This window comes from Nycticebus coucang, chromosome 12 (assembly GCF_027406575.1).
Source record: "Nycticebus coucang isolate mNycCou1 chromosome 12, mNycCou1.pri, whole genome shotgun sequence".
In the NCBI taxonomy this organism is placed as follows: Eukaryota; Metazoa; Chordata; class Mammalia; order Primates; family Lorisidae; genus Nycticebus; species Nycticebus coucang.
The window spans coordinates 40,722,400-40,794,488 of record NC_069791.1 but is presented as its reverse complement, the minus strand read 5'-3'; positions in this window follow the sequence as shown (position 1 = coordinate 40,794,488).

Sequence of the window (72,089 nt, the reverse complement as noted above, 5' to 3'; positions counted from 1 at the left end):
AAAGATAATGTAAAGACCCTCCCAACCAGGGGCTGCAACCAGTAAAATAGAGATGACTCAAAAGACAATTCTGTACAGACTTTGTTTGTATTGTAAAGTTCCTCAAAAGAATGAGGCTGAATTTCTCCCAAAAGAAGATGTTTTTAAGGCTACTAGAGTTAAACAAGACAATTTCCTGACATGCATGAGTTTGGGGAGGAGGAGAAATGACATATATTTCCTAAAATCAACAGAGCAGAACTCGTAAAAAACACTGCCCCAAAGTTAAACAGCAGCTCATCTAGGAAAGAGTGTGTAGATGCCTAAAGATAACCAGTCTGAAGTCTAAATGTCCCCATCCATGGTCAAGCTTTGCACTCAGAGATGAACATCTCTAAAAACACCAGCTCTGGGGCTAAGAGCTTCCACGGGGTTGTCTACAATGAATACTGCTTTTCTGGAAGTGAATCAGTCTCTAGGTTTTTGTACCTCATAAGGGAGCAAGGAGAATCATTATCAGTATTGCTCTTCTTGACAGCCTTGCAAATAAAGGAATATTACTGTATCCATTATATTAAATTTCCTGCCAATTCACAGAACTGTTTGTACACTGGATTGCATTTTGTCAACCCAGTACTACCACATCAGTCTAAGGCTGGGAACATCTTCCACAATACCTTTCCCATTATGTCTGGTGAAAGCTGGCCAATAGAAGCCCTTGTGTGAAATTTGGAAAACACCAGAGCAACAGAAGCTGTTACTTGGAATGACCATGGTAACCCAATAGGGTGAAAGGTAGCATCAATATGCCTTCAAGAGCTCCAGCTTTCTGTTGGCTGTACCAACCAAGAGTAACTCACGCCGACCACCCAGTGTTTGACTGCATTTCTCTTAGAGATGACGGCTTCCACAGACCTCTCCAGGAGCTCCTCCTGTGCAGTCCACTCCAGTTCAGTTGTTTTTTGCAAATTCTGCTCTAAACAAACACATTGGGGGTTTTCTGTGTGGAGGATTTTCCAGTGAATTTTGACCTGCACATGAACACCTCGAGTTCTGGTGTTAATGACCTTTTCTGATCCTCTGATTCTTCTAGATCTTCATTTTCCTGGCTCCTTCCACATTGTAGATTTCCGATTTCTATAGCAATCCCCATAGTATTTTAGTGGGTGGTTGTTGTTTTGTTGTCGTTGTTGCTGTTTTTAGTAAATCCTAATGGCTCAAGTTTGGTACTAACTATGGTTTCAGAAGAACAGAATCTCAGAGAAGCAAATCTGCAATGTGTTTCTCTGTTCTGGTTAGATAAAAAGGCGTTAATGACTATTGTTAATAGCTAATGGGACAATAGTAGTCCATGACATTCAATGGCAAAAGTTATTTAAATTATGACTTGAAGACAACTGCAGTTGAGTGCCTACAAAAGCCAAGACTTTGGATGACCAAGTTACCACATTCATTTTATATTATCTTGAGAATAAAGGCTATGAAGTTCTTTGTCTACTAATGGAGCCTGGAGAAATAATTATCATCTCAGAGCTTTAAATTTCCCAGTTACAATACAGGTAAGCATCCAAAAAACATTTATGATTCCCCTGGATGAAATCTTTATCTCCTGTACACAAAGAATCAATATTTCTGAAAAATAAACCCAAAGTCAGAATGTATATAGGTAACTGAATTACAATGCAAATTGAATTCATAGCTTTGAAGAGGTCTCTTATGTTAAAGGTAAGATATTGATTGAAAAAGTAATGGAATCCTAAAATATAGAGCAGATTCAAAGAAGCTCAGGACCTTGAACACTGAAATTCTGCTGAATCTCCTCCTGCAAAAAAAGCAGCTCTTTATTTCTCTGAAGAGCTCACAATGACCTCTCCTAAGGTACTGACCTTGCAGAGGAATTATGTTTCTTCTCAAGACCCATCCCCACCACCTCTCGTTGCTTCTAGACCTATAACTAACTGCAAGGCCATGGAGGACCTAGGGGGTTGGGTACCAAGAATGGTCCAGAAAGAGATACCATGTATCCCAAAATATAAACGGATTTTACCAATTTATACTGGTAGAAACCTGGGGAATGTGTATGGAAATGGACTTTAGGGATATTAAATCAAGGTGAGATGAATTTAATGTTGGACTTGGCTACATTTATTAATAAGGCACTAACTAGGGATTCTGGACTCAATATCTTAAGAACCTTGGCATGGTTCTAACAGTTGGCTCAAACCCAGATGCCAAGATGGCCTAAACTAAGCAAAATTGGAATACCAATACCAATACTTCTTCAGTATATTGTGAAGGGATGCATCTAAATGCTTATGAAGATTAGAATGCTGGAGTTTATTTGGGTCGTTGCCTACTTATGACTACTGGAAGATTCCAAAGGACAGTCTCGTTCACCCACATTTTATAAAATTAGTGAAGGGGGCACAGCATCTTTGAAACATTCTTGGGTGGCTCTCCTCTGTGGGCTGGAAATGGCAGGAGGAGATGCTTCCTCTAACTGGGCTCCTGAATTCAGTGGAAATGATGGGACCCCAGAGGGTTAGGGAATAAGCAGCAGCACTTTATCTCCACAAACAGGGATTACAGTTATTGTAATGGCAGAAAACCTAAGTAATCAGAAAGTTTCCATCTACCAAGTTCTTTGGTGTTGGCTAATTGATCATTCTGTCACTTGGACTGAAATAGATGGGCCGACTACTAAAGTTCAATTTTATTTGTCTTGTTCTGCTAAGCAGAAGCCTTTTTTAAAACACTTTCAGACAGAGTTGTAGCTGTTCAACCAATTTCCAGACATTAGCTTCTTACCAGTCTCAGAGACCCTTATATGAAGAAAACATCAGGTCTTCTTAAAGGTGATTCCTGCTACCCTTTTAAGATATATACTGTAGCCAGGCGTAGGGGCACATGCCAGCAGTCTCAGCTACTTAGGGAGCTGAGGGAGAAGGAACACCTCGAGCCCAGTAGTTTAATGCTGAAGGGTGCCATGATCCTGCCTGTGAATCGCCACTGCACTCTAGCCTGGGCAACATAGTGCCCTAATAACATTAATTAATTAACCAGTTAATTAATTAATTAAAATGTACACTGCAAGTCTTAGTTGCCTACTTTCCTAAAGGAACTGGCAACCATTTAACAGATTACCTGTGCATTAGAGAAAGAAGTCATCCAAGGCCAGATGCAGTGGCTCATGCCTGTAATCCTACCACTCTGGGAGACAGAAGCAGGTGGATTGCCTGAGCTCCTGGGTTTGGCAGATGTCTATAGTCCCAGCTACTTGGGAGGCTGAGGCAAAAGAGTCACATAAGCCCTAGAGTCTGAGGTTGCTGTGAGCTATGATGCCACAGTACTTTACCGAGGGTGACAAAGTGAGACTCGGACTCAAAAAAAAAAAGAAGTTATCCAAAGTTTTCAGAGATTTCTATTCAATAGCCCTGAACCAACATGAATTCCTAGGGGCCCAAAATTCTAATGTTGCTATGGTTTGAACGTCCCCCTCCAAAACTCATTTTTAAATTTAACTGGCATTATGATGATGCTAAGAGATGCAGCCTTTGGTCAAAATGCATTCCCATTGCCTATTGAGTTATTAGCTAATGAAAGGGATCATGAATTGTGGTTAATCTTAGCTTATTCGGTTTGTTCTGAGTTTAGGAATAAAGGGAATGATGTTAGTCAAATGAATTGCCATACCCAAGTCTTAACACCGTCATTTGATGAATCCCAGTTTTCTACAAACTGTTCCTAAAGGAGAGAAGTTTTTATTTAACTATCAAATTAAGTGTAACAAAATGACTGGTGTAGTTTACAAAACCTTGGATATTTACAAAGTCATGGTGTTTTTTCAAGTGGAGTGAGAGAGATTGGTGGAGGCTCCAGATTAAACTGTTGTAACTTCTGGGATACTGTACATGATGAGGGCACTCAATAAAAATAAAAGCAATATGAAAGAAACTTTTTGAAAATCCAGTCCTTATAGCATTAATTCCCCTAGGAGATAATAATCTCCAGACATAATAAATGAGAAAGAGTAACCAGAATGTAATTTAGAACTCATTCTCTTCTCTCCACACACTAATTTAATCTTAAACCTTTTAAAAATTCAAAAGGTGAAATAATACGGAAACTCTGATCAAACATTGGCTCTGAAGCTTTTAAGAAATACTGTGTTCATGTTATTAAATTTTGGATTGTTGTTCCTCTGCATATCTATTTACCAATGAACCAAAGGTTAACTCTCTGCCTGTAAATTAAATGGATTTGTAATTAGAGCCTTTTGTTTAATTTGCATTAAAGATCATCCCTGTTTGCGTGTCGACCGCAATTCCATTTTTAAATGTAATTGCTTTTAAATCCCAGAGGATGCTAATGTAGATTCGGACCAATACATTTCAATACTGAGAATTATGATTAAGGATTATCAATGTTAATTTTTATAAAGAAAGTTAAATGCAACTTTCTCTGCGGCCCTCTTGGTGGCTTCCAATTACTTGTTGCTAAGAACTCCAGATTGTTAACCTCCAAAAGCCCTGGGTCATTGTACACCCACAGCAGCCCCATGCATTGTGGAGTGTGGGTTGGAAAACAAGCTCTTTGGTAAGTCAGTCTTCCCAGACAGAGCCGAGGAAGAAGGCAAAAAAAAAAAAAAAACACATTGCAACCCAAGCAGTTCCTAGTTTTCACATCTATATTGGACCCCTCCAAAAAGTCATCTCCAAAAGCTAAGGAGACTTTAGATTGAACCCAAGACACTTCAATTATGCTGTAACTCATGGGTCAGCATTGTGCTGAAGCAAAACAGTTTATCCAAACTTTCCACATCCCGAACTCATGCTCTGAGCCAGAATGACTAAGGCAACTGCACACGGTGACCATTTCTAAATAGTCTCTAGGTGTCACTGGATAGGGATGAGATAAAGAAATTTGTTTTTACCTGGACTCTTCTCAGAGAAAAATGCTTACAGAAGCAGGGAATAAACTCCTCTGATGGTAGCGGGTGGGGGCTGAGGGAGACCAGACATCCTCGGGGCTTGCTGACCCTGCCTTCCTTCTGAGAAAACAGCATCTGATTGACTGCAAGTGTTGGTTGGCAGGTTGGTTTTGATAAGAGGGGAGTACAAGTTTCAGTTCAAAACTGACTTCCTGGTGATTATTGCAGAAAATTTGAAAACTAACACAACTGCTCCTCTTTCCTTATCTTTCTTCATACCTTATTCCTTAACTTCTTAAATAAAATGTTGAAAAATATCAAAAGCATAGTAATTTGCAGAATTACTAAATTATTCCAGGTGTCCGTGGAGCCCTCCAGTGTTGGCCTGGCTGCGTCACTTGTCCTCCCTACAGCAGTAAGAGATTAATATACGCTATGCACAACCCAAGTGCCCATCAACTCATAAATGGGTGAATAAACTACGGTATATGTATATCATGGAATACTATTCAGCCATAAAGAAAGACAGAGACTTTACGTCTTCCATATTTACCTGGATAGAGTTGGAGAGCATCCTCCTAGGTAAAGTATCACAGGCTGGAAAAGCAAGCATCCAGTGTATTCAGTTCTACCAGAAAATGAGTAGATGAACAACTACACGCTCACGTGAGAGAAAAAGGCAATTAAATTCAAGAAGGGGAGGGAGAGAAGGTTTGGTAAGCTCTAATCTAGTGGGCACAATGTAATGGCATATGCACACCTGCTGGGTGAAGGGCTCAACTACAACTTGGATTGTACCTAACAAATGCAAACAATGTCATCTAATTGTTTGTGCCCCTTATATTAATCTGAAACTTAACAAAAAAGATATGCTATACAATCCCTAGAACACATGCTACCATCCCTACACCAGCCTCACACATGCTAGACACCTGCACACTCTGCTTAAAAGACTGACACCACAGTGAATATGCTCTACCCTGAGGTTTTCGTTTCAAAACTGCTTTATAAAGCAGTGCTTTTAAAAACAGCTATGGGACTAGAACCATTTTCAGGGTTGTGAAGGTTACAGTGAGAAATATACAGCATAGTCCTTCCCATCTATGTAGAAAAACAAGATTAAATTTAGCCTCTAGCCAATCTTGGTCCATGCTGTGGAAGCCTCCACTCTTGACTTGGCCTTTATAAAATAGGAAGTACATGAAAGCAGAATTATTATAGAAATGGGCCTCCATTTTGTGTGTGTATGCAGTATGTATGTGTTTCAGACATGGAACTTCTCCAATCCGTATATAGTGACCTCATGGTCAAAGTATAAAGGTCCAGAATTCAAAACATTTAGCAGATTGCAAATTTAAGGAAATGAGAGAAAAACCTGCATACACAGATGCAAAAGGAAAGGGAGGGAGAGATTCCCTCAGAAACATAATCATGCTGGACCCCCTACCTGGATAATTCAGGGGGAATTGAGAAAACTGTTTCTGTAATTTTGTCATTCTTTAGATAAATTAGCAGGATAATTGCCTTGACTGCACTCTTCTCTCCAGTGGGTGGAGATGCAGCTGGGCTCCGAGTGGAGGCCAAGCGAATCTTGATCCAAATGAGGGGCGAATCACTGTAGAGTTACAGAAATAAGCCCCTGCCCTCTGCCTCTGGTCTTCCTGTCGTCTGCCTTCAGAGAAGACCCTTGTCTTTGAGCGGGGATATAATTAAAGCTTATCAAATTACCCCCCCCTTTGCCCTGTACACAATTGCACACTGTATTGTGTTTCTTACTAATTTATCCAGTAGCCTTTAATATTTCAAGCACTATATTTTAATAATTCTTAAAGAGATTTGTAACTTTTACAGCTTTTAGGCCACATGTAGCATCTCCCTTCATCTGTATGGCTCTGCTGCAATCTGTAAAGAATTTACAGTCTTCGTTCACTTGTATTTGTTGAATAAATTAATTGATAAGTGTATTGAATGACAGCGCAAATCTCTGAGAGAGGAATGTGAACTTGAGGGTGGTTGGGGGCAGAGAAGAATGCTGTGGTTTGAATGTGTCCTTTACAAATTTCAATTTGGAAATGTGTAGTGATGGGTGGTTGGGCCTTTGAGAGGTGATTGGGCCATTTTAGCTACTCCCTTGGGGGTGGGCTGAGTGCCCTGGTAAAAAGGGGCTGTCCTTGACAGAGGGAGCTCTTCCCCTCCTGCTCCTCTCTCTTCCACTGTTCCCTCCAGAGGATGCAGCCCTCACCAGACACCAAATGTTGACACCTTGATCGTGGGCTTCCATCCCCCAGAACTTTAGGAAATAAATTTTTGTTCTTTATAAATTTCCCAGTCTCAGTCTCCGTTATAGCAACACAAATGGACTAAGATAAGGATGCTCAACAAATATGACTATGGAAGACACATTTTATGATATCAGCCTGGTCTGGATTTTGAGTCCTCATCATCATCACCATAACCTGTGCTCTGAGGTTGAACTCCACGCTGTTCACTTAAAAGGCAAAATACTCCAGGTGTATGTGCAATCTAATGAATTTGTGCTTGGATCTTACTGCCTAATTTTCCCGGTAGTGGTGTCATTTTTTTCTAAACCACATCCTCATTCCAAAATTATGACATCAAGAAGAATCTCTGTTGCTTATTGCCAGTGTATGTACAGTCACTGTCAGTCCATGAGATCACAACCTTTCTATAATTTACTATCCTCAATCTCTGTCATTTGCTGAGTACCTTTTCCTGACATACTTCCTCCTCATACATTTTGAGCTTTATAGTTGTTGCCTGGTATTGCTCAGAGTGCTCAGAGCACATAGGTTTTCTGTGTACTTCTCATGTTTATGATGTATTCCAAATTAACATCATCTGTCAAACTGGAATGTTACTCCAACACTTAGAATTCACTGAAAATATGAGGGAATAATTTCTGTGTCCCTAATTCTAACTAGAACATATGTTTTAGCCTGTGCTAAACAATTTGTCCAGAAGGCTTTAAAATATTACAGTTAAAATCAATCTCCCTCAATGATCAGAATCAGTAACTTTGCATCTAGATATGATAATAAAATGACAACTTGTCAGAGCAAAAATTCATATTTAAAGGCAATAAAATTCACCAATACTTTGAAAACTTTACAAAAATTGTAAATAACTTTTATCTTTATTTCCATGTAGCCAAGGACAAAAATATCAAATACATTTTATGTCTATGATCAAATGCTAAGTTTTTAAAAATAAAAATCCAAAATATTATGAGTAGGCAGTGCCTGTGGCTCAAAGGAGTAGGGCACCGGCCCCATATGCCAGAGGTGGCGGGTTCAAACCCGGCCCTTGCCAAAAAATGCAAACAAACAAAATATTATGAGTAGTTAGCTATTAGGATCATTGACAATTTTTATTTTTTACCTTCCATATTTTATATTTTTGTACTTTCTAAAATGAACATATATTGCTTTGAAAATATGTTTTAGAGCATTCCAAGTAACTAAAATATCTGTCTTCCTACTTAAAGAAACTAAATTAATTTCATGTATTTTATATACCCAAATTTAAGCCATCAAGAACTTTAAGAAAATTCAGCTTTTCTGGTCATAGTCAACAGGCTAACATGTTTAACATAAGTAAGTTCCTGGCATTTATTAATATAAGCTGGAAGGGATTAAAGGGAAGATGGAAATAGATAATAAAAATTATATATTAATTTAGTAATCATTATGGCTATGTCATAATACATTAAAACCTAAACATCTTACAGAACTAAGTATTCATCTCATTTAGAATTCTGTTTTTAAGGCAACACTTTTTGTAAATGTAAGATAACTGTCCACTTATAATAGATTATGGAAGTGTTTTTAACCTGCACCATTAAAATAGACATGAAAATTACATGTGCTCTGAAAAACATATATATAACCATTACTAGTTACTAGTGTAATTTTCCATAAGTGCAATGAATTCTTAGGAAACCGATGATCTATAAAAGTTAGAATGCACTAGGCCTATTTCTAAAAGATTTATATTTTATTTTTATGTATTTAGCAAGACCCATGCCATTTTGATGAAATTATTTCAAAAGCAACTAAAAACCTCAAATAATACAACACAATCTTGACAGGAAAAGAATGGAAAGTCATATAATTAGTCAACAGGTTTTTATTAACTGCTCTATGCCCAGGTGAAGCCTGTTCAAGAAGCTAAAAAAAAAATACAAGACATGGCCTCTGTTGCAAGAAGCATTGGGGACATGCAACATACCTCGGTGAAATGTTTGAAAATAGACATGACATTGTGATATGTTGATTATAAGGACAATAGACAAGAAGAAAAAGAACAACAGATATGTAATAAAAGGAAAAGTTGGTAAAAAGATTGCATAGGAGTTACAAAAGGTTTTCTGTAGTTGGAAGAATTCAAGAAGATACAAGAGGGATGGGTGTGGTCAAGTTAGGCAACATGGAGAGATCTTACTCCAGAGGATGGAACTTGACTGAATACAGGTAATAAGACCATTAATTTAAATGTGATGGGAAAATGAGAGGCACAGGAAAAGGATAGGAATGAAAAGTCTTGCTGAGCAGAAGCAATGGAATGAAGTACAATAAAGATAAGAAAATGAGAATTACAACATGTCTTCATTCTGTCATGTACAACTAAATGCCCCCGTGTCATATAATCTCCAGGCAGCTTTCCTGGATTCTCTTAGAGGAATGTATCAGCAATTCACAATATCAAGCATCAGGCTTAGTGTGGGGTGAACATGGGCTGACTGGTTGGAGCTTGTGTTTTACATGAGTCTTGGCGCCAAGACACTCCTCCTCATTTTACCGCTGACTGCTTAGGGATCTTATTTTATTTCTCTACTCATCTAATCCTTTCCCATGCTCCAGTTTATGGATTTGAGGCTCATTAAGTAGCACATCCCTTTGGCTGCATCTTTGCTACGGGGATTGAATCTGACCTTTCTCATAGTCATATTCTACAAAAGTTAGATAATTTATCATCTGAAAAATCAATGCATAGATAATGTGATACATAAATGCTATATTTATTTCAAGTATTTGTAGAACGTGTGGTGTTTGCAGCTTATGCAAATTTACTGAATTAAAACTGTGTAATTTATGAGAGGAAACTTGAATCTAATCTTTTCCATTTGGGAGTTTGAAAAGAATAAAGGGGAAATCATTGCAATGAATATGGATTTGTTTTGTACAACGGGAACTCATATGTGGAAATGATCTATAGGGTATTCAATTCAGCTTCCTGCCAATGCGGAATTGCTTCCTCCCATAAAACCTCAGAGGCTGAGTTCGGACTACTTTAAAAGATGACTCAGCTGCTATCAAACACCAAGGAGAGCTTATATGAGTCCCAGACAATATACTTCAACATAAACTGGTGACCTTCTTCTGTAAACTGTACCACCTATCCACATCCAAACATACTTTCTGCTTGTAATTTGTCTTAGGACAGTAAAAACTTGGAATATGCAAGGTAAAAACTTGCCTTATTCTGGCTTATCCGAATCTATGTTTTAGAATGTAGCCTGTCCCTGGAGGAAATATATTAAAAGGACAAGGCCGACTCTAGTATATCCTAGCCCTGCTCCAAAAATTTTAGATAACTCTATTTTCACCCCATTTCCTACACTTTGGCTGCCACATCAAAGCAAGCTACAGGCAATTAAGCTTGTTTTCAGCAATCCCTGGCTTTTTCTCTGGTTTCAGAAATCATGATGCCAATTCATCCAACAACCTGGTATATAATCCCCATACGAAAGATGGATGAATGAATGAATGAATAAACGAATGAATGAACTTAATAGACTTAAATCTAGTCTTGAACCCAAATCTCGTAGTATCAATTGCCAATTGCGATCCTAAAACATCCATCTTTCCATATATTTCCATAACTTTTTTTAAATTTCACATTAACATGAGGGTACAAATGTTTAGGTCACATTGTTTTTGTTTCTAAGGTAAAATTCAAGTTGTAGCTAAGCCCTTCACCCAGGGAGTGTGCTGAACACCCTTAAATGGTGCACATTAGATGAGAACTTGCCAACTCCCTCCTTCCTCCTTTCTCCCCCTTCCCTTCTTTCCCCTCCCCCCTCACTAGAATATATTTGTGTTTTTCTTTCACGTGAGCATGTTTATATATTGGTTTCCTATTAGTATTGAGTACATTAGATACTTGTTTTTCCATTCTTGTGATACTTTACTAAGAAGAATGTGTTTCAACTCCATCCAGGTAAATACAAAAGATGTAAAGTCTCCATTTTTCTTTATGGATGAACAGTACTCCATGGTATACATTTACCACAGTTTGTTAATCCAGTCATGGATTGATGGGCACTTGCAACATCTTCCTATAACATTTAAAATAACCAAATCTTCAACATGACCTACAAGGCTCTGTGAAGACTGGCTTTGTTCCATCTCATCACACACCACCCACTCACACCTATGCTCCAGCTTACACAAGCCTTTTTTGCCTTCTCCAGCTTGTCATACTTCCTCCAGCCTCTGAATTCTTGCAAATGCTATTTATTTTGCAGTAACTCTTAACACTACTCCCAACCCCTTCCCATCATTTTCTGAGCCAATTACAGCTCTTCTTTCAACTCACAACTCAAATGTTCCTTCCTCAAGAATGCCTTCCAGATAACCCAAATAGATCAGTTCTCCATGATAGATGCCTTTATATTTACCTGCAATTTCTATTCAGAGCATGTATCACTGATTATAATTAGCAATGTCACCAGTACATAGCAGACCAACCATCATCATTTTGTAAGACTGAGTGAAAAGCATGCTGAAAATATTTTCTGTGTCTAACGCAGAGTTCTCAGGTCAGCATCAGCAAATGCTATCTTGCTTTTTGCTCTTGGATCATTGGGATTCCTGAGGTTTCAGTTTTGGAACAACCAAATGATGAAGAAGAAGAAGGAGAAGAAGAAAAAAGAGAAAGAAAGTATAGGTGTTTATTATATATTGACCACTTAAAAAATATCAAGTTTATCTGAGTTAACGCAAGTTACTATGGGGATTGAATCTGACCTTTCTCATAGTCATATTCTACAAAAATTAGATAATGCAGTTCCTTATGCCTGCTGTGGCATAAGGGAGTCCTCTATACCAATCCATCTTTTCTTTCCATCCACTGCACTCACTCCAAAGAAATATTTGGAAGAACAAGAAAGAGGCAGAGACATCATACCTTTTTTTAAATATCAAAGTAGTGGTTGATGTTAGTACAACAAAGATACTTATTTTGTAGCTTTTAGATGCTCCACTCTAAAAAAAATCTTGAATAGCCAATCTATACTTTAAAAGGATTGTGTCAGTCAGTTTGGGCTACAGTAAAATTCCACCCCACAATCTCAGTGGAGAAACACAGTATGTCTATTTCTCATCCCCTCTACATGCCCAAGGTGAGTCAACATCGGAATTCTGGGCACTGTAGTCATTCAGGCTAAAGTGAGGGTTGGGAAGAGGCGTCCCATTTTTTTTTTTTTTTTTTTGGAGACAGAGTCTCACTATGTCGCCTTGGTAGAACACCATGGTGTCACAACTCACAGCTACCTCAAACTCTTGGGCTCAAGCAATTCTCTTACCTCAGCCGCCCTAGTAGCTGGGAGTACTGGCACCAGCCACGACACCCGGCTATGTTGTTGTCTGTTTAACAGGCTCAAAGGGGTTCCTTTTTAATGGAGCCCTCCCCGATGGACCACAGTACGGAGTAGGACAGTGGAAATCACACATTAGCTTACAAAGTTACCTTTAGAAGTGACACACAGAATTTCTGCCCAATTATCAACATCCACAGCAAATCATGTGTTCAAACCCAACTACAAAGTTCTTGAGGAAGTGTAATCTTACCATGTGCCTTTATCAAGACAAAACAGCCCTAATGACTGCCATAGAAATGGTAAGAATTGATAGCACCCACCCAGAACAAGGGTTATCCTGACTTAGAATGTCCTGTGCACCAGCAGAGCTCAGACTGATATAGAAGACACCAGGGAGGGTAAGAACTTGCAGAAAGTTCTAAGAAATAAGACTAACTCCATAAGTACACAGTGACAACTCGCTGGGGAAAAAAATGAGTAAAGAAATGTTTGGAGGGTGTAGCAACATGGCGGCTGAGTAACAGCTTCCCTGCAACTGGGCACGGTGAGTCTGGGCAGATAAGACTCCAGGCATCTCTGGCTGGTGGAATCTGACTATAATCATCCCTTTGAGGATACAGGGAGTCAGCAAGGGACTCCTGGACCCCAAGAGGAGGACAAAAACAGTGGAAAACTGGCAAGTGGTTGCATGTGTTCAATCGACCTAATCCTGCCAGCAGCTGTAAGTATAAGCAGCAGTGAGACTGCAAACCAGAAAGGCCTTATCTATGAACTGTTTCAGTGTTTTTGGACTTGGCACCCACTTGAACTGCCTTAGGGAGAGCTTGAGCAGCAGTACAGAGAACTTTGGACACTGTCTAGGGCCCCAGACTGAACCGCTGAGCTGGACGGAGCTAATAGTGTTCGGCTGTGGGCCACAGGGAGCCATTGTGAGAGAACTGCCCCAACAAGCTCTGCCCTCAGGGTCGCAGAGCAACGATGGGGCGGGAGCTAATAACCTAGTGACTGAGCAGCCTAAAGGCGGGGCCTGAGATGTCTTATAGCCTTAACTCTCAGGGGCAGAGTGAGACCGGTTTTGGCACACTGGAGCCTCAGGCTGTTGCCCTGGGGAGAGTGCCATGGCATCACAGCTCATAGCAACCTCAAACTCCTGGGCTTGGTACTGCCTGGACCTCCATAAGAGCTGCGCCGTGACCCACGACTCACACCCGGTGGGCTGCCGCATGCCCTGCCCAGTAACTGCAGGAGCCACGCAACCCTGCATCCTCCCTCCTGTACCCTCCCTGCCTCCACACTGGCCCACTCGTCTGGCCAGGGACTCTGGTCGCTGAATGCACTGCAGAGCCCTCCCTGCCTCTGCACAGAGCCCTTCTCCTAGCCAGAGACTGCTGGAGCCTCGGGGTCTCTGTGCCAAAGTCACTGGGCGCCAGGCACTCCCAGAACCGTGCTCACCACCTCCTGCACTGTTGCTGGATCCAGGTGTGTCACATTCCAGAGCTGCTTCCACAACTAGAACTCCATGGCTGGGCCAGCCCCAGAGGAACTACACAGGGTCATTCCCTACAAAGATCCAGCAACAATAGGGTGATCCCGCTGGGGTCTAATCTTGGAGAGACACCTCCCCAACTCTGAGGATGGCCAGAGGCAATGGTGAAAAACAATCGTGAGGTAAAATCAACAGAAAAACTCTGGCAATATGAATAATCAGAGTACATCAACTCTGCCAAGGATCAATGGGGCAGACACAGCACAAGATCCCATGCACAAACAAATAGCTGGGATGTCAGAAATCAAATTCAGAATCTGGATAGCAAATAAGATCGAATTAGAATTCCAAGCAGTAACCCAAAAGATATCTCAAGAATTCAACAAATTCAAAGACCAAAGGACCAAAGATTTTGACACACTGAGACAAGAAGTTGCAGCCCTCAAAGATCTGAGAAACACAGCAGAATCCCTCAGTAACAGAATGGAGCAAGCAGAAGAGAGGATTTCTGACATTGAAGACAAAGCTTTCGAACGCTCCTAAACTCTCAAAGAGGAAGAGAAATGGAGGGCAAAAACAGATCACTCTCTCAGAGAGCTCTGGGATAATTCAAAGAAAACCAATATTTGTCTTATAGGGATCCCAGAAAGCAACGAAGTGGTTTCACAAGGCACAGAGTCTCTTTTCCATGAGATTATGAAGGAGAACTTTCCAGACATGCCAAGAGATTCTGAAATTCAGATAGCAGACAGTTTCAGAACTCCAGCATGACTCAACCCAAATAAAATATCCCCCAGACACATCATAATTAATTTCACTAAAGTTAATATAAAGGAGAAAATTCTGAAAGCAGCCAGAAGAAAGAAAACCATCACCTACAAGGGCAAGAATATTAGAATAACTGTAAATCTCTCTCCTGAAAACTTACAAGCTAGAAAAGGATGGTCATTGACTTTTAATCTCCTAAAACAAAATAACTTTCAACCCAGGATCCTGTACCTAGCTAAACTGAGTTTCATTTATGATGGAGAAATTAAATACTCCAATGACATTCACATGTTGAAGAAATTTGCCATGACTAAGCCAGTTCTCCAGGATATTCTCAGACCTATCCTCCATAAAGACCAGCGTAATCCTCTACCACAAAAGTAAACCCACCCAGAAAATTCTGATCAAATTCCAACTTTCACAGTCACAAAAGGATTAAAAATGTCCACCGGCCTCTCGAAAGGCTTATCAATATTCCCAATTAATGTGAATGGTTTAAATTGTCCTCTAAAGAGGCAGAGGTTGGCTGACTGGATACAAAAACTTGAGCCAGATATCTGCTGCATACAAGAATCGCGTCTTACATTAAAAGACAAATATAGGGCGGTGCCTGTGGCTCAAGGAGTAGGGCGCTGGTCCCATATGCCGGAGGTGGTGGGTTCAACCCAGCCCCGGCCCAAAAAAAAAAAAAAAAAAAGACAAATATAGACTCAAGGTGAAGGGATGGTCATCTACACTCCAGGCAAAGGGAAAACAGCAGGCATAGCAATCCTATTCACAGATGCATAGGCTTTAAACCAACCGAAATAAGGGAGGATAAGGATGGACACTTCGTATTTGTTAAAGGTAATACTCAATATAATGAGATTTCAATTATTAATATTTATGCACCCAACCAGAATGCACCTCAATTTGTAAGAGAAACTCTAACAGACATGAACAACTTGATTTCCTCCAGTTCCATAGTAGTTGGAGATTTTAACACCCCTTTAGCAGTGCTGGATAGATCCTCCAAAAAGAAGCTAATCAAAGAAATTTTAGATTTAAACTTAACCATTCAAAATCTGGACGTAACAGACATCTACAGAACATTTCATCCCAACAAAACTGAATACACGTTCTTCTCATCAGCCCATGAAACATACTCCAAAATCGACCACATCCTAGGCTGCAAATCTAACCTCAGCAAATTTAAAAAAATAGAAATTATTCCTTGCATCTTCTCAGACCATCATGGAATAAAAGTTGAACTCAATAACAACAGGAACCTGCATACCCATACAAAAACTTGGAAGCTAAACAACCTTATGCTGAAAGATAGATGGGTTATAGACGAGATTAAGGATGATGAGCTTTTTTTCATGTGTTTGTAGATTGTGTGTCTGTCTTCTTTAGAGAAGTTTCTCTTCAAGTCCCTTGCCCACCCTGAGATAGGATCACGTGTTCTTTTCTTGCTAATATGTTTGAGTTCTCTGTGGATTCTGGTTATTAGACCTTTATCGGAGGTATAACCTGCAAATATTTTCTCCCATTCTGAGGGCTGTCTGCTTGCTTTACTTACTATGTTCTTGGCTGTGCAGAAGCTTTTTAGTTTGATCAGGTCCCAGTAGTGTATTTTTGATACTGCTTCAATTGCCTGGGGAGTCCTCCTCATGAAATATTCACCCAGGCCGATTCCTTCAAGAGTTTTCCCTGCACTTTCTTCAAGTATTTTTATAGTTTCATGTCTTAAGTTTAAATCTTTTATCCAGTAAAAGTCTATCTTAGTTAATGGTGAAAGATGTGGGTCCAGTTTCAATCTTCTACAGCTTGCCTTAATCATCAGAGAAATGCAAATCAAAACTACTTTGAGATATCACCTTATCCCAGTAAGAGTAGCCCACATAACAAAATCCCAAAACCAGAGATGTTGGCGTGGATGTGGAGAAAAGGGTACACTTCTACACTGCTGGTGGGAATGCACACTAATACGTTCCTTCTGGAAGGATGTTTGGAGAATACTTAGAGACCTAAAAATAGACCTGCCATTCAATCCTATAATTCCTTTACTAGGTTTATACCCAGAAGACCAAAAATCACAATATAACAAAGACATCTGTACCAGAATGTTCATTGCAGCCCAATTCACAATTGCTAAGTCATGGAAGAAGCCCAAGTGCCCATCGACCCACGAATGGACTAACAAATTGTGGTACATGTATACCATGGAATATTATGCAGCCTTAAAAAAAGATGCAGACTTTACCTCTTTCATGTTTACATGGATGGAGCTAGAACATATTCTTCTTAACAAAGTATCTCAGGAATGGAAGAAAAAGTATCCAATGTACTCAGCCCTACTATGAAGCTAATTTATACCTTTCACATGAAGGCTATAACCCAAGTATAGCACAAGAATATGGGGAAAGGGTCAAGGAAGGGGAAAGGAAGGGGGAGGTTAGGGTTGAGGGAGGGTAATGGGTGGGGCCACACCAGTGCATCTTAGAATGGGTACAGGGAAAACTTACTAAAGGCAGAATACAAATGCCTACATACCATAACTAAGAAAATGCCATGAAGGCTACACTGAACAGTTTGATGAGAATATTTCAGATTGTATATGAAACCAGCACATTGTACCCCTTGATTGCACTAATGTACACAGTTATGTTTAACAATAAAAAAAAAAAAAGAAATGTTTGCTCACTCCCACCTCCATTCTCTGGACTTCAAATATATTTACAATCAACTAATGTGAAACTGATTTCTTTCTAGTAATACATTGCATGTGCATACACATAACAAAGGAGTTATACTCTTATAGCACAATTATGATTATTCAAAAAGGTTGCCTGGGCATGGTGGGCTGACACTCTTCATCACTGAAGAGTTTAAAATCATCCAGGGCAATGGAAAGACCCCGCCTATATAAAAAAAGTAAAAAATCAGCTGGGCCTGGTGGTGCATGCTTCTAGTTCCAGCTACTCGGCAGACTGAGGCAAAAGGATCATTTGAGCCCCGGAGTTTGAGGTTGCAGTGAGCTATAGGGATGTCACTGCATCTAGCCGAGGCAACGGAGTAAGAACCTGCCTTAAAAAGCATGTTCTTTTCTTCTGTATGCATCTTTTGTTATCAGCATGTATTGAATATTATAATTTCAGTACAATTTTTTCCCTTCTTAAATTGTGCCTACATTTTTGTGGCACCCTCTGTGTGTATGTGTGTGTGTGTGTGTGTGTGTGTGTGTGTGTAAGGTTAAAGATATTCACAGAGAGAAGGACGATGATCTTTTTAGCAGAGTTCTGAAGCAGCTTTAAAATGTTAAAAAGAAACAAAAACCTGGAATGTGTGAAAAATAATGAAAGCAAGAGAACCCAGTAAAGAAAAAATTTTAGGACAAAAGTAGGTCTCACTAAGATCCTACTTCCTTTGACAGAAACAAGGCCAAATCGTTTACTGAGATTCAAATTACATCAATTCTCCCATTTTTTCCCCCCACTATACCAAGCAGGTAGCCAGATCCTTTCAATTTTTTGATTCAAGTGTTTTTCTGTGCAGACAGCACAAGATAGACTTCATTGATGATATCATTTCACTGTCTTGGGGAATAAGGAAAAACAGACCCATAACTTGAGAACAAAGTAAAGAGAAGTGTGTGGCTAACAGAGGCAAACCTGTCTGCAGAACAGACCTGCTCTGTGGCACCAACCTGAGAAGTTAGCTAAACTCAGAGCACTGCTGTGTGGACACCCAGGAGCCCTGGGCCCTAATCAAAAGTAATGATTTCAATGGCCCCAAGCCTGAGACCAAAACAGCACAGCCGCTAGACTTGGAAGGAGCACAGACGGTAGGCATTGCAGACGTTACCAATAATATAAAAGGAGCCTCCTTAATATTTTTGTGCAGCATGAAATGCCTGCGAATTTTGACAGTCTGGTGGAGCTGAGGGAAGAAGGCATTAAACATTAAATTTGCTACCAGTTCCAAGATATGAGATCAAAGGCAGACTTAAATTGATTTATGGAGGGTGGGAGAGAAATCTCAATTTTTAGATACCAGAGTTCATAGTTAAAAACATATACTCATTAAGGAGAAAAAAAAAAAGACCATGGGCTTGGACCAGACCTATGAAGACCATTAAAAAAGGAGCACTCATTCCACTTTTCACCATCTATTTTTGTCTGACTTGAGATAAAAGAAAAAATATGTATATGGCAAGAGGGGAGATACTCCAGATACGATGGCATTAGCTCTGACTTTACGGTAAGTGCCTGCTTTATTCTATTCCATGCTGCTGTAACAAAATTCCTGGAAATCAATAATTTATAAACAACAGAAATTTTTCTCACAGTTCTGGAGGCTGGGAAGGCCAATGTCCATATGCCAGCAGGCCCATGGAATGTTTTCAAGATGGTGCCCTGAATACTACATTTTTTGGAGGGGAGGAACACTGGGCCCTCACATGTCAGAAGGTGGAAGGGAAAAGGGGGACTCCCTTCATCACTTTTATAAGGGCATCTAACCCATTCACAGAGGAGGAGCTCTCAATGCCTAATTCCCTCATAAAGGCCCCCATCTCCTGAGGCTATCACCTTGGCAACTCCTGAATTTCAGAAGAAATACATTCAAACCTGAGCAGTGCCTAATGTAATACCTCATGCATGGAGGTCACCTCCCCCAAAGCTATCCTGGGCTATATTCAATGTGCCTGAGATCCCAGAGAAACATGGGTTGCCCTCTCCAGGAGGACAAAGATAGGGAAAGTAAATCAACAGTTAAATATTAAGAATGCCCCAAGCTGGACTTTGAGATCTGTATGTCACTTACCATATTCTCTCCAGAGAGAGTTTAGTATTTATGCTGTTTTATAAATAAAGATTTAGTTTTACCTATGGGCTGGCCATCTCTTAAACCGTTAGTAACTACCAAATACTAAATATTATTCCTAAAACCTCAGGGCTCAGTGTTGTCCTTATATCCTTATTGTGGTCACGACCACTTCTAGGTCCCCTCCAACTGAAAGAATGAGACATAGTGAAGATTTAAAGATGTGACTCAAATGGTACAAATGGGAAAAAACATCGAAAACTTATAAACTAACAGATGCCTAACTTTCGAGCTGTCGATCTGTGAAGCTTTTCATTAGAAGTTTTAGAGGGCTTTCATCACTAATTAATAAATAATGATATGTCAGGCAAGCATGTAATACTGAGAAAACTAACAGATACACATTTCACAAGCTATTTACCACTGACTCCATCTCATTTGAGTGCCATTATTTCAGTGTTTTGTTCAATGAAAACTGACACTTGGTATATTAGACCAATCATGAAACAAAAAATAGCGTGCAAAATAATTACAATCAAGCTCTGTCAGGCCCTCATCTGCCTTTTCCAACTTCTTTCTTCCCAAAACAAATTATGTCCTCTAGCCACTGTTCCCCAAGAACCTTACAAATCCCGACTCCTCCCCCATGCGTCTGTGCAGGGAATTTCTCCCACCCTTGTCCCTCTTTGCTTTTAATTGCTTTAAGGACCAAAACCAAGACTGAGTCATTCTTATATCCCCTCCAGGACTTGCCACAGCACCTACACATAAAAAAGGCATACAGAAAATGCTTACTGAAGTGCACTGAATTTTTATTTCCAACTTCAGTCATTATTATAGCAATTCTCATATGACAGGGCGCATAAGGTTTACCAACTTATACTACTGCCCTTTCTTAATCTGACAAATAAAACCAACCTGTTGGGGGAAGAAAATAAAAGGAGTAAGAGCAAGTGGGCTGGATGAGAAAATAAAAATGCACTATAAAAGTCAATTCCATGGAAAAACAATGTCCTTCCTATTCTTAAATGAGTGTGTTGGTCAAATGTACAGATGTCAAAGAAACACCCCTATCTGTGTGTGACAGACCCCGTCAGAATTGGTATCCACTCTTTGGAAGACTTTGTAGTATTTCTTTAGCTTCAGTTTTAGGAAAGTTTTGGATGCTTTCTGTTGAAATTGCCTCTTCTTTTGGATTTCACCTCTCTCCAAAGCATATTAGAAGAGTGAATCAATTCTGCTTAAAGCAAAAGGACATGGGTAATTAGGTGAACCACTCAATTTATTTAAAGGCAATCCTCAGATGTGTGAACTAATTCCAATAAAGCTAATTTTCATGCCATGATTGATGGGGGCATTAAGCTCTTATGTCAGCAGACTGAAGTACAATTGATGTAGTTCATACGTAGTCACCCCAGTCTTACTGATTTTAAAAAATATAAATGCTTTGTGTATAAATAATAATGATGATGATGATGTTTATTAAATGCCTACTATGTGCCAGCCTCTCTGATAAATACTTACCACAGAGTGATTCAACTTAATAGTCATTAGTAACAGTAGGCATTAATAGCCTCTTTTAACAGATTTGAGAAAACTGAAGCACAGAGAGATTCAATGACTTGACTGGGGCCACACAGACATGTAACAGAGATGAAACTGGACCACAGACAAATTCCACAGGCCCCACTCTGAAGTGCTATATTACATTATGCCCAAAGTTTCCTCCATTCCTCCATTTCTCATGGAACATGTTCCCAAAGTTCTCATTTTTCTGGTCACTCTCCTCTGGGTAGTAAGCCCCACCAATCAGTTGGCACCTGAGATGGTAGCAGTTTGGAAGAAGTTGGTAAACCTACTATTTTTATCAATAAGCTCTTTAAAGGGGATAAGAAAGAAAATGGGCAGTTGCAGTTTTCCTACAACTAGAAAATTTGAGAACAGATGGGTGTCACTTAGCCAGGTTAAAACAGCTAAGTGAGGAGGAGGTTACTGCCTGACTGTTGTAATCAGACGTGCCCAGCTGAGGCTGGGTGACTGTGTGAGAAAGGATCTGTAACTCAATGGAAATCTCACTATCAGTCACCAAGCATAATGAGATATCTGCTGGCCCAGTGTCACATTGAAAAGGCTTGTTCTGCTTACCACCTCTTTGCTGATTTGGACCAAAGCTACAAAGAAAAAATTATAATAAAATGGAGGATTTATAATTACCCAGGTATTCTATGCTGGGTAAACATCAAAATGTTCAGTATTTTATGTGATTTGAAAATATAACAACGCTCTTGCCACATTTTGAGATGTCCCAAAATTTAATGAGAGAGAATTAATGCTACCTATTATATAAAGACAATACATTAACATATAAAATCATCTCAATAAACCAAAAAGACAAGTGAAGTTTAACAGAGCTAAATGCAAAGTCATGGATGTGAATCCAACACTTGTTGAAACTGAGGACAGAGTGAGGAGTTGGATGAACTTTTCACATGAAAAATTATGCACAGACAGTTACTTGCAATTCATAAGCCAGAATTTACCAACAGTCTTAAGTAACATTAATACCAGCCTAAGGTCTATTTTAAGGGAAGTGACAGAAGAATATGTTCAGTTTAGCTGCCACTATTCAAGATCAAGTCTATCCAGAGGAGAGTGACCAGAATACTGAGAACTTTGGGAATTTGTGCACATAAGAAATGGAGGAATAGAGGAAATTTACTCTGAAGAGGAAAGCACTACAAGAGAATGTTTTTAATTTTAAATTAATATGAGGGTACAAATTTTCAGGTTACATTGTTCTCAATTCTAATTACACCATAAAGAACATTATCAAATTCACAACTACAGGTGAATGTGATAGAGCTCTTCGTGGTGTAATAGAAAGTGAACTGGGCCTGGAAACCAAAGCAGAGCTCAGTCTCAACTGCAGAGCTCTGAGAACGAGCACCACCACTCAACCAGCCAACCTCCCAGCGCCTTCAGCCTGTATGGTATGTTTATCTCTAAGTTATCTAGACCCGATAAGCTGAATGCTGAGAATACAGAAACAAAGAGCAAAGGTTTTGACAATGGAGCGTTATAGCTTTGCACCCAAGACAGACAAGTTTCAGTCCATTGGCAGAGTAATGTTGTGCTGGGAGTTCAGAGGACGGCCAGCTCACCATAGGTCCATGCTTTCTGTCTGCAGCTCAGCATGGCTTTGTCTTCATGTCTTCACATATTCCTTCCTCTCTGAATGTCCGTCTTTGTGTCTTTTTTTAATAAGGACAGTCATATTAGATTATGGCCAATCATAACGGCCTCATCTAACTTGATCATTGCAAAAACTCTATTTCCAAATGAGGTCCCATTCACAGGTGCTGGGAGTTAGGACTTTAACACCTTTGTGGGGGCACAAAATTGAACCCATAATACCTGGCTAACTTGAAATGATCTTGTCAAAAATCTTTTTTCTTTTTGTAAATGTTTAAGCAGTCAGTGCAACAAAATGTACACACTTGTGTCAGCAGGAGCCTCGACCCTTCACTGTGACCCTCACGGCCGCTCCACCAGGAGTCCTTCCTCTATCTCTGACTCCACCCCTGATCTCATGCTCCCCTGCACCTCAGCTCCTCTCCCTCCCACCCTCAACAGGGGAGGGTCAGCAAGGCTGTACAGGTCAGCAATGAAATAAGAATAAATGTTTTAATAATTCTGCAGATTTTTAACCTCCATCGGCATGAACTTAAATCTAACGATGATGTATACAAAAGATTTCTAGAGTCAAAATGTCCTCGTGGTAAAAATCACCAAAATAGCCAAGTCACAACATTATATTACAAATTAAGTGAGCCATCTGGAAGAGTCCTGGATAGCTCATTAGTGAAGGCCATGCCAGAGCAGAGTGTAGACAAAGAAGTGGAAAAATTAATCAGGAAAGGAAAAGAACATTCTTTGCTGAAGAGAAAGCAAACACAACGCAGCAAAGGGACGACGCTGAGAGAGTGGGAAGCCTCCAAGACCCTGAAGTAACGTGGTGTGGCAGGGCCCAGGATAAAGGGCTCTGATGCTTGGAGGCCTGGTCCACCATTGTTTGCCTACTTACTTTATCATTACGTCATTTCTCATTGAAACGTAGAGTGTGCGGAGGATGGGAAGCAAGGGGTGATAAGCTCACATGTGCAGTTTCAAAAGATGGCGGCCATGAGGAAAATTCAAGAATAAAGACTAGAGATGGGAAGACCCGTGAGAAAATTTGCAATGATGCTGGTGAACAGCGATGAGAGCCACACTAAGAAGGCAAGTATGAGAAGAGAGGAAGCTCTTGCCCCGCTGCTATGGACATGTTCAGTGTGTAGAACCACAGGATTTTAATGAGGTTCTTGAGGCAGTTAAATGTGTGGTTTCCAACTCAACCTGGATGTCATAGGCACCTTGGGGGGTTTTCCCAAGGCAGATTCGCTGGCCCTGTCTCAGACTTAGCACATCAAAATGTTTACTGTTTGGGCCTTGACAATTTGAAGTTCTTCCCCTGCCCTCTCTGTGACTACACATCTAAGGGCTGACACCCCAGAGAAAGAGGAAACGCTGTTGATTCAGGACCAGGTTATTAGGCCCATATGAGCAAAAGCAATATCACAATTAAACTATTTAAAGAGAGAACCATTACCTCAGAACCTTGTCACTAAATATACGTCAGCAGGGGCTAGCAAACTAGGTGAAGGGAGATTATAAAAGGTTCTTTACTTGTCAGAAGAATGAGACAGCCTTTAAGGCACTCCAGAGGCAGAGAGCTCCTTCTGGGCAGTGAACAGGAACCAAAGCCAGCCAGAGGCAGCCAGGCATTCAGAATAAATCTGTCTGCCCTGACCTTCTGTTTGCCCCTCTCTTTCTCCAGCTGTGGCTTCAGAGACTGTCTCACTCTATCCTAGTTTGGCTTCTGGGTTCTGGCCTTTGCATCTGTGTCTGTTTCCATGACAACTCAGTCCTGTTTGAGCCAGGCTTGCTGTCTGGCTGCTGCATCTAGTTCACCCTGGTACCCTACCCCATGATCTCAACTTGTCATGATCCCTGAGGCCCAGTTTGAGTCTGGCCCACCCCATACCTGGTTTCCAGCTCAATTCAACATTTTTCAGCTCCCACCCTGCTCACGCTTCTGGCTGAAGGTACAACCTATGGCTTACTGACCAACTCCAACATTATTCTGCTGGATGAGTCCTCAGTGAGGTGATACAGATCCAATAGCTTCCTGTGGGTCTAGCAGGCAGGAGACTATAGCTATTAAAAGCACCAGTCTTTGAATTTAAAGTGAACTCAAATCTAAACTGTCCCACAATAAACATGTTATCTCATCTAAGTTTCAGTTTCCAAACCCATTTAGAGATGATAAACATACACCTAAATGAACTTACAAAGATACAAACAGAATACCTAGCTTCACCAACTCGGGATAAACATATGAGCGACTCTCTTCTCACTTACAGTGAATAACTCAAGCACCTAGATACCTTTACAAATAGGAAGTTCAATGTCTCCCTTTTGAAGCTTAACTCACCCCAATACCAATTAGTAAAAGAATTTTGAGGATTTATTCCACCCAAAAAGGTCAAAGTAGGTAAGTAAGAGAGAACTAGAACATCTGGTCAGTTCACAGACCCAGCATCTGCCACTTAGGGGACACAAAGGCTACTCATGCGAGTCTAATGGATGCTGTTCACTTCTCAGGAAGGCCTTTACTGGCTGCAGTGTCTGCCCAGCAGCACACAGGGTGTCTCAGCCACAGGCTCCCAGGTTACTGTCGCAGCCAGGCCTTCCTTAGACTCTTACATTGGAGTCCTGGGAACTAACCCAGCTACCAGGTTTTGTTCAGAGCTCCCTTTTCAAGGCCATGTAACTTACATTATTTTCCCAGAGTTGTCACCACATTTTACCATAAACTGGTTGACTTAAAACACAGAAATCTGTTCTCTCACAGTTCAGAAGGCCAGAAGTCTAAAATCAAGATGTGTGCAGGGGTGGCTCCTTCTGGAAACTGTGAGGGAGACATTCGCAGGCCTGCTAGCTTCTGTTGGCTCCCAACCATCTTCGGCTTTCCTTGGCTAGTATCTCTCTGATCTCTACCTTCTTTTACACCTTTTTTCTTCATTCTGTATCCTCTTCTGATAAAGATACAAGTCAATGGATTTAGTGCCTGCCCCTGAGATGAGTATGACTTCATCTTAACTAATAACATCTGCAAAGAACCTATTTCTTCTTTTTTTATTTCATATTAATATGTGGGTACAGATAATTAGGTTACACTGTTTGCATTTGTTAAGTAGAGTACAAGTTGTAGTTGGGTCCCTCACCCAGGAGGTGATCCAAATGCTTCCATTGTGCCTATTAGGTGAGAGCACAATCCCCCTTCCTCCACCCCTCCCTTTTATATCCTTCCCCTACACTTGAGTTTAACTGTGTTTCTCTCTCTCTCTCTTTTTTGAGACAGAGTCTTACTATGTCACACTTGGTAGTGTGCTGTGGCATCACAGCTCACAGCAACCTCAATCTCTTGGGCTTAAGCAATTCTCTTGCCTCAGCCTCCCAAGTAGCTGGGACTACAGGAACCTACCACAACACCTGGCTATTTTTGTTGCAGTTGTCCTTGTTGGTTAGCTGGCCCGGGCAGGGTTTGAACCTGCCAACTTCCGTGTATGTGGCTGGCACCGTAGCCACTATGCTACTGGCACTGAGCCTATGTTTTTCTCTTGTGTGGCTATGTATTTGTTCTCAAAGACTCGATTTCTCAATGATGTCACACTCTGAGGTTCCAGATGGACATAAATTTGGGGGACACTATTCACCCACTGCAGGGCCTTTTCTTGATAACAAGGCTTAAACACTCATTCTCATGATTTCCAATCTCTGAAAGAAGAGTTTCTATACCCCTTTCTCCAAGGAAACCCTCAAGGCTCCCTATGCAGATATTCCTTTTATCATCTTCCCCGGAGCAAGAAACAACCTGCCGGGGTTTTTTTATATTTCTAAATATTTCAATTAGCAAGAAAAATCTATTCAAGGTGTCTTGCTAACCCTGCTCCCAGAATTTAGAAGAAACTAACCTCATTTCCTTTCATTTCATTGCATATGTAAAGTATGTACAACGTCTGGCACATAGAAAGCTCTCAATTTATTGATAATTACAGTGCTATGTCACTTAAACAATAGGGATATATTCTAAGAAGTGTGTCATTAGGTAATTTCACAGTTGTGTGAACATTATAGAGTGTACTTACACAACCCTAGGTGGTACAGCCTACTACACATCCAGGATACATGGTAGAGCCTACAGCCCCTGGGCTACAAGCCTGTCCAGAGTGTTACTGCACGGACTACTGGAGCATTTGTAACCCAATGCTAAGTATTTGTGTATCACAACATATCTAAACATAGAAAAGGTACCATAAAATGCAGTAGAAAAGATGAAAAAAAAATAGAGCATTTGCATGGGGTGCTTACATGAATAGAACGTGGAGGACTGGAGACTGCTGTGGGAAAGTCAGTGAGTGAGTGAAGAATGTGAAGGGCCAGGTCATCTAGTGCACCAGTGTAGACTTTATAAACACTGTACACTTTGGTTACACTAAAGCTACTTTAAAAATTAAGTGCTCTACAATGTTCTGACAGCTATGATTTCAGTGATGGGAATTTTTTAGCTCCATTATTATCTTATGTAACCACCACTGTATGGGCAATCTATCATTGACTAAAACAGCATGACTGTATTTATTACCCTAGAAGGTAACCAAAAGTACCCTGAGGATACAAAGCATAAGAATAAAACTTACTCTGCTAGAGGTAAAATATCTCCCTATTTAGTTTCTAGCACAATTTGAGTGGAATTCTCAGTGCAGTTTGGCAGGCTCTGTATCCCTCATGCAACATGTAGGTATATGTTATACAGTGTTGTATAAATATACGGGATCACACTAACAATTACATGGATCAGAGCTCTCTGATAATCTGAACTTTTCAGGGTTTCTGACTAGTGCTAAACTACAATAGATAAAACATGTTCAGAGTGAAGAAAAGTGAGATTGGCATTCACCAAAGGCCTTTGCCTAGTGATGAGTGTAACTTCACACCTACCAGTCCCACAGGACCCTTATAGAAGCAGCATCTCAGGATTTTTCTGCTGTTACAAAATGGCATCTCATTCCAGACTCCAATCTAAATCTAAATCATTTTGGCTGAGTAGAGCTGCTTCTTGGCTTTTAGGTCAAGCCTGTCCAGCTCCTTCACTTCTCTGAAATCCACAGAGGTGGGACTCACCCTGCCTGGTGGAGTTTGGGGAGGTGCTCTTTGATTGAGTAGAGTCACTGCTTGATTTTCTAGGTCAAGCCTGTCTCAACACAACAAAGGCTGTGTATGAGAAGCCCACAGCTAATGATGTACTCAATGATAGAAAACTGAAAGCCTTTTCTCTAAGATCTGGAACAAAACAAGGATGCTCATTCTCACCAATTCCATTCAAAGTATTATTGGGGGGTGGGAGACAAGATGGCGGACTGAAGCCAGCTTTCAACAAAGGCTCCCGTCCAGAAGGAGAGTTAAGGGACAGGAATTTAGTAAGTATCCTGGTGGACTTGAGCCTCACCAAGAGAGAAGGCTGAAGAACGCACATCAACACCGCTGAGGCAAGTTGTGATCACAAGGACGCAAACAAAAGGTACAAAATCCACCACCAAGCAGACGGGAGTCCCCCTCCCCCATGAGACCGGCTCTAGAGCCCCACAGTTGAACAAGCGGGCAGAAATTAAAGGCCCTCCCACTACACTCCACGGGAGAGACCTTCTAAAAACTGGACCTACCTCCCCTACTGGGGTGCCATGGCGTTCTCCTGCCGGACATAGGGCTGAATAAAACTTTGGGAATCCTTTGCCGGCAACCCTGAATCCCCGGCGCTCCCCTCCTGCCCACTGAGGTCTAGAAGCCTGTCCCCCAGGACTTCGGATCCTTGGGTGATTTCTCAAGGGGAGTGGACAGTCCCCGAGTTGCGACTGGTCAGCATTGACTCTGAGGCGCACCGAGTGAGGAGAGGGCACCGGGCTGAGGGGGAGTCACGCCTCGTGGCACTTCCCTGCGGTGCAGTGCACCAACCCTCCCCGGGCATACGGGGCCCAAGACTGAATCAGACTCTGGCCTCCCCGCTGAGAGCTGAGAACCCCTACTCTCACTCGGGGTCTGAGGGCCTATCCCCCAGGAGTTCGGCTCCTTGGGTGATTTCTCGAGGGGAGTGCACAGTGCCTGAGCTGCGTCAGGTCAGCGCTGACTCTGGGACACGTGAGCGAGGAGAGGGCACTCTGCTGAGGGGAAATCAAGCCTTGGCGGCACTTCCCTGCGGTGCAGTGCAGGAGCCCTCCCCGGACCGTAGTATTGCATGAAACTGAATGAAACTCTAGCTTCCCCCCGCCCCACTCCCAATCGGGGTCTGGGGGCCCATCCCCCAAGAGTTCTGATTCTTGGGGGATCTCTTAAGGGGTGTGGACCCAGCACAAACTGCAGCCGCTCAGTGCTGACTCTGGGGCGGGGGACAGAGGAGAAAAGGGTCGCCTGAGTGCCCACACCAGAGCAGCAGTTCCCTGGAGGTAGATCAACAGCTGTTTTTTCTTTAAGGGCAGAACGCTCACTTCTGGATATTCTGAGGCCACACCCCCTGTCTCCCTGGGCAACCAGAGGAGGCCACCGGTGACACGGCTCACAAACCCGGAAGCCTCCAGGGCGGGGCCGACCCAGAGAGGTGTTCAGACGCAATTCTCCAGCAGCAAAGACGTTTGAACTCAAAACAGCCCGTCTCCTGTAGGCAACGACAGGAACAGAGACAGAACCTCACAAAGTTGTCTGTTCTGTTCTGTTCTGTTAGCAGCATGCATCAGGGACGGGGCTAAGCCTGAGTGAACACCTCCTTCCCATCACCTGCATCAAACACTCAAAGATGTCAGGCCCCATCTCCTCCTGCTAGATAGCGGCAGTCTGCGGGGGCCTGGCAGACTTCCTTGCGATTCAGGCAGGTGCAAACCCCTGGAGTGTCTGTTCACTGCAGGCAACTGGGTTAGCCATCTGCAGAGATACCAGTGACTGGGTCCGACGGAGGGGCAAAGTGGGGAAGGAGACGTCAACCTTCCCAGACTGCTCTGTTTGCTGGGTGGCTCCTCCTGACTCCACGCTGCACTGGGGTGAGCTGTGTCAGAGGAGTCACCAGGCCCCTGTGATCCAGTTCCCAGAGACCTCTTGAACCCTTCCACCCGAGACAAGTGCCGATTGAGACAGTTGATCCGGACCTTTTGAAATGGGCTAATAGACTGAGGACTCTTCAGGCGGTGCCCTGGGTGTGCGATTGTAGGAAGGTTTGATTCTCCTTTTCCAACTGGGGCCAGAGGTGGGCAGGTGGGGTGACTTAATTGCTGATTTTTCCACACAGCTGAGACTTCAAGCCAGAGTAGAAGTTGCAATAGGATCGAACAGAAACCAGCTGAAAACAAGACAGAACCACTTAGCCCCACCACACCAGACAGGGCCCCAGTTTCTCAGGCCACAACACTGTACGGGCCCTCGATAAAACCCCAGGGGAAAAACCAAAGGGAGTAAACCATGGGGCGGAATCAGCGGAAAAACTCTGGTAACATGAATAACCAGAATAGATCAACCCCCCCAAGAAAAGATACGGCAGATGTGATTGAAGATCCCATTCATAAACAACTGGCTGAGATGTCAGAAGTCGAATTCAGAATTTGGTTTGCAGACAAGATTAATAAAATGGAATTAGGAATTCGAGGAGAAATTCAAAAACTGTCTCAAGAATTTAACGAATTTAAAGACAAAACCACCAAAGACTTAGACACACTGAAACAAGAACTTACAGCCCTCAAAGATATGAAAAATACAGTAGAATCCCTCAGTAACAGAATGGAGCAAGCAGAAGAAAGGATTTCTGACATTGAAGATAAAGTCTTCGAACGCTCCCAATCTCTCAAAGAGGAAGAGAAATGGAGAGCAAAAACGGATCACTCACTCAGAGAGCTCTCAGATAATTCGAAAAAAAACAACATAAGGGTTATAGGAATTTTGGAGAATGATGAAGTGGCTGCCAAGGACACAGAGGCCCTTCTACATGAAATTATGAAAGAAAATTTTCCAGACATGCCTAGAGAATCTGAAATTCAGATAGCAGACAGCTTCAGAACCCCAGCACGATTCAACCCCAATAAGCCATCTCCCAGACATATCATAATTAGCTTCACTAAAGTTAACATGAAAGAGAAGATTCTCAAAGCAGCCCAGCGAAAGAAAACTATAACGTACAAAGGTAAGAATATTAGAATAACTGCAGATCTCTCTGCTGAAACTTTTCAAGCAAGAAGAGGCTGGTCATCAACTTTCAATCTCCTAAAGCAAAAAAACTTTCAACCCAGGATCTTGTATCCAGCTAAACTGAGTTTCATCTATGATGGAGAAATTAAATACTTCAATGACATTCATATGTTGAAAAAATTTGCCATAAGTAAACCAGCTCTTCAGGATGTTCTCAGACCTATCCTCCACAATGACCAACCCAATCCTATACCACAAAAGTAAACTCACTCAGAAACTTCGGATCAAACTCCAACTTCCACACTGGCGAAAGGATTAAAAATGTCCACTGGACCTTTGAAAAACTCGATACCCAAAATTCCACCAGACTTATCAATACTCTCCATCAATGTGAATGGCTTAAACTGTCCTCTAAAGAGGCATAGGTTAGCTGACTGGATACAAAAACTCAAGCCAGATATTTGTTGCATACAAGAGTCACATCTCAACTTAAAAGACAAATACAGACTCAGGGTGAAAGGATGGTCATCCATATTTCAGGCAAATGGTAATCAGAAAAAAGCAGGTGTTGCAATTTTATTTGCAGATACAGTAGGCTTTAAACCATCAAAAGTAAGGAAGGACAAGAATGGTCACTTCATATTTGTTAAGGGTAATACTCAATATGACGAGATCTCAATTATTAATATCTATGCACCCAACCAGAATGCACCTCAATTTATAAGAGAAACTCTAACAGACATGAGTAACTTGATTTCCTCCAGCTCCATAATCGTTGGAGATTTCAACACTCCCTTGGCAGTGTTGGATCGATCCTCCAGAAAGAAGCTGAGCAAAGAAATCTTAGATTTAAACCTAACCATCCAATATTTAGATTTAGCAGACATCTACAGAACATTTCATCCCAACGAAACTGAATACACATACTTCTCATCAGCCCACGGAACTTACTCCAAAATTGATCACATTTTAGGTCACAAGTCTAACCTCAGTAAATTTAAAGGAATAGAAATTATTCCATGCATCTTCTCGGACCATCATGGAATAAAACTTGAATTGAGTAACAACAGGAATCTGCATACCCATACAAAAACATGGAAGTTAAATAACCTTATGCTGAATGATAGCTGGGTCAGAGATGAGATTAAGAAAGAAATCGCCAATTTTTTGGAACAAAATGACAATGAAGACACAAGCTATCAGAACCTCTGGGACACTGCAAAGGCAGTTCTAAGAGGGAAATTTATAGCACTGCAAGCCTTCCTCAAGAGAACGGAAAGAGAGGAAGTTAACAACTTAATGGGACATCTCACGCAACTGGAAAAGGAAGAACATTCCAACCCCAAACCCAGTAGAAGAAAAGAAATAACCAAAATTAGAGCAGAATTAAATGAAATTGAAAACAAAAGAATAATACAACAGATCAATAAATCAAAAAGCTGGTTTTTTGAAAAGGTCAATAAAATAGATAAACCTCTGGCCAATCTAATCAGGAAAAAAAGAGTAAAATCTCTAATATCATCAATCAGAAACAACAAAGACAAAATAACCACAGACTCATCAGAAATCCAAAAAATCCTTAATGAATATTACAAGAAACTTTATTCTCAGAAATATGAAAATCTGAAGGAAATAGACCGATACTTGGAAGCACGCCACCTTCCAAGACTTAACCAGAATCAAGTGGAAATGTTGAACAGACCCATATCAAGTTCAGAAATAGCATCAACTATACAAAACCTCCCTAAAAAGAAAAGCCCGGGACCAGATGGTTTCACGTCAGAATTCTACCAAACTTTTAAAGAGGAATTAGTACCTATATTACTCAACCTGTTCCAAAATGTAGAAAAAGAAGGAAGACTACCCAACACGTTCTATGAAGCAAATATCACCCTGATCCCCAAACCAGGAAAAGACCCAACAAGAAAAGAAAATTATACACCAATATCACTAATGAATACAGATGCAAAAATATTCAACAAGATCCTAACAAACAGAATCCAACAACACATCAAACAAATTATACATCATGACCAAGTTGGTTTTATCCCAGGGTCTCAAGGCTGGTTCAATATACGTAAATCTATAAATGTAATTCAGCACATAAACAAATTAAAAAACAAAGACCATATGATTCTCTCAATTGATGCAGAAAAAGCTTTTGATAATATCCAGCATCCCTTCATGATCAGAACACTCAAGAAAATTGGTCTAGAAGGGACTTTTCTTAAACTGATAGAGGCTATCTACAGCAAACCCACAGCCAATATCATATTGAATGGAGTTAAATTGGAATCATTTCCACTCAGATCAGGAACCAGACAAGGCTGCCCATTGTCTCCATTGCTTTTCAACATTGTAATGGAAGTTTTAGCCACCGCAATTAGGGAAGAAAAGGCCATCAAGGGTATCCATATAGGGTCAGAAGAGATCAAACTCTCGCTCTTCGCAGATGATATGATTGTGTATCTGGAAAACACTAGGGACTCTACTACAAAACTCCTAGAAGTGATCAAGGAATACAGCAGCGTCTCAGGTTACAAAATCAACATTCATAAATCGGTAGCCTTTATATACACCAACAACAGTCAAATTGAAAAAGCAGTTAAGGACTCTATCCCATTCACAGTAGTGCCAAAGAAGATGAAATATTTGGGAATTTACCTAACAAAAGACGTGAAAGATCTCTATAAAGAGAACTATGAAACTCTAAGAAAAGAAATAGCTGAAAATGTTAACAAATGGAAAAACATACCATGCTCATGGCTAGGAAGAATCAACATTATCAAAATGTCCATACTACCCAAAGCAATATATAATTTCAACGCACTCCCTATTAAAGCTCCACTGTCATATTTTAAAGATCTTGAAAAAACATTACTTCGTTTTATATGGAATCAGAAAAAACCTCGAATAGCCAAGACATTACTCAGAAATAAAAACAAAACAGGAGGAATCACACTACCAGACCTCAGACTTTACTACAAATCGATAGTGATCAAAACAGCATGGTATTGGCACAAAAACAGAGAAGTAGATATCTGGAATAGAATAGAGAACCAAGAGATGAATCCAGCTACTTACCGCTATTTGATTTTTGACAAGCCAATTAAAAACATTCAGTGGGGAAAAGATTCCCTATTTAACAAATGGTGCTGGGTGAACTGGCTGGCAACCTGCAGAAGACTGAAATTGGACCCACACCTTTCACCATTAACTAAGATAGACTCTCATTGGATTAAAGATTTAAACTTAAGACATGAAACTATAAAAATACTAGAGGAGAATGCAGGGAAAACCCTTGAAGAAATTGGTCTGGGTGAGTATTTCATGAGGAGAACCCCCCGGGCAATTGAAGCAGCTTCAAAAATACACTACTGGGACTTGATCAAACTAAAAAGCTTCTGCACAGCTAAGAACACAGTAAGCAGAGCAAGCAGACAGCCCTCAGAATGGGAGAAGATATTTGCAGGGTATAACTCTGACAAAGGTTTAATAACCAGAATCCACAGAGAACTCAAACGCATCAGCAAGAAAAAAACAAGGGATCCCATCGCAGGCTGGGCAAGGGATTTGAAGAGAAACTTCTCTGAAGAAGACAGGCGCATGGCCTTCAGACATATGAAAAAATGCTCATCATCTTTAATCATCAGAGAAATGCAAATCAAAACTACTTTGAGATATCATCTAACTCCAATGAGACTAGCCTATATCACAAAATCTCAAGACCAGAGATGTTGGCGTGGATGCGGAGAAAAGGGAACACTTCTGCACTGCTGGTGGGAATGCAAATTAATACATTCCTTTTGGAAAGATATATGGAGAACACTCAGAGATCTAAAAATAGATCTGCCATTCAATCCTGTAATTCCTCTGCTGGGCATATACCCAGAAGACCAAAAATCACAACATAACAAAGATATTTGTACCAGAATGTTTATTGCAGCCCAATTCATAATAGCTAAGTCATGGAAAAAGCCGAAGTGCCCATCGATCCACGAATGGATTAATAAATTGTGGTATATGTATACCATGGAATACTATGCAGCCTTAAAGAAAGATGGAGACTTTACCTCTTTCATGTTTACATGGATGGAGCTGGAACATATTCTTCTTAGTAAAGTATCCCAAGAATGGAAGAAAAAATACCCAATGTACACAGCCCTACTATGAAACTAATTTGGGACTCTCACATGAAAGCTATAACCCAGCTACAACTTAACAATAGGGGGAAGTGGGAAGGGGGGGTGGGTAGAGGGAGGGGAATTGGTGGGATCACACCTGTGGTGCATATTACAGGGGTATTTGCGAAACTTGGTAAATGTAGAATGTAAATGTTTTGGCACAGTAACTGAGATAACGCCGGAAAGGCTATGTTAACCACTGTGATAAAAATGTGTCAAATGGTTTATGAAGTGATTGTATGATGCCCCATAATCATATCATTGTATACAGTTATGATTTAATAAAAAAATTAAAAAAAAAAAAAAACAAAGTATTATTGGAAGTTCTTGCCAGAGCAATTAGGCAAAAGAAAGAAATAAAAAGCATTCAAATAGAAAAGAAAGAAGTGGAATTGTCACTGTTTTCTGATGTTTTCTAGATATAGAAAATCCTATAGATCCCACCAAAAAAAAAAAAAAAACTCTTTTTTTTTTCTTTTTATTGTTGGGGAAAAAAAAAAACTCTTAAAAATAATAAATACAGTAAAGTTACAGGATACAAAATCAACACACAATAATCAGTAGCATTTCTATACGCTAACAAACCACCTGAAAAAGAAATTAAGAGAATAGTCCATTCAGCACCTGTAGCTCAGTGGATCGGGTACCAGACACATACACCAGATCTGGTGGGTTCGAATCCAGCCGACACCTGCCGAACAGCAATAACAACTACAACCAAAAAATTAAATTAAATTAAAATACCCAGGCATGGTGGAGGCACCTGTATTCCCAGCTACTTGGGAGGCTGAGGCAAGAGAATTGCTTAAGCCCAAGAGTTTGAAGTTGCTGTGAGCTGTGATGCCACAGGACTCTACCAAGGGCAACACAGTGAGATTCTGTCTCAAAAAAAAAAAGAGAGAGAGAGAATAGTTTAATTCAAAATAGCTATAAAATTTCTATACTACCCAAAGCAATGTATATATTTAATGTGATACCTATAAAAATTCCCACATCATTTTTCATAGAAATAGAAAATAAAATCCTAAAATATACATATAACCACAAAAAAATCCCAAATAGCCATGGCAATCATGAGCAAAATGAACAAAGGTAGAAGTACCACACTACCTGATTTCAAACTATACTACAAAGCTACAGTAATTAAAACAGCATAGTATTTACAGAAATAAATAAATAAACACATCAAACAATGGGACAGAATAGAGCCCAGAAAGGAACCCACACATGTACAGTCAACTGATTTTCAACAAAGGTGCTAACGATATGCAATTAGAAAATGACAATCCATTTAATAAAGGCCATTGGAAAAATTGGATTTCCACATGCATAAGAATGAAATTGGATCCTTATCTCATACCACATACAAAAAAACAACTCGAAAGGGATTAAAGATTTAAATGTAAGAACTGAAACTCTAAGATTATTAGAATAAAATGACTTTTTTTATTTGATCCCAAAAGGGCAAGCAAGGAAAGCAAAAGTAGAGAAATGGGTTTACATCAAACTAAAAAACAACAACAAAATTAACAGTGTGTAGAGACAACCTATGGATTGGGAGCAAACATTTGCAAACCATACATCTGTTAAAGAGTTAACTTTCAAAATACATAAGGAATTCAAACAATTCAATAGCACACAACCAAAAATATCCAGTTAAAAAATGGGCCAGGGACCTGAATTGACATTTCTCAAAAGGCAACATACAAATAACCAACAGACACATGAAAAAAATGCTCAACTCTGTTTATTATTGGTAAATGCAAATTAAAATTACAATGAGACATCATCTCACACCTGTCTTTTATCAAAAAGACAAAAAATAACAAGTATTGAAGAGAGTGTGGAGAAAACTGTGTATACTGTTGGTGGGAATGAAAATTAATACAGACCTTATGGAAAATAGCATGAAGGTCCCTCCAAAAACTAAAAGTAAAAACATCATGTGACCCAGTAATCTCACTTCTAAGTATTCAACTCAAAATATTTGAAATCGGTTTCTCAAAGAAATATCTGCAGCCCTGCAGCACTATTCACACAAACCAAGTTATAGAATCAACCTAAGTGTCCATTAACAGATGAATGGATAGAGAAAACGTGGTATGGAATACTACTCAGCCTTAAGAAAGAAAGAAAATCTGCCCTTTGTGACAACTTGGATGGAATTAAAGAACATTATGTTAAATGAAATAAGTCAGTCACAGAGAGACAAATACCACATGTTCTCACCCATATGTGGAATCTAAACCAACTGAACTCATAGAAGCAGAGAAGAAAATAGTGGTTACAGTGGATGGGGGTCAAGGAGAACAGGAAAATGATGTGATGGTCAAGGGTTCAGAAGCATCCCTGGCCCATTTTTCAATTGGACATTTTTGTTTTCATGCTATTGAGTTGTTTGAGCTCCTTGTGCATTTTGCAAGTTAACTCTTCGATAGATGTATGGTTTGTAAATGTTTTCTCCCAGTCCATAGCTTGTCTCTACACACTGTTAAAGAAAAGAAAGTATTTTCTTTTTAATCCTATTGCACAGTATGGGGAATCTAGTTAATAATAAGAATATTGCACATTTCAAAATTGCTAACAGAGTAAATTTCCAATGCCCTCATCACAAAAGAACTGTTAAATATTTGAAGTGATGGATATGTTAACTAAATTGACTTAATTATTCCACATTGTATTTATAAATTATAACATTTCTTTGTATCCCATAAATTTATACAATTATGAATTGTCAGTTTACAATATAAATGAATAAATCTAGACCTATGCCTATGAGACCTACATCTTACATTCCCCTGTATATCTACTCTCCACCCTGCCACCCACTCCCTGGCCCAGGACCTAACTGATCAGGGAGACATCCTTAAGCTCTTTGGTCCTGAGCTTCCAACTGAATATAGAGTAACCACTGGAAATCCAACAGAAGTTCAAAAGGAAGAGAGTAAGAAGAGGTGACTTATTTCCCTGGCTCCCTCCCTGTGAAGTCTCCTGTGGCTGGCTGTGTCCTTGGCCCAAGATCATGGCCCTCTCAGAGCCCTCCACAAGACTTTTTCTGTTCCCAATCCATCCCAATCTAGGCTTCAGGCCTAGAGATGGAACTACTCCACTGTTCTTACACTGTTAACACTGCACCATTGTCAATAGTGCCTTTGTAAATAAAATTGCCTCAAACTCATTTCCACCTGTTTCAAGGTCACAACTTAAGGTAAGATGAAATATATGTAGTATTAGGTGAATTCTCAATTACTCATCCTAAATATTGCATCCAGAGTTTTAAAACTGGGAAAGATCATCTCAATGAAATCTTTATTTAACAGAAGGTGGAACAAAGGCCCCAAGAAGTTCAGTGATTTGTCCAAGGCCATGCTACTTGGTGGGAGAGCTGCCCTTAAAGCCCACGCCTCTAAAACTCTAACCCAATGGCCTTTCCACCCACATACTTGTGAGCCCAGACAAAAACAATAGCAGGCTTCTATCAATGGATACTCAAAATGAGAGCCACTCCAGTCACACAGTGGACTTTATCCTCCATGTCTCTGTTCCGTCCTTTTCCCTTTGCCTTATCCTTCTCTCTTTCTTTTCAGTGCTTTCCCTCTGCCCTGAGAGGGGAATTAACATTTAGTGACTACTCATTATCCACCAGACACCACAAAATACATGAGTAACCTGGGCTAAATTATATGTTGTCGCATTTAACACTCCCAACAACTGTGAGTTATTAAACTAATTTTACATGTTAGGAAACAAGACTTAAAGAATTCAAGCATCCAAGGCAGCACAACTAACTACGCAAGGGATGAGCTTCAAATCTAACAAGTCGGACTCCAGGGTCTGTGCATCCCGCACCCTGTGCTCCATGCTGGAAGGCCGTCCTCTCTCCCCATCCTCACTGAGCAACATCCCCTGGCTTCAATCAAAAATTAGCCATCTTACATCTGATGCCATTAATTGGGAACAAAAAACTACTTGAATAATCACTAACAAACTACTTTAGAGAAATCAATTACCCAGCTCTTCCTCAGGTTTTATGTTTTGTAAAGGATTCCTAGAATCAAAATCTAATGTGGTCTCGGCAGCTGTGGAAATAGTCAAATTGTAAGTGATGCGATGTATTGGCACCCCCATTCTTATCAGAGAAGTAGAAAGCAATACCACTAACTGTGGCTGAAAAGAATTACTTACGTGCGAAGATGCAAAGATCACTCCTAACCCATTCCTTTAATTGGAAGCCCACCTATGTGTTCTCAAAGCATTGCTGTAAAATGGGAGAAATAAGCAAGCATATTCCTTAGAATCCAACTTCTGCAAATTAAGGGCCTCAAAGCAAGGAATAGAACATTCACAATGTGAGAAAGGAAAGTGAGGAGGTAAGTTCGTGACCAACTTTCAAGTCAAAAAAGAGGATGGATCTAAATTCATAGATGACATCCCACTGCATTCATTTGTATGACTTTTTTTTTTTTTTTTGTAGATACAGTCTCACTCTTTCCACTGAGTAGAGTGCCATGGTGCCACAGCAACCTCAAACTCCTAGGTTTGAGCAATCCTCTTGCCTTAGCCTCCCAAGTAGCTGAGACCACAAGCACCTGCACAACACCTGACCTAGGTTTTTTTTTCTACTTTTTTTTTAGTAGAGATGGGGGTTTCGCTCTTGTTCATGCTGGTCTTGAACACCTGAGCTCAGGTGAGCCATCCGCCTCAGTGTCCCAGAGTGCTAGGATTACAGGCGTGAGCCACAATGCCCAGCCTGTATGATTTATTTTTAACACCTTAAGTAATTATTTTACAGTTCTCTCTTGTCTTTCGTTAGCTTAGCAAGGGCAGGAACTATGCCTTATTTATCTTCGCGTTTTCCCAAAGCCAATATCTCATACATAGAAGATGCTCAATAAATACTTTAACTGAATAAGCACATTTGGAACTTTAGTTTTGGAAATAGAGGTTAAAAATAAGATTTTTCGCTAGCATACTGGGAAAATTTGGTACTACTACTACTAATAAATATAAATGTCAAAGTTCAGTAGCTCCTCAGCTCCCTTCTAGACAACTTTGACCTCTTTTACAAGAAAGAAACTAGACCTTTAGCTATTACTTCTTTTTGTTTTCAAATACATTGAGTATAAAATGTTTTTTTTTTAAGCACAATACTATTCTCTATGCATTCAGAGGAATTGTATGTTAGTTACAAAAGAGGTCCTTGGGCTGCTATGGGGCTATTGTATGCACCTTACATTTCAAGTAGATCTTCAAAATAGTGAATGTTAACAGCTATTATCAGAAGCATTCACTATTTGGGGAATACATTTTTCTGATTTTTATAGGATTTTGTTTTGTTCTTTTCAACTGTATCTATAATAGTACCTTCAGTGGTTGACAAATTCAGAAGGAAATTTAGAACTAAAATTATTTCTAGTTTTTTTCTTTTAGGAAACAAAAATCAATAAAGGGGCCAATGTGCAAAGAGTTAATGATGTCATCTTTTAAAAAAGCACAAATACATTCTAAATCATTACCTAGCTCTTTATAAATAAAAGTCTGTGATCCAGTTGTTGTTTGCATTTGTGTCTTTTTTTATGTTTTTTACTATCAGTTGAGGGCATGTAGATGATAGTTTTTAAGCTCTATATCTCTACCACTCAGGTTTTAAAGGCAGTCTGTACTATATTTTACCTTGTTGAACCCATTGTGACAAAAACAAGATTCCTTTGTGTGCTCCATAAACTATAGTAAAATAGGGTACAGCAAGATTAGTGAGTCTTGCTGAACAAAGCCTGGTTCTGATATACTTTGTGGCCTCTTTGAAGTCAGGAATCAGAACTGGTTTCCTACAAACAGTAGGCTACACTCAATGAGATGATGTTCAAACATTTGCTACATGTAAGAGTTCCAATTCATAACAGCAATTGAAAATTTAGCCCTAGCAAATGGAAGGGCTTGTCACCCACTCCCTTGCAGCTTGTAGGTCACTGTAACGCACTATGATGACTCAGCTGGGTTCCAGATGCCATCTCTTCTCTCACTGGCCAGAATCACAGCACCCAACTTTTCCTTTTTATGTAACTCTAAATTAGACAGCAGGGAAGCTTTGTCTCCCTTACATCCCAATGTTACACTAAATTAGGAGCTAGTATATTTGAAAACGTGTTGAATGAAATTTATATATTCCCGTATTTATCATGATATGAAAGTAATCTTTGAGAATTCAGGCACACCATGTGCAATACATCAGGCTGGCCTCTCCCTGCCCTCTCCAAGTGAATATTAGAGAGATAGAAGCAGGAAAAACAAGCATGGCAGCAGCCAGCTAAAATTATCCTCGGCATGGCAGACAATGCCACAGACTGCTGTTATCCTGCCTGCTGCAGGTGGGAGTGGAGGAAGGAGGGCAGGAAGAAGTTAAGAGAAACTGACCCTTTTCTCAACCTCTACTCTCCACCTGAAAAGCCTCCCAACCCTACCACAGCCCCTGTTTGGCTGGGAGTTTACTAATGTGTTTTTGGCTTAGACTCCTTGGGGACACTTCTATAGACTCTAGACATAGCTAATTTTTAGCTCTTGAGCCAGGCAGTATGGCAGACAATCCAAAAGCATGTGTGCTCTGCCTCTTCCCTGGGAGGGGAATTAACATGACACATGATCATATTTTCTAAATCACAATTGTAACATAAAGTCTGGCCCATTGATCTAGCCTTACCTGGTCTAATTAGAGCACACAATTAGCGTATTCTCATCAATTCTGATATACACATGGTGTGATGGTTAATTTTAGGTCAACTTGATAAGGCTAAGAGAGTCATACACAGTGGGCAAACATTATTTCTGGATGTGTCTGTAAGAGTGCTAGGATACGAAGAGATGAGTATTTGATGCTGTGAAGACACTGACCTTGCCACTGTGGGTGGGCCCCATCCACCCACTGATGACCCTGAAAAGAACAAAACGGTGGCGGAAGGAAGAATGTGCTCTCATCGTTTGCTCAGATACATCCCTGTTCTCTCACCCTCAGACATCAGTGCTCCTGGTTCTTGAGCCTTCATAAACGGCTTCCCCAGTTCTCAGGCCTGCAGGCATGAACTGGAACTATACCACTGGCTTCCTGGGCACCTCTGCCTTGCAAATGGCAGATGGTGAGACTTCCCATCCTCCATAATCATTTGAGCCAATTCCTTATGATAAATCTCTCCCTATACATCTGTTGAGAAGGGACAGTAAGAAAGGGGTTTCAAGTGGGGGTGGGAGGAAAACTGGACCTGCTGAACCCAGAAGTCCACAGGGCCAGTGAGGATACAGCTAGGCAGTAACCTAGGTAACCAATAACCAATAGGAAAAGGCAATACCACCTTGAGGCACAGAAAGGCCAATAAAAGACTTGCAGCTCAATTTCAAACCGAGAAACTGTTTATACCCCTACAGGCCTTTGCCTCACGCCTCTCTTTCCTCCTTTGTGAAAGGGACCACTTCTAACTCATAAGCAAATCAATACAGATATACATTCTTTCCTGTCTACTTTTTTCGTTGACGATTTCTACCGAGTTTTTTCTTGTCTATATATAAAGAGCTTCTTCATACTTTTTGCTCATTTCATATCCATGCCATGATTTACTTAATGAGTCAACTATTGGTGAACATTCAACTTATTTCAACACTTTTTCTATTACCCAAAGTGAATATCCTTTAAATATATTTAGACAAATGATAGATAAATTGAGTTATATATAATGATTTATTCGTGTATACTATTGTATACTTTGAGCAAAGGTATATGTAGAAGAATACACATGTAGAATGGCTCAAAAAGGCAGAGCGCCTATGCATTTGCAATTTTAAGAGACAGTCCTAAATTTCCCACCCTCTACTAAAAAACGTATTTGTTTGGAGAGTGCTTGTTTTCCCTACAGCCTCCTCAACACGTGTGTTATTGAATTTTGGAGTATTTCTCCAATCACTAAATTACAAAACTATGTTTTACTGCACTTGTAATTTGCATTTCATTTAATATGAATGAAAAACTATCTTTTTAATATTTTGAGTCATTTTTATCTCCTTTACCATACAATCTGTATTCGTATCTTTTAACGATTTTTGTATTGAATTGGGCTTTTTATGTCATTCAGGATTTCTCGTGTATTACAGAAATCAGTTTTCTATTTGTGAAATGGGATGCTAACATTTCCCTCAATTTTTCATTTGTCTTTTGACCCTCTCCATGACAGTCCCCTACAAAGAATTTCTTTATTTTTATGTACTTGAGTGTTTTTCTTCTATGGCTTCCGATTTTCTGTCACAGTTAGAAAACCCTTTTCCACATCAAGGGGTTTGTTGGGTTTTTTGTTGTTGTTGTTGTTGGTTTGTTTTCTTTACTAGAATGCTTAAGGACTTTTTTTTTAACATTCAATTCTTTGATATTTTTCAGATGGCTGGCAATTATTCCAATATTACTTATTAAATAGGCTTTTTCCCTACTTAGTTGAGATTCTCTTATCATATGCTAAATGCCCTTATATATTTGGATCTAGTATGTTCCATTGTCTATGCCTATAAACCAGTAACATGTGTTTTAATTGTTCAAGTTTTGTAATGTATTTTACTATTTGGTAGGGTTAATTGTTCCCTGCCTTCCCTTATCAGCACCACTGCTCTTCTTTTTCATGGTTTTCTTGGCTATTTTATTTAGTTCTGTGTAAGCACTTAAACAGTGTGCCTCTTCTCATACCATCCTGCCCTGTAAATGGTTTATATGCTGGTTTGGCTTAATCACCATCCTAAAATTCCACCATTAGATAAAATGAATCAGAAAGCCACAAACATCAGACAAAGCTCTCCTTGCTCTGTGAACTGAGTCAGCTACTACATCTCTTAGGGTCTCAGCTTTGACAGAATGGAGACAAAGATAAGCAAGAGTTTTACATAGATGTTCTCTAATATTTTTTTCCAGTTCTAAGGTTTTCTGGTTCTATGTTAAACCTTACACTGGGGGATCTCCATTAGCAGTTTGCCTGTTTCTCATAAAAATATTTACATTGTGACCAACAACTGATTTTTTTTATCAAAGGCCATAATTTGCAGTAACTGAGAATATTAAAAAGAAATGATTGTCTCTCCTAAAGATTAAATTTTAAACAATACAACTTTTACTAAGTCATGTTTTCAAACCCTTTACCTTTTGTAAGTGCAACACAGTATAAGAGAATAATCTGGCGTAAGCAAAGTGCCAAGAAAAAAACAAAAATAGTACTGTTGGTTTTCTTTTCTTTTTTTTCCAGAAGATCTGCCCTGCTTCTATTTTTGTTTTTACTTTTTATCTTCTATTTCTGTAAATTGCTAACTGACCAAACGTTGTAAGATCAAAGGCTCTAAATGCAGTTTTCTCACACATGACTGAGTGGCCACTGAGCACATTGATTACCCATCACCCCTGAGTAACTGGGACAACGCTCTACTCTAAATTGTATGTCACAGATGAGGATGAAAAAATGAACCAATAAAAACTTCAGTTGTTTGCATTGCTCTGAAAAATATATTATTTAAAAAACTCTGGCCCACAGGTTGTCATAATACAATTTGTACCATCATCTTAAAATACACTGCAATTAAATATTTTCTGGCTTTAGATCAGCCACCTACTCATCTATTAAGTAAGAAAGTAGGGGAAAGCCCCTTCTTTCTGGCAACCTCCATTTATTCATAACTGCATCATTAATAGATTTTTCCCTTTGCCTTTTCCTCAATGGCTACAGGTTAGCTGGACTCTGAGAACACAAAGCACCAAACCAAAGAGAATGGTTTATTTTCAGCATAGTATTTTTATGCTTTCTGCAGACTAGCAACTTACATATGTAATATGCCTCTTGCACAAAAAAAGTGAAGCATTCTTAGAGTGATTGACCTACATGGAAATCTCATCTCAGCTTCAAAAATTCTTGTGCAAAAATGTAAAGCTGAGATAGAAGGATCTGCATTTATTTCGGGAAGTTAGAAGTTACTTGGGCACTAATCCTAATGGGAGCTGCATACAAATCCCTGGACATCAAATATCCTCAGCTGGGTTGACTTCTAATTTAGGAGTTTACTAGAGCCTGCAGCTATACTGCTGGAGTCTGTGATAGTGTCAGATCCTATAAATGAAGCGTGGAGGACTTGGTTAGCAGCCTGGGTTGAATGCCAAAGAATGCCCTGGGGACATGGTAATTCAGAGCTTGAGGTAGCCTTCATTTCTGTGAGCCAGTACTAAATCAGTGCTCCATAATGGTGTCAGAAGCACTGCAGTGCAGCCTCAGATTGTTGCTATCAAGTCTTTTCTCTAACATATGTAGGTTAACTATAAGTACAATAAATTATGGGTGCCATATTAACTGTTCCTGCAAGCGGAGACTGCCAGTCAATCCATCACCAGCCAAGGTTTCCCTGAGCCCCCTTCCTGAATTGAGAGGGTGGCTGGAGAGGAAATCATGACCAAGGAGAGAACACAGTAGAGCCAACTCCTCCATCACTTCAGCTCTAGAGAGTGCGACAGGAGTAACTAGAGAAATGAGTAATACACTTGACCATTTCCTATGTCTTTTCACCTTTTTCTAGGATTCTCCTGAGGGATGAGAATGCTTAGGAGTGCCACCCTTCTGGTCCTGGGCAGGCCACCCTTCCACCACTAAAAGTGGGGAGTTGAGGAATTATTGTAGGGAAGAAATCTAATAAATGGCTGTGGCTTTCTCTTCTCAGTAAGTGGAAGTGAAGACATACTCGGAACCCAACAGAACCTAAACACAAGGACCAGCATGTTAGGAGCTCTCCCATGTGGTGCCTTTCCACTGTTCCATGCACACTTCTTTGACAGGAGGAAGAACTGAGGCTGCAAGAGATGAAGTTACTTGCCTGAGGTTCCTCTGTTACACGCAAGAGAGCTTGCATTCAAAACTTTGCCCCTCTGACACCAAAGCATGGGAAATGGGATGGTAAAATACAACACTCTGACGTTGTAGCTGAGTTTCCAGTCTAGGGGCCAAGTCCCAACAACCTAAAGTGGGATTCTTGAGCACCAGTGCAGAGCACCCAGGCCAAGAAAGCATGAAACCTGTTCTGGCGGAGTTAGCCTATCTCATACCTCAAGAATTTAAAGAGTGACGAGACTAGAAAGAATGTAGAGTGAGACTAGAAAGAATTTAAGGAGTGAGGAGACTAGAAAACATTTTTATGCCTTCTTTAGAGAGAATTGTTAGGCATACCATGGCATTATTCCCCTCCTTTCCTTAGGAGTGAGAAGGGAGTCCCCATTATCTTAAGATAATGAATAAAACTTCACAGGGACACTAGAAAATTGTGACATGTGTCCCCTCAACTTTACAAAATAAAAACAGGGCCAGGCATGGTAGCTCATGCCCGTAATCCTAGCACTCTGGGAATCCAAGGCAGGATGTTCACTTGAGGCCAGGAATTTGAGACCAGCATGAGAAATATAGTGAGATGCAAAAAACAGAAAAAAGATTCAGGTGCGGGAGCATGTGCCTGTAGTCTCAATCCCTTAGAGGCTGGGGCAGGAGAATAATTTGAGCCCAGGAATTTGAGGTTGCAGTAAGCTATAATGATACTATTGCACTCTAGCCTAAGCAACATAGTTAAGACCCTGTCTTAAAAAGAGAGAGAGAGAGAATGAATGAGAATGTTGTAGTGGAAGTAAGCTCCTCCACTTTTAAAGTAAGAAAGGGGTAGATCTGTAGGGAGACCAGATGTGGACTCTGCTGGGAGGGAACAGACCTGTAATCATTTTTTTTTAATTTGCCTCTGAACCACCTGGGAGGATAAAGGTTGTCCATGCATTGCAGTAGACAATCAAAAGTGGGGGGTAAGTCCTTACTTCCAGACTTATCCACTTCCTGGGAGCTGCAGGAAAGGGAGCCACAGCTGGAAGAGAGAAAGAACCAACAACAGCACGTGCCCAAGATCCAGAGGAAACCAACCCGACTGCAGCTGGCAAGCCACATAAGATCAACCCTTCATGTCTGATCTGTCCTCCAGCTCAGCCAGCTCTGGAGGGGCCAGGAGCAGCTAGCCTGCAGGGGCAAGGACCATCACTGCTAGGAGCAAGTGGCTGAGCACAGCTGCTTCCCCTACTGTAGGCTCAAAAGCCCACAACAGAATTGAGCTATGGAGGATGAAGCTGAAACAAACGGGGAGATTCCAGGAACTATGTGACTCTTAGACCAAACTGGAAGTTTAATGCTAACACAAGATTATTGATCTATGTAAAAGTAGTTAAATACTATTAAACCTGCCTTAAACATCCTGAAGGAACCAGGGATAAGGAAGAGTGCCTGAGCTTGAGCAACAGAATTTATAAAGTTTTTTATCTTTGCCCCACTGTCCCTATAAATTCAGGGAACAGCATATGTATGTTCAACACTGCCTCACATACAGGATGGAAATCCATCTTCATTGGCCTACTTTGACAGGAAAGTAATTTTTTTCAATGTCATGTATGTTGTGAATTTTTTATCCTCCAATCCCTCTTCTCCATCTATAGCTATCTGGCAGCCCCACTCCACTCAATCTTCAGATGTACACACCCAATGGCCATCATCTAGGACTTTGTGTTCGAGTTGACAAAACATTTGTATTTCTTGATCCTGCCCTAGTCATACATTTTTACTTCCTATGATTTAGATCAATCTTCTGAGGTCCCAGAAGCGAGTCCTATGACTACTTCCAAAGACGCCAGAAGAATTCATTAGGGCTGAGTGCTTTGAGATCCTCCAAAGCAATTACTTCTCAAGTGCTTCTCCTGCAAATAATGGAGGCACATGGTAGGAAGCAATCTATCCTTCAGGAGCATTCTCACACAGATGGTGCCCATCAGCAGCAAGACAGCAAGCAGAGGACAGTAGCGGGCCAGTACAGGGAACCTGCCAGGATATGAACTTGCATACATACAACATCTGGACTTTGGTTTTTGTTTTATATTTTTTCACACACCGTAAGCATACAGATTCAAACCTGTATCTACATATAGCCATAAAAATGTCAACATTTTTAATACTCTTTAATCTTTAAAAATTCTCCATGTGGGAATATATCTTGCCTTCTAATGTGAAGATGAAACATCTAATAGCCCCTAAAAAATGTGCTTAATAATAGTGCAATACGATGGTACCTACTACTGATAGATAATATCAAGTGAAGAAAAGTACAAAACTATATATGCAATACAGTACTGAACGTGGACATATACATGTTTGTACTATGGTCTAGTCATGCCCCAGGTTGGGGTTCTCAAAGGTTTTGAGTTCAGACACCTCCTGCATTAGACCCTTTAGCCCACTGGGCCTCCAAGGCTCTCTGCTGAGTTTCCGGGTCTTCAGACACCATCAGTGCCCTTGCATGTCTGGTCAGGCCTTACAACTGCAGAGTACATTGCTTGACTTCCAACTGCCTTGGGGCTTTCTCTTTCTCTAGGTTCAGCAGAGGACTTAGTTTACTATTTAAATTGCACATTAACTTTATGTCCACTCTGCATATACACTGTTCCCTCTTGCTCTCGCCTCCAGTGAGATTACTGAGACACACGTTCTGTACTGACTCCGTGTGTTCCTCCACCCCAGAATTAAATTCAGCTACTTAAAAAGCTGTCTTGATAGTTCAACCTTTACTGGAGTTGCCTAAGATTGACCCCAAATGACTAGTTGTACCAGGTCTTTGTCTCAGGTGAAAACTCACATAGAGATAGTTGGCAGTACAAATAGTTCCAGGGAACAGGTCCATCTAATGGATTCTGCAACTGGAAATTGTGGAGGATGATAACTAGTGATTGGCTGTGGCATCATAACTATGAAGATCCTCAACCGTGGTGTCTCAGGCTGGATTAAGGTCAAAGGGGGTGCATTAGCTTAGGCAGTATCAATAGAAGTTGAGAGATTTTTAAAGACTGTGATATTTGTTGGTGAGTCAGTTGTTTTTAAATGTCATTGGTGCAGTAAAGGACAACCCTGAGGTTCAGGTCAGCTAATCAGAAAGTGGTGTGAGAATTGAAAAGAAGGCCTCTGTGATAGTATTTATAGCCCCATAATTCCAGCAACTGAAAGGCTCACTATATATGTGTATTAAGCCCAGATCCTGAAAGTGAGATTAGCACTTGTCAGAAAATGCTGAACTCAGAGTCCCAGCAAATCTAGGAAGATATATACATAGGAGTGAGATTCAGAAAACTGTGATGAGGGCACCAGGTCAGACGAGCTTATGAAAACATGAATTCCAAGTCACCCTAAACCTCCTAAGCCAGCAGAAGTTGTCCAATTTCCCTGATAAAAGATTACAGTCTTCTCCTGTCTATAGTTCATACGAAATCCTCCCCTGCAGTAAATGCTTCACTAGTGGCAGATAGTTTTTGCCTGCTCAAGAGTTACCCCCACCTCCCCTGATTGCTTCCAGGCCAATAACTAGGGCCAAGTCTTGGCATGATCAGATTGTAAAAAGTTCCTGCAGTTAGAAGAAAAGGATTATCTACCAAAACCTAGCTATGATGTAGGATCTGCCTACTAAGTAATGGAAGAAACCACAAGAAGATGCCCAGAAATGGATCTTTTTAGTACCAAACCAAAGGAATTGGAATATAATGTTGGATAAAAGAATTTTGTTTTAAATAAAAGGATACTCTCCTATGACTCAGGATTGAGCACTCTGAAAAAGCCATCCAGAATTGGTCCTAATACCTTGCTAGATTAATTCCTTAAGAGTAGGGGGAAACATGGTCTACAGTAAATGAGGTGGGATACCAGAAGAACTACCTTGGCAGAGGATTGAGGCAATGCTTAGAAAGATGGAAATGCTAGAATGCATGTGTTATATAACATCAGAGAGCCAAGTGCTATTCGTGTTCCTTAGGAGTGAAGGGAGAATACAACAGATAAGTAATGTACTAGTTAGGCTCATGAATAGAGCAACTGTGTGGTGGAGACATGAGCATTGTTGAGAAGTTCAATGCTGGCTGTTCTCCATAACCCAGAACTGATGATAGGAATGATGTTTGCAGCTGCAGTCCCTGGCCTAATGGAGATGGCAGGATTCTGGAACTGCAGTACCAGACAGTAGTACTTCACCATCAGAGGCAAGGTAGATGTAATTGCTGTAACAGAAACAAGGCTTAAATGGCATTAGAGAACCCCAACTCACAAAGAACTCTGGCAATGGCTAATAGATCATGATATTCTCTGGGTGAGAAAGTTTACAGACCTGAGTTGATTCTTAGACCCAACGCCCACTAATGGAAGAAGATTCTGGGACTTCTTGAGGAAGGACACTGTGACACACTAGCAAGTATAAATAGTAACAATTTCCTCAATTCTTCTCCAAGGAGCTCTATGGCTGTCTGCTAAAATAAAGACAACACCCCCACTACCTAAGGCTTGCTAGCTACATTAGGAGGTTCAAAAGATCTTCACAATCCCACTATTAGAACGAGAGCCCACAGAAGCAAGGTAGCAGCTAGAGGTCTAGACCAACGCCTTCTTACAAGCCATGAACACTCTTGTGGTCATCTTCCCCATCTTTGAGTGCATAATTAGGATATATACATTTAGCAGCTGGCATAATCCTCACTTTTGTTCTCTACCCTATGAAATAAGAGTCAAAGTTGTAGGAAAGGCAATCTGTACACCTTTAAATCTGCCCCTTCTCCTATACAAGACAGTAAATCAAAGTAATACTACTTCCTGGAAAGAATAGCAGCTTAGGGTCATCCTACAAGTCTTAAAGAATGCAGGATGGTTTATCCCAAATAAATCTGTCCTTAATTTACCAGCCTAGTCCCTAAAAAACCCACATGGGTCATAGGAGGTGACAGTGGATTTCAGTAAACTTAACTCAATGGTAGCTTTAATCATTGCAGCAGTGCTGAATGTGGTATTTGTACCGGAAGAAATTAACACAACCTTTCAGATATAGTGTACAGTTATTGATTTGTAAATGGGGTTCTTCTCAATTCCCTACCAGAAAGAGGATCAGAAACAGTTATCGTTCACTTGGATTAGACATCAGCACACATTCATGGCCTTGCCCCAGGACTATTTAATTCATCTTCTGTAGTAACAATAGCAACTAAAAGAACTCTGATCATCTGGAAATTTTATAGAACATCATGCCAGACCACTATACAGCTGACATGACATTAATTAGGCCTAGGAATGTGGTGGATCCTCTGGATACCTTGGTAGGACAGGGGCATTGAAAGGCAGACTCGGTGGCCTGACAAACCGGCAAATTGTTGAGGGGTCTGGAAGTGTGGGGTGTGCACAGACATCTGCTCCAAGGACACATTACTGCATTTTCACTTCTATTGCTAAGAAGAAGTTGAACACTTGGGAAGCTAGTCAGGATTTTGGAGACAATACGTATCATACTCAGAAGACTATTCCAACTTGCTTATCAGATGACTTGGAAAACTGCCATCTTCAAGTGAAGCCCAGGCAAAACGTGACCTACGAGTTCATCCTGTGTTAGCAGCAAGCCCTGCGACTAGAGACATATTGCCTGGCATATCACATGGAACTATGTTCTATTCTCAAGCAAGCCCTTCAAAAATTCACAATGCTAGCATCCTGGATTCTGAAGCAAGGCAGAAGAACTTCATAGCAGAGAACTATTCACTCTTCAAACGTAGCTTCTAGAACACTTCTGGACCCTCATAGTTACTGAGAACCTAATCATGAGATATCAAGGATTATGTAACCCATGCTGTCTACCTATCCTGAGTTATGTGTTGTCTAAGTTCAGGGGGGCATATTGGTGGTCTGTCATATAAAGGAAATAATATAGATTCAGGATGGAGTGAATCAGATCCAGAGGTCACAATTAAGTTATATGAAGAAGTAGTCAGAGACCTCCCACTAATAATTTTTGCACAGATACCACACCTATTGTTTCATGTAGGGTTTCCTTTCTTCCTTTTCAGCTGAAAAAGGAAGAAAATTCCTATGCTTGGTTCATGAATGGAAAAACCACTGATTTGAGGAGAAAATGGATTCTCCTACCCGGGGGTAATCTTAAGAGACAGCAGTGATGGAGAATATGCCCAGTGATAACAGTATACCTTCTGTACCTAGTTACCAGGTAAGAAGAAGGAATGTGGCCTAAGAACGAATAAACTTGGATTTTCAAGGCATTGACCAATAGACCAATAGATTAGCTGATTGGTCAGAGGCTTGGAAGAAACAAGATTGGAAGATTGTAGATGGAGATCTAGAGAAGGTGAGCAAGGCTAGTCCTGCAAGAGTGAGCAAAATGTGAGCTTATCTGGTATGCAAAGGATGCCCATGTAAAACATTCCCCTTAAAACAGGCTGTAGGCAATCAGGTATATAGAAAAACTTATCTAGTAGCGATCAGCCAGAATATGCAATAACAAAATCTCAACGCTCATACAGGCTCATGAATAGAGCAACCATGTGGCGGGGACAGAGGCTCCACGTGGACCCAACAGCATGGGCTTCATCTCATGGGGCCTGACAGGGCTACTGCTGCTGCTGAATGTTCAACATGCCATAGTAGAAAGTAATAATAAAACTTCCAGATGGTACCATCTTTTGAGGAGCCCAAACAATTGCTTCATGACATTTGAATACATCAGGTTTCTTCTATTTCAGAAAGGCCAGAAATTTGTCTTACCAAGACTGACAAATACCAGGGATAAATTTTGCCTTCCTGGCTGATAATGCTTCAGCTGACACCACTATCCAGGATAGTGTCTATTTATTGTAATAAGTATCTATTTATTGTATTAAGATCCTGTGTAAACAATGCCTAGGTGCTGTATAGTGAAAGAGGCATGACATAACTGCATAACCATAATGCCTGCTGGCCCATAATGTACCGCCTGCCCTAAGCTTATATATAGGATACTTGAATAGCATCTTCTGCAGAACAGAAGTGTCTGGTAGGAGATAATTCCTTGTGAGGTTGGGGTGTAGCAAATACTTGAACTAATGGCTACTGTCTGCTGCTCTGTCTCAATAGGTAGAATTGAGGTGAGTCTGGGCATCAAGGGAGGAAAACATAAGTGGCCCCTTTTACCATGAATCCCAGTAAATTATTTTAAGGATTTGTGCTTCCTGCTTCTGCAGATATAGGGTCAACTGAACTACAGATTTTGATTCCAAGGTGAGTGGAAAGACTGTAAGAAATGAAGTAAAAGTCCACAAAGGGTAAAGGTATGACTCTTTCCCCTGCCAACATTTTTATTCTTCATGCTAACAGATAAGCAGAAAAATAATTATTATATCAGGAAGAGAAACTGATCTTCATGGGGAGATAAAGTTTCTTACGTGTAATAAAAGTAGGAGGGAGTATTCTGGAACTCGGGGGATCTATAGGGCACCCACCCATAAATGCCATTTCTTTTTTTTTTTTTTTTTATTGTTGGGGATTCATTGAGGGTACAATAAGCCAGGTTACACTGATTGCAATTGTTAGGTAAAGTCCCTCTTGCAATCATGTCTTGCCCCCATAAAGTGTGACACACACCAAGGCCCCACCCACCTCCCTCCTTCCCTCTTTCTGTTCCCCCCCATAACCATAATTGTCATTAATTGTCCTCATATCAAAATTGAGTACATAGGATTCATGCTTCTCCATTCTTGTGATGCTTTACTAAGAATAATGTCTTCCACGTCCATCCAGGTTAATACGAAGGATGTAAAGTCTCCATTTTTTTTAATGGCTGAATAGTATTCCATGGTATACATATGCCACAGCTTGTTAATCCATTCCTGGGTTGGTGGGCATTTAGGCTGTTTCCACGTTTTGGCGATTGTAAATTGAGCTGCAATAAACAGTCTAGTACAAGTGTCCTTATGATAAAAGGATTTTTTCCCTTCACCATAGTTTCAAAGAAAATGAAACACCTAGGAATATACCTAACAAAGGAGGTGAAGGACCTCTATAAAGAAAACTATGAAATCACCAGACTGAGCAAGTGCGAGATCTTGTCTCTACAAAATAGCCAAGTGTTGTGGCGGTGCCTGTAGTCCTAGCTACTCAGGAGACTGAGACAAGAGTATTACTTGAGCCCAAGATTTTGCTATGAGTTGTGATGCCATGGCACTCTACGGAAGGTGACAAAGTGAGACTGCATCTCAATAAAAGAAAGAACCATTTTTATTGAGGTGATTCCAATTATGACATGCTATGTAAAGAAGAAATGATTGAACTCAAAGATATTTTCTCTGTGAAACTGAAACGGCGTTGTTCTGTTAAACAGCAAGGAAGTGGCACCCTATTAGTAAAAGTTATTTAGCAGGAGCAAGATGGCAGCCGAGTAACAGCTTCCTTGCATCTGGGCACCGTGAGTCTGGGGAGATAGGACTCCAGGCATCTCTGGCTGGTGGGAACTGCCTATCATCACTCCTGTAAGGATACAGGGAGTCAGCGAGAGACTTCTGGACCCCAAGAGGAGGACTAAAACCGTGGAAAACCGGCAAGTGGTCGCGTGTGTTCTATCCGTCTAAACCCGCCCACAACTGTAAGTTCAGTAGCAGCGAGACTGCAAACCAGAAAGGCCTTACCTGTGAACTGTTTTGATGTCCTTGGACTTGGCACTGAGTTGAACTGCCTTGGGGAAGGCCTGAGCGGGAGTGCGGAGAACTTTGGCCGTTGTCTAGGGCCCCAGTCTGAGCCGCTGAGCCAGACAGAGCTAATAGTGTTTGGCGGTGGGTCACATGGATCCATTGTCAGTGATCTGCCCCGGCAAGCTCCGCCCTCAGGGTCGCAGAGCTAGAAACGGGTGGGAGCTGGTAACCCAGCAACCAAGTAGCCTAAGGGTGGGGTCTGAGCGGCCTGGCAGCCCAAACCCTCAGGGGCAGAGTGAGACCAGTTTTGGCACACTGGGTAAGTGGATAGCCACTTCAGCAGCAATTCCAGCGAGAAAGCTGGGAAAGCTTCTGCTCAGCAAGTTTACAAGTTCAAAGTGCCTTTTAAGTAGGCTGAAGAGAGATTTAGGGTGTCTACCTGCTGGGGTTTGAGAAATCAGCAGCCTCCAGTCGTATCAGAACTGTGACTAACATCTCATACCCCAGAAGACCAAGTGTTGCCCAGACAATATTCAATAACATATACAAACTGCTTTGTTTTTGGTTGTGTATTTTTTTCTTTTCTTTTTTTTCTTTTTTTGTTTGGTTGTTTTTTTTGTTTGTTTATTTTGACATTGCTGATGTTCTTTTGTTTTTTTAATTTCAATCATTTCCACACAGATCCCTTTTTCTTTCTCAATTTTCCTAGTTTAATTATAATTTCCCATTGCTGCCTTTTTTAATAACTTCAACTTCATTTTTGCTAGTGTTTCTACCGATATTATTTGGTTTTTCACCCAATTTTATCCCTGTAAAGTTTTCTGTTTGCTTGTTTTGGTTTGATTTATAGCATTTTTGTCTTTCCTCTCTACTTGGTGGAGGTGGGGTACTGTGTCTGAACAGGTTAGCAAAGAGCTGCTGACCTCAAGGGAACCACGCAACTGGGCACCCCCAGAAGCTGGGGTTTTTTAAGGTTGTGTCAAAGTACCCTACTGTACACCTATATTGCCCTGTCTCCCTCTTTCTGTGCCTCTCTTCTTTTTGTCAATATTCCTTATACCCACCCCCTCTCCTTTCTCTATCTTTCTTTTTTTCTTATCACTCGGTCCTCCTTTCTTTCATCCCCCTTTTTTTTGCTCTTCAACCTTCTCACCCTTCTGGTCCTGTAACCCTTAGTCCACAGGCACAAGAACTTAAAGAGCAAGAGGAAGTGAAAGGAAAATTAGGGCAAGGAAACAGATAAAAGAAATCACTCATGAGGAAGAATCAGCAGAAAACTCCAGGCAACATGAAGAACCAGTCTAGAACAACCCCACCAAGGGACCATGAGGTAGCTACTGCAGATGATTCCACCAGTATAGAAATGTTAGGAATGACAGAAAGGGAATTTAGAATACACATATTGAAAACAATGAAAGAAATGATGGAAACAATGAAGGAAATTGCTAATAAAGTGGAAAATAACCAAAAGGAAATTCAAAAACAGAATCAAATAAGAGATGAACGATATGAAGAATATAAAAAGGATATAGCAGACCTGAAGGAACTGAAACAGTCAATTAGGGAACTTAAAGATGCAATGGAAAGTATCAGCAACAGGTTAGACCATGCACAAGAAAGAATTTCAGAGGTAGAAGACAAAGTTCTTGAGATAACTCAGACAGTAAAAGAGGCAGAAAAGAAGAGAGAGAAAGCAGAACGTTCACTGTCAGAATTATGGGACTTTATGAAGCGTTCCAACATACGAGTTATAGGAATTCCAGAAGGGGAAGAAGAATGCCCCAGAGGAATGGAAGCCATACTAGAGAATATTATAAAAGAAAATTTCCCAAACATCACCAAAGATTCTGACACACTGCTTTCAGAGGGATATCGGACCCCGGGTCGCCTCAACTCTAACCGAGCTTCTCCAAGACACATTGTGATGAACCTGTCCAAAGTCAAGACACAAGAAAAGATTCTGCAAGCTGCCAGGAGTAAGCGCCAGTTGACCTACAGGGGCAAATCCATCAGATTGACCGCAGACTTCTCTAATGAAACTTTCCAAGCAAGAAGACAATGATCATCTACCTTTAATCTACTTAAACAGAACAATTTTCAGCCCAGAATTCTGTACCCTGCTAAGCTAAGCTTCAAAATTGACGGAGAAATCAAATCATTTACGGATATACAAACATTGAGGAAATTTGCCACAACAAGACCAGCTCTACAGGAAATACTTCAACCTGTTCTGCACACTGACCACCACGATGGATCAGCAGCAAAGTAAGAACTCAGAAATCAAAGGACAGAACCTAACCTCCACACTGATGCAAAAGATAAAACTAAGCAATGGACTCTCACAAAATAAGACGAATAGAATACTACCACACTTATCAATTATCTCAATAAATGTTAATGGCTTGAATTCCCCACTGAAGAGACATAGATTGGTTGACTGGATTAAAAAATACAAGCCATCCATTTGCTGTCTGCAAGAAACACACCTGGCTTCAAAAGACAAATTAAAGCTCCGAGTCAAGGGTTGGAAGACAATTTTTCAGGCAAATGGAATTCAGAAGAAAAGAGGAGTTGCAATCTCATTTTCAGATACATGTGGATTTAAAGTAACTAAAGTCAAAAAAGACAAAGATGGTGACTTTATATTGGTCAAGGGAAAACTACAACAAGAAGACATTTCAATTCTAAATATTTATGCACCCAATTTAAATGCTCCCAGATTCTTGAAACAGACCTTACTCAGTCTGAGCAATATGATATCTGATAATACCATCATAACAGGGGACTTTAACACACCTCTTACGGAGCTGGACAGATCCTCTAAACAGAAATTAAACAAAGATGTAAGAGATTTAAATGAGACCCTAGAACAATTATGCTTGATAGACTTATATAGAACACTCCACCCCAAAGATAAAGAATATACATTCTTCTCATCACCCCATGGAACATTCTCCAAAATTGATCATATCCTGGGACACAAAACAAATATCAACAGAATCAAAAGAATTGAAATTTTACCTTGTATCTTTTCAGACCATAAGGCACTAAAGGTGGAACTCAACTCTAACAAAAATGCTCAACCCCACCCAAAGGCATGGAAATTAAACAATCTTCTGTTGAATAACAGATGGGTGAAGGAAGAAATAAAACAGGAAATCATTAACTTCCTTGAGCATAACAACAATGAAGACACAAGCTACCAAAACCTGTGGGATACTGCAAAAGCAGTTTGGAGAGGAAAATTCATCGCTTTAGATGCCTACATTCGAAAAACCGAAAGAGAGCACAGCAACAATCTCACAAGAGATCTTATGGAATTGGAAAAAGAAGAACAATCTAAGCCTAAACTCAGTAGAAGAAAAGAAATATCCAAAATCAAATCAGAGATCAATGAAATTGAAAACAAAAGAATCATTCAGAAAATTAATGAAACAAGGAGTTGGTTTTTTGAAAAAATAAATAAAATAAACCATTGGCCAGACTAACTAGAAATAGAAAAGTAAAATCTCTAATAACCTCAATCAGAAACGATAAACGGGAAATAACAACTGATCCCACAGAGATACAAGAGATCATCTCTGAATACTACCAGAAACTCTATGCCCAGAAATTTGACAATGTGAAGGAAATGGATCAATATTTGGAATCACACCCCCTCCCTAGACTTAGCCAGGAAGAAATAGACCTCCTGAACAGACCAATTTCAAGCACTGAGATCAAAGAAACAATAAAAAAGCTTCCAACTAAAAAACGCCCTGGTCCAGATGGCTTCACTCCAGAATTCTATCAAACCTTCAAGGAAGAGCTTATTCCTGTACTGCAGAAATTATTCCAAAAAACTGAGGAAGAAGGAATCTTCCCCAACACATTCTATGAAGCAAACATCACCCTGATACCAAAACCAGGAAAAGACCCAAGCAAAAAGGAGAATTTCAGACCAATCTCACTCATGAATATAGATGGAAAAATTCTCAACAAAATCCTAGCCAATAGATTACAGCTTATCATCAAAAAAGTCATTCATCATGATCAAGTAGGCTTCATCCCAGGGATGAAAGGCTGGTTTAACATACCCAAGTCCATAAACGTTATCCACCATATTAACAGAGGCAAAAATAAAGATCATATGATCCTCTCAATAGATGCAGAAAAAGCATTTGATAAAATCCAGCATCCTTTTCTAATTAGAACACTGAAGAGCATAGGCATAGGTGGCACATTTCTAAAACTGATTGAAGCTATCTATGACAAACCCACAGCCAATATTTTACTGAATGGAGTAAAACTGAAAGCTTTTCCTCTTAGAACTGGAACCAGACAAGGTTGTCCTCTGTCACCTTTACTATTCAACATAGTGCTGGAAGTTCTAGCCAATACAATTAGGCAAGACAAGGAAATAAAGGGAATCCAAATGGGAGCAGAGGAGGTCAAACTCTCCCTCTTTGCTGACGACATGATCTTATACTTAGAGAACCCCAGAGACTCAACCACAAGACTCCTAGAAGTCATCAAAAAATACAGTAATGTTTCAGGATATAAAATCAATGTCCACAATCAGTAGCCTTTGTATACACCAATAACAGTCAAGATGAGAAGCTAATTAAGGACAACTCCCTTCACCATAGTTTCAAAGAAAATGAAATACCTAGGAATATACCTAACGAAGGAGGTGAAGGACCTCTATAAAGAAAACTATGAAATCCTCAGAAAGGAAATAGCAGAAGATATTAACAAATGGAAGAACATACCATGCTCATGGATGGGAAGAATTAACATTGTTAAAATGTCTATACTTCCCAAAGCAATCTACCTATTCAATGCCATTCCTATCAAAGTACCTACATCGTACTTTCAAGATTTTGAAAAAATGATTCTGCGTTTTGTATGGAACTGGAAAAAACCCCATATAGCTAAGGCAGTTCTTAGTAACAAAAATAAAGCTGGGGGCATCAGCATACCAGATTTTAGTCTGTACTACAAAGCCATAGTGGTCAAGACAGCATGGTACTGGCACAAAAACAGAGACATAGACACTTGGAATCGAATTGAACACCAAGAAATGAAACTAACATCTTACAACCACCTAATCTTTGATAAACCAAACAAGAACTTACCTTGGGGGAAAGACTCCCTATTCAATAAATGGTGTTGGGAGAACTGGATGTCTACATGTAAAAGACTGAAACTGGACCCACACCTTTCCCCACTCACAAAAATTGATTCAAGATGGATAAAGGACTTAAACTTAAGGCATGAAACAATAAAAATCCTCCAAGAAAGCATAGGAAAAACACTGGAAGATATTGGCCTGGGGGAAGACTTCATGAAGAAGACTGCCATGGCAATTGCAACAACAACAAAAATAAACAAATGGGACTTCATTAAACTGAAAAGCTTCTGTACAGCTAAGGACACAATAACCAAAGCAAAGAGACAACCTACACAATGGGAAAGGATATTTGCATATTTTCAGTCAGACAAAAGCTTGATAACCAGGATCTATAGAGAACTCAAATTAATCCACATGAAAAAAGCCAACAATCCCTTATATCAATGGGCAAGAGACATGAATAGAACTTTCTCTAAAGACGACAGACGAATGGCTAACAAACACATGAAAAAATGTTCATCATCTCTATATATTAGAGAAATGCAAATCAGAACAACCCTGAGATATCATCTAACCCCAGTGAGAATGGCCCACATCACAAAATCTCAAAACTGCAGATGCTGGCGTGGATGTGGAGAGAAGGGAACACTTTTACACTGCTGGTGGGACTGCAAACTAGTACAACCTTTCTGGAAGGAAGAATGGAGAAACCTCAAAGCACTCAACCTAGACCTCCCAATCGATCCTGCAATCCCATTACTGGGCATCTACCCAGAAGGAAAAAAATCCTTTTATCATAAGGACACTTGTACTAGACTGTTTATTGCAGCTCAATTTACAATCGCCAAAATGTGGAAACAGCCTAGATGCCCACCAACCCAGGAATGGATTAACAAGCTGTGGTATATGTATACCATGGAATACTATTCAGCCATTAAAAAAAATGGAGACTTTACATCTTTCGTATTAACCTGGATGGACGTGGAAGACATTATTCTTAGTAAAGCATCACAAAAATGGAGAAGCATGAATCCTATGTACTCAATCTTGATATGAGGACAATTAATGACAATTAAGGTTATGGGGGGGAAGCAGAAAGAGGGATGGAGGGAGGAGGGTGGGGCCTTAGTGTGTGTCACACTTTATGGGGGCAAGACATGATTGCAAGAGGGACTTTACCTAACAATTGCAATCAGTGTAACTGGCTTATTGTACCCTCAATGAATCCCCAACAATAAAAAAAAAAAAAGTTATTTAGCAAATGTATATTTAAATGTATTTTTCCTCTGTATCATTTTATCAGATACTGTTTACAAACCAATTTTCAAATAAGAAACATGCATTTTACTAAGCCAAGTATTGAAATTGAGTAATAAAAATACATTTACTTCAAAAAAGAAAACTATGAAATCCTCAGAAAGGAAATAGCAGAGGATATTAACAAATGGAAGAACATACCATGCTCATGGATGGGAAGAATCAACATTGTTAAAATGTCTATACTTCCCAAAGCAATCTACCTATTCAATGCCATTCCTATCAAAATACCAACATCGTACTTTCAAGATTTGGAAAAAGTGATTCTGCGTTTTGTATGGAACCGGAAAAAACCCCGTATAGCTAAGGCAGTTCTCTGTAACAAAAATAAAGCTGGGGGCATCAGCATACCAGATTTTAGTCTGTACTACAAAGCCATCGTGGTCAAGACAGCATGGTACTGGCACAAAAACAGAGACATAGACACTTGGAATCGAATTGAAAACCAAGAAATGAAACTAACATTTTACAACCACCTCATCTTTGATAAACCAAACAAGAACATACCTTGGGGGAAAGACTCCCTATTCAATAAATGGTGTTGGGAGAACTGGATGTCTACATGTAAAAGACTGAAACTGGACCTACACCTTTCCCCACTCACAAAAATTGATTCAAGATGGATAAAGGACTTAAATTTAAGGCATGAAACAATAAAAATCCTCCAAGAAAGCATAGGAAAAACACTGGAAGATATTGGCCATTTCTTTTTTTGAAAATTTGTGACTTGGCACCAGCTTGAAGAACTAATGACAGGATAGCATGGACTTAGCAGGGGGCACGAGTGGATCTGGGCAGTGCAGGGGCAGAGGGAGCAGGTGTCAGTGCTCCGCTCACACACATGCACACTTCACCACTGTGCGGCACAGAGCTGACCTCCTACCATCTGATGGCTCTCTCTGGTGGTCATGTACTCTGGGAGCAACACTCAACCAGTGACTGCAGGGCATTTGGATATAACTACAGTAGCTCCTTTCACCTTAGGGGGGATAACTCCGAGGTGCATGTTCTGCCCAGCATCCTAGAATTTCTCAGTTAGTTCCTGTTATGCACAAGAACTTGCTGATTGGGGTGCCTTTATTGGCTGTCATGTCTCCCCTGCTTCACCTTCCTAACACAGTATCCTAGGATTATCCCCAAATAAATGACTGGCACTCTGTTATTTGTCTCATCATGCACATCTAAGAGAAATCAAACTGAGAAAGATTCCCAGGCCACTGTTAGTAAGAGTTCCCCAGGAGACAATGAACCAGGAACCAAGCAAAGTCTTATGGAATGAATGAGATCAGTTCTGTTGGACAGCCAGTCAAGGAGTGATATGGTGGATACAAGCAGAATACTGGCTCCTCTCTGGTTCCACCAGAAAGAACAAGAGACTACACACTCAATATGCACTGGGGAGCCTTGCAGATGCTGAGCTGTCAATGATCAGCCACAGAGTTTCCGTGTAGGTCCCGATAAATTAAATAATCCTTTGGTCAGGCCCACTTCTCTGGTACGTCTCAGGTATCAAGCCCTCTCCTTTCTTGGGTAAACATTCTGCAATCACTTTTATCTTCCCAGGTCCCCTTCTGTTACTGTTTCTCAGGCCACTTGCACCCTGGCACATCCTGCTTCCCATGCTTCCTTCAGCACCACCCCACCAAATTTACTCTTTTATAAGAAACCCAAAAGCCCATTAAACTCATATTCCATACTTTTAACATTTTTTTTGAAAACCAGTTCCCTTTCTTTCAGTGCAGGGAAAATTTCCTCTTCAACCCTTTCCAGAAGATAGGAAGAAATATTTATATGCTCTCTTGCATTAGCAGCAAAGCAACAACAACAAAAAAAATAAAGATAATCGAAATGATCACATTCTGATACATATGTAAAAGCAAAACACAAGAAAACATTAATAGGATTTGTTTCTTGGTGGTAAAATTATAGGAGAGATTGATTTCCCTCTTTTTTAGGGTTTCCTCATCTTTTAAAAGATACCATGTATCAAGAAAATGGAAGTGGCTCAGTGCCCATGCTCAGTGGTTAGGGCGCCACTGGGACTAGTGGGTTCAAATCCAGCCCGGGCCTACTAAACAAGAATGACAACAACAACAACAACAAAAAGCCAGGCATTATGGTGGGCTACTTGGGAGGCTGAGGCAAGAGAATCACTTGAGCCCAAGAGTATGAGGTTGCTGTGAGCTGTGATACGACAGCACTCTGAGGGCAACATAGTGAGACTGTGTCGAGAGAGAGAGAGAAAGAAAGAAAATGGAACTGTATGCATCATTTTAGACTCATTTGTTGCAGAGTAATTCAGGGTCACTAAATCTATGCTTTTTCAAATGATTTGCCTGTATTAAGAGTGAGGAAATAATAAGTCCTCACTCACTTCATTTTCCATTTATTTCAAAGATAGTCTTTCAAATTTAAAGCATGTGCACACAGTAAAAATGACTCAAACTCTGAATTAGAATACCATTTACTTATTTACAGAAATAATAAAACTCTGAATTATTTCATGTGTATATATATGTATATACATACATACAGAAAAATCTATATCTAACCTAATGAATATTGAATCCATTCACAATAAAAAAAAAAAAGTACTAACCTGGCAGCCATGAAAACAATTCCAGCTTCAGTTAAAAAATAAACGAATTTATATGATAGCTAATTCTACCCCCAAAATGGAAGACCTTACAACATTAAACACTAAAAATTTGTTCTGTTATGAAACTCCTCATAAAATAGCTAAATATCATCTGATCTGAAAATTCATTAAAAAGAGCTACTATCCGGGCGGCACCTGTGGCTCAAAGGGATAGGGCGCCAGTCCCATATGCTGGAGGTGGTGGGTTCAAACCCAGCCTCGGCCAAAAACCACAAAAAAAAAAAGCTACTATCCTTCAAGACAGCCAAGGGAATCTTTCCAAGTTGCTTTCTTCACTCTTTAAGAAACATACTGGAAAACAGCTCTGAGGCACAGGATGAATTTCTATGAAATCCCATCCATTTAAATCCTAGGTCTAAGGAAAGAATTAGAGGACAAGGAAAACTTTTCACTAAATTTTGGGTTAAGTTTCTTCCTTAGAGCTGTTTGGAATCATTAAACAAATACATAAGGAGATAAAAATTTCCCATAGCATGTTCCATACTATGAAATTAAATTAAATTTAGTGCAAGTTCATTTACCATAGCTTACAGTCACTAAGAGAGACTCCTTGAACAACGTCATTTCTAGAATAAACTGAAGGTCATGTACATCAAGTATGAGGCTGAATCACATGAAACTGCCTGTGTTTGATCACATGTATGTGTTGTATAAAACAACTGACAATTTCATAGGGTTCAACCTAATATTTTGTCATGCTTGCACAACTTCAAAGCACTTAGAAATGTGATCTTTTGTCTCAATGCTGATCCAAAAAACCATGCACAAAAAAGATCGTAATATTTTATAAGCTCATCTGCATAAGGGTCCTACATGGGCAAGGAGAGAAGTATTCATCAGAAGTGGATATTCACTTTTCAATTAAGGTTCAGTTCCACATGTGGAGGACCTGAGTTCTCATCTGGGTAATTCACGTAATACCGATAATTAGTCAGAAAACTTGAATTTAAAATGCTTTCTTTTTTCCAAAACTACTTATATTAACTGTTCTGATTTCCAAGCTGGTATTATCCTTAGTCCAGAACATTATAGCTGGACAACAGTATGAGAAGAAATTACTCTCTTTGAGAAATTCTCCAATGGCATTGATTTTACAACAATTTGTCAAGTAATATGTTAATATAACAGTTGTTGAAATGATGATGTTTAAGGAGAAAAAGGGACTGGATGAGTCAAATCCTTGAGACACCTGTTCTTTGCTTGCTCTCCTATTAACCAGTGACACACAACCCCCAAACAGACTGCCCTCTGTCCCACCCTACTTCCAGAATCTCTCCCCCAGTCTTAGTAAATGGTTTCCCCTGGGCCTTCCATCTTTAGAGGAAAACAGTTATATATATCCTTGAACTTAGAAGATCCCTCCGGAGTATTTTAAGGGGCTTCCCATTTATCTCTTCCTTCTTAAGATACTCTCTTCTCTTGTAAACTTTGACTTGAAATTATCTGGTTTTCTTTCTGTCTTTCTGGATCTTCTCAAATTCTCAGAACCCCTTCTCCTTCTCTGTCTAACCTCTGAATTGGGGGGTTTCTCAGGGCTTAGTCTAGGGCCCTCTTCTCTTTCTGTTCTCTCTCCCTGGTATCTTCCATGCCTGTGGCATTACATAACATGTATGTGGTGACAATTTGTAGATTTCAATCTCTAGCCAAGATCTCTTTTCTCAGATCCAGAGCCACACATCTCACTGTCTACTTGACATTTCCACTTGGATCTATCTCCCTCACTGGTAAAAATTAGAAGCTGAACTCTTAATGTTTCTCCCCAAAACTCATTCTTATTTTACATTCTTCATCTCCATAAATGGCACCTCAGTCTCACCAGTTGTCAAAATCAGAAATCCAGAAGTTAACTGTGGCAACTCCTCTTCTTCAACCCATCACAATCACCACTATGTGATTTAATATACAATGCATATCTCAAATTCATTCACCTCATTTCACGTCCATTGCCATTTTCTAGCCATGTCACCATCATTTCTCACCTCTTCTACTCTAATCGTACCACCTACAAATTTATTCTCCCCAAAGCTGAAAAGAGCAAACCTTTAAAGTATAAACCAGATCAAGTCAATATCCTCAGTGAAACCTTCTGAAAACTCTATAATCCAAGAGTCTACGATTTTAATATTGTCTCTTCCCATCTCTCCAGCCTCCTCTTAGGCCACTTCTCTGCCATTTGTGGTAGAATCCTACCATCTTGGGCATTTGGCCTGCTACTTCACTGCCTCTAATATGCCCCCTGCTAGTCTGCCTATCTAACCTCTTAGGTGTCACTTCCCTAAATAAGTATTTTTTCTGATCCTCCAAACTAAATTAGTCTCTCATTATTTTTCCTTAGAGCAACTTATACTTTTCCTTTAAAGGGTTTATCACAATTTTATTTATACTGTGTGTGCCTTAAATGCCTTTCTCTCCCTCTAGTCTATAAATGCCATGAGGGCGGGCATCTATTTTGTTCACCAGTATACCAAGAGTCTAGCAAATGCATAAAACATAAGCACTGTTTGATAAATACTTGGGAAATATAAATCAGCTCTTAACATTAATAAAATATTTTCCTGCACAATAGCTATGCTAGAAAATAAAAATATCAAATGTCTTATCTCTGCCTGGAATTATATCAATTCTGTTTGAAATCATCATTTACTTTTTGCTGATCAGAAGTTCTGATTGTCCTTTACAAACAATGAACTTTTAAGGGAAAATACATTTATTTATTATCATAATTTATGCATCATAAATGCAGTTTGAGAAATAAAAGTCTTTAAGAAGTCCACTAGGAAAACAATAACACGTGGGGATCTTGGCAATTTAAGAGTTGCCTTCCAGTTCATGATGGTACATTGAACACACACACGTATTACACACACACATTTACAAGACTTCCCTCCAAAGATCCAATTCAAATGACAATAATTGACAACAAGAAAGAGAATAAATTCATACCAGCCCCAAGAGGAAGGAGTGATCACTAACAGACTGAGGATTTAGAGGATTGCTAGAAAATAGAAAGCAGGTGGAATTGTGCAAGTGGAAAAGAGGAGGGAAGTGGGGCAGGCTGCAGGGGAGGAAGAAGCCATTCTGCAAGCACAGTTCCCGAGAAGCTCAAAACTCAGCATCAGAGTGGGAAGGGGGCAGAAATCAGGTGATCAATCAAAGGACTGTTTCAGAGCAGCTGCAGCAGTCGGCCCAACCCCACACCCGCCTCCACTCCCACATGGCAAAGTAACTGGCAGCCGCAGCATTTTCCCCCAGACTAAAATCAAAGAAATGCTCTCCAAACAAACCGAACAATATCCCTAGGAAAGGCAGGCTTCCTAGAGTGAATGTGGATGTCACAGAATTAATCGCCTCTCATTTAATCAGCAGGGAGAGGGAGCAGCTTGACTTCAGACTCTGGGCTCACACCCTCCCAGCTGACACACCCACACACACACTGCACTCACAATCAGCCACCCAGCTGATGGGAGAACCCTGCGGGGGGACAGCCCTGCACAACAGAGTCATCAGTCAAATCCTCTATTTAGTGTTTATCATGTGCAGAGCACAAGTTATATGGGATTATACTGGGTGTTGTTTAAATACTTCGGGAGTGGGTAATCAAACTAACAAAAGATAAATGAAATAATTCAAAGAACTTACTGCCTAGTAAAAGACTTAGAGGCATCATTCTCCTGAAACTTTGTTTTGCAGTTTTCAAAACACGTGACATTTGTATTTTATTCTGGACTCCTTCCCTGGGTTTCTGGACGTTCCTTTCTCCTTTTTCCTTTCCACTTTGTCAGTTCCTTCTCATCTTATTTTCTAATTCCACTTTTTTCTTCATACCAACTATAGAAATTCCTCCAAAGCTACATAGAATTATTCATTCTCTCTCTCTCTTTCCCCCTCTTTCTCTCTTTCCCTCTCTCTTTCCATTCTCTAGCAAAGTGTTCCATTATTTTCATATTCCTGAGTACCTCTTTACAGCCCCATCTCTTGTATAGAAATATGTCAAATGTCCCTTTTTCACTTGAAAAAACCATCACCTGCCACCCATCTCAACATCTCACTGTAATACCACTTTCTTATAGTCACTTATATGAGATTTTTAATTGCTTTAAATTATCTTCTCTTGTTCATTTCCCATATCTAAGCTATGAGACTCTTAGGCCTATCAAGTCATCATGAAAGTATCCTATGATTTAAACTTGGCCTCATTCCACAAAAAGATCTGACAGGCATATAGAAAGCACAAATAATAAATTTTAAACATTATAGATGTTTAAAAATCAGAACTAGAGAAAATATACATTAAAACATAAATACCACAAGAGAAAGGATTAAAACACAGATATGTAGACTATGTGGGTCAACAGACACGCTTCCAAAAAGAAGAGAAGAGGAAGGGAGTGCGTCACCCTAGCCTAGTTCTTCTTCCAAAACCACCAGTCTGATGAATTCACTTTTAACCAAGGGAGGAATGAGGTGAGGGGCAGAGAGACCTGAGGAGTATTACATGGCCTGACTTCCTCTACGTGGCAGTAAGAACATGGAAGAAAAGCTTCCAGCCTCCAATGTAAGGGTCCCAAAGAATGTGACAGACACAGTATTTGACAACATCCTTGTAATGAACATAGTAACCAAGTAACTAAGACTGGTTCATGTAGAAGAGTTTTTAACTGAATCTGTGATTCTAACACAAACTCAACTTAAAGTCGTTCTGGCAGAGCTTCAACAATAAAAATAGAAAATGTGGATTTCCAAACAGAAAGCTTCATCATGCCACATCTCAATAACTGTAACCTACAATGGCTAATTTTTTCCTGTGATAACAAAATAGACCATTCATCTTAGAATTAACATCTTCTAATACAACTCAACTCATTACACACCCTCTCCAGATGTACCATTTTATAACACAATGTGCTCATGTGCCATTGCTAATACCGTTCCCCTCTGGAATGTCCTTTTCCAAACTTCCATATCCTAACATCTTTCAAAGCAGTTTTAAGATTGCCTTCTTCGGGGCTCACTGCCATATCACAGTGGTTACGGCACCAGCCACATACACCAAGGGTGGCAGGTTCAAACCCAGCCCGGGCCACCTAAACAACAATGACAACTGCAACAAAAAATAGACAGGCATTGTGGTGGGCACCTGTAGTCCCAGCTACTTGGGAGGCTGAGGCAAGAGAATCACTTAAGCCCAACAGTTTGAGGTTGCTGTGAGCTGTGATGCCACAGCACTCTACCAAGGGTGACATAGTGAGACTCTGTCTGAAAAAAAAAAAAAGATTGCCTTCTTCATGAAGCATTCTTTGATTACTCCAGATTGCATTGATTTTATTTTACTGTTTAGAGCACTAAGAATCTGTATCAGAAATTTTGTTCATATATATTTGCACTGATGTTGCTCAGTCTTGTCTTACATGTATTATGCCTACTAAACCTGATCATAAACTCTTTAAAAGGTAGAAGGAATAATTTGAACTTGAACTTTTCGGTATTGGCTACATCTACCCTGTCAGGGCTGAGTATATTACAGACGAGCAACAAATATTTGTTGAATGGCAGACAGATCAATCAGTCAAATTGCACACATCAGAAAGAAGATACGATATAGATTTTGTAAGTCGGATGTTCCAAAGGCCCAAATGACATATACCATGTTTCAAAATAGTCAATTGTGGCTCCAAGAAAATCAGGCTTTTTAAGTAGATTTACAAGCTTAATATTTCACCATATATGTTGTTACTATTTCCTCCTATAAAATGACAAACATGGGCTCGGTGCCTGTAACTCAGTGGCTAGGGCGCCAGCCACATATACCACAGCTGGTGGGTTCGAACCTGGCCCGGGCCTGCCAACCAACAATAACTACAACTACAACAACAACAAAAAATAGCCGGGTGTTGTGGCGGGGGTCTGTAGTCCAGCTATTCGGGAGGCTGAAGGCAAGAGAATTGCTTAAGCTCAAGAGTATGAGATTGCTGTGAGCTCTGATGCCACAGCACTCTACCAAGGAAATGCTTAAATACTGGTGAGACTCTGTCTCAAAAAAAAAAAAAAGAAAAGAAAAAAAAAAGACAAACATACCCAAAGAATGGCAATATCACATATAACAAGGTAGCTATAATGGAGTGGTTCAGTACAGGAGTTTTAGTGTTAAATTTGAATTTGAATCTCAACTTTCACCAGTTGTATAACTTTCCTTTTAATTTTGAATGTTATTTATTTATTTTTTATTTTATTTATTTTTTTTTTTTGCTTCATTTAGAAGGCAATCTTCTTTTTTTTTTTTTTTCCAGACAAAGTCTCACTTTATCACCCTTGATAGAGTTCTGTGGCATCTCAACTCACAGCAAACTCCATCTCCTGGGCTTAGGCGATTCTCTTGCCTCAGCCTCCTGAGTAGCTGGGACTACAGGAACCCGCCACAATGCCTGGCTATTTTTTTTGTTGGGGTTTGGCCAGGGCGGGGTTTGAACCCACCTTCCTTAGTATATGGGGCCGGCACCCTACCCACTGAGCCACAAGCACCACCCTGAATTTTATTTATTTACTTGGTTTTTGTTTATTTGTTTGTTTGTTTGTTTGCAGTTTTGGCCAGGGCCGGGCTTGAACCCGCCACCCCCAGTATATGGGGCCAGTGCCCTACTCCTTGAGCCACAGGCGCCACCCTTAATTTTGAAATTTTTTAATCCTCTAGTAAATTTGAAAGAAAAGTATAAAGAGCACAGTGGCTTGCCACACTTAACATGATATATATGGAGCTGCAGATGTGGACATACATACACACTGCCCTTTCCCCAGACTATGTGAAAATGTGAGCCCTCATAACATTGAAGCATGTAACTACACAATAAGTTACTTTAACCTCTCTAAGTCTCAGTTTCCTCATCCATAAAAGATGAGGAAGTAGGTGATAATTATACATTCTTAATAGTTACTGTGAAAGTTCTGTTTTTTCAAATATTCTGCATGTAGCTGTTATTGTTATTATTACCCTCATAAAATCTGTACTTTTGTTATTACAGTGCAGTCTTTCTTACTGGGTTTATAATCATTAATTAAATTGCATTAGACTCCATGAAGGTGGACCAGTGATAACTCACTATTGTATACACTGCAAATAATATACAGTCTTTTTTAGAGCCACAGTTTAAAAGCCAGCACGTTAATTCCTATCTATAAGGGCCATTGTAGTTTCCATGTTGAGGGTTAGTATTTAAGCATTTCCTTAAATACTAATAAATGTTAAGAATTATTAACAGGTTATTTGTGCTCATTACAGAAAATGTGTTTTAAAGACACAAAAACAAAGTAAAACTCAGGCATTATCCTACTACTCACAAATAACCATTCAGTGCTAGTATTTCTGTATATTCTTTCAAACTTTATTAATATTTAGGCTTTATAAGCATACTCACATGTATGTTTTTTAACTGGGTCAGCAAAAGCATAAATTCAAATCAAATACCCTCTCTTTTGCCCCTCACATGTCATAAAATGTTTAGCTTAATTGCTTGTCTCTGATCTGCATACTACAAGCAAACCACAGGCTTGCGTCATATTTGCCTGTGAATTCCTTAGGACAAAGCATGTGGTAGTTATACAACTGATGTTGTCAAATAAAATTAGATCCATTAATTTTTTTTTTAAAGAACAGTTACAAAACAATGATTAGCACTTCTTGCAAAAATAAGGAAAGACAATTTTTTGCAAATTGTGCCATAATCCCTCCCATGAGCTGAGACCTTGATATATTTTTGAGAACTTGCTTTGAAAGAAAGAAAACCTATAAAATATAGACTCCTAGATTATGAGCCCTCCCTTTTTTTTTTACCAATGCACAATTTTGTTGGCATTTTTATGTAATTAAAAATAAAAGGGGCGGCGCCTGTGGCTCAAAGGAGTAGGGCGCTGGCCCCATATGCCGAAGGTGGCGGGTTCAAACCCAGCTCCAGCCATAAACAGCAAAAAAATAAAATAAATAAATAAATAAAAAGCAGGCCTCTCTAAAGCATAGCACAGAAGTGAAAAGTATAATAGAAACGTCAATTTCAGTCAAAAGAAGATTTTTTTATACTTAAGGCTTGTGGAAATGGTGGTTTTATAGGCACTGATGATATTGTAAACTTTCAGATGTAAAATATTTTAGTGGTTTAACTGAACTTTTCAATCTCCCATTTAATAGGAGCTGGCTGGAGTCCTGCAAAGAAATTCACTATGTGTTTATTCAGCCCTATAAACCCTGGTGCATCTCTGAGAGCACTCCCCTCCCCCCAGACTGGCTTCAGAACTAATCTCTATTCTTGAACTCTCCCTGGTAGTTTGTTGGGTAGAAACACATATTTGTATTCCTTTTTCTTATAG